The 72,089-nt window shown below is 42.4% G+C and overlaps 2 protein-coding genes across 2 annotated transcripts; one reads left to right on the top strand and one right to left on the bottom strand.

Annotated features, from left to right (window-relative positions):
- Positions 1-17,937: 17,937 nt before the first annotated feature.
- Positions 17,938-68,157, bottom strand: LOC119646363. Its single transcript, XM_038046800.1, is given in 7 exon segments — positions 17,938-18,339; positions 18,390-18,552; positions 32,062-32,121; positions 32,250-32,410; positions 32,471-32,592; positions 67,595-67,700; positions 67,702-68,157. Coding segments are annotated over 7 exon segments (1,047 nt in total). The 5' UTR covers positions 68,020-68,157; the 3' UTR covers positions 17,938-18,222.
- Positions 34,826-40,667, top strand: LOC119646365. The gene is made up of 2 exons (XM_038046803.1): positions 34,826-35,135; positions 39,855-40,667. The coding sequence occupies exons 1-2, from the start codon at positions 35,101-35,103 to the stop codon at positions 40,258-40,260; spliced, it is 441 nt and encodes a 146-aa protein (XP_037902731.1). The 5' UTR covers positions 34,826-35,100; the 3' UTR covers positions 40,261-40,667.
- Positions 68,158-72,089: the final 3,932 nt, after the last annotated feature.

Below are 72,089 nucleotides of genomic sequence, written 5' to 3'. Positions count from 1 at the left end.
AAACAGGTTATGGGTATAAAGTACAACGGACGCTAGTGGTACGGAGCTCGTCAATTTCAGATAGGTAAAATAGTTAATAAATTAGTCAAGAAAGTAAAGTAGCAGTGTTTGAGACACCTAATAAACTTATTTGTTTTATATGACTTCCGGTTTCGTTCAAAGCAGATGCAACTCATCAAACGCTGCCTGCGCCTTCGATTCTCAAACAATAATTTTATTTGTTTTGTTAAAATCGAAAAAAAATAGTGTTTTCACTGAAGCGGAATTTGCAGCCATCACAAGAGTTGCAAAACAAACCGGCGGAAGAAATCAAGCATATATCTTCTGTTTTAGCTTCCCACGACGGATTCATTTGCTGCGAGTCCAATAACGGTCCTTGAAGTTTAGTAGGGCAGATCCAAGGAGTGCCGACGCCAAATCAGGAAATCTAGGTGAACAAGTGGTCTTTCGAGTCGCATTAAATCCAGGGATTATCGGGAATTTTCACGAAACTTGGTAAGATCATGTTCTACGTAATAGCCTACATTACTACTTCGTATTGTTAGGATGAACTTAAAGGAGTTTTCCACACAATTACTAGAAATTATAGTAACATACTAACTTTATTTGAGTAGATATTGGTATGGATGGTATTTCGGAGCCTAAGCTCCAAAAAGTGGCAGCCTCTTGATTTTGTTCAGATTTTGCGGTTGGGTAGTTTCTGAGAATGGGTCCGTTAATAATTTGATCACTTTCGACCCACGACACTCCCCACCTTTCCAAAAAATGTCAAAACTAAGTACTAATCAAGACCTTTCACTTGATACTCCACATGACTACATTTGGTGAAAAAAAAATTACACCCCCTTTTGCATGTATGGGACTCTCCCCCTTAAATTCGACGTAAAAGAATATAACTCATTGTATGGGTGAGCGTTCGCAGTTCCCACTTTTGCACCAAATTTGGTGTCAATCGCTACAACCGTCTCGGAGAAAAATGCACTGTCGACGGTGCAGAATGTTTGTGGCCGTATTTATGATAACGTTCTTCAGGAGAAGATCATTTGTTAATGCTTCATCTCCAGGATCTCTGTTCACTGCCGTTATTGCGGCATCCATTTCCCTCTTAAAGGTGTTGGGGAGGGCTGTGTTGTGGATGGTTTCAGTGTTAACTCTCACCTGATTGTCAGAGGGGATTCTGGGCGGTATTGTTATTCGAGCTCGGAGCACTATGCCAACGAGATAGTTATCCGAGTCTATATTGGCCCCCTATATGTTTTGACTTCATCAAGGCTGGGAGGTGGTGGCGTGGTCAATTTGGTTGAAAGTGGTCCCTTCTGGGGAGACGATTGTTTGTGGCCCGCTTTCCGCGCAAACCGAGTACTTCCAACAACCATTTCGTGTGACACTATTAATTGAATAATACGCAGTTCGTTATCATTTGTATTTTGATGTAATCTGTGAGAGCCAACGTATCGCCTGAATACGGGCTCCGTCCCTACCCTACTGATTTTGATATCATATCTGGCACAGGCTTCGAAGGCTCGTTCTACTGCCTCGTAGAAGGTATCCTTCTCTGACTCTGCAGTCTCCTCTGTAGGGGCGTGAATGTTAATGAGGCTTATGTTTCTAAATTTGCTCCGCAAACGCAAAGTTGCATACACCGTTCGCTTATTTTTTCAAAGCCGATAACAGAAGGTTTCATTTTTTGGCTGGCTAAGAAACCTACTCTGAGTATATGATTTACTGTATGGGCACTATAATATATAGTGTAGCGGTCTTCTCCAGGAAACCGGTCCCTGTCCAACGCATCTAATGTAACGCTGTTACATCAGCCCTATATTAGGACAGGGTATCGGCTAGCTGCTGGGCAGCTCGATCTCTGTACAGGGAGCGCACGTTCCATGAGAAAATGCGCAAATCGTTATTCCTTTTTCGTTGCCGGGTTTGTCGTTGTAAAATTTATCCAGATCGGGCTCCTGTTTTGGCTTCGTAACTTCGATTCTCCGTGTAGGGTTGTCAGCCTTACCCAACCCTCAACCTGGAGGGCCAGTTGGTACAATTTGTCCCGTTTTTAGGTGCGGGAGACTCGCCTTCATCCTTCTTCGTCTGCAGCTTTTTTTTAGCTCCCAGCGGTCACCACGTGGAGGTGGAGATAGGGTTTGGTAGTAGAGATGTTGGTGTTAGGCGTTTCCCAAGTTTTATGATCCATCGTAGGTACCAATCCACGTTTCGCCCTGGAACATATACTACCCTTTGACCACTATTATTTATATATCTTCTGTGAATCTCACAAATATCGAAAGGAGGAGGTTTACGCCAGTCTAAAATATCTCATGTCAAGAGAGTTGAGTGGTTAGAGCACAAGGCTGTCGTACGGAAGGTCGCGGTACAAGAGTCGCTGGTGGCAGAGGGATTTGTATTTGGCGTGGGATACCAGTCGACTCAGTTGTGAATGAGTACCTGAGTTAAATCAGCGTAATAATCTCCGTTACGGTCTTGAATGAAGTGCTCTAACACACTTTAAGGCCCTGATCCAATATGGATTGTTGCACCAACGATTATTATTATTATTAATGATCTCGGGAGAGTGCAATACCGACCATATTGCCTCCTACAGTGTACTGTAATGTACCGTTACCGACTTGGATGAAATGCTCTAACACACTTCAGGGCTCTGATCCAATATAAATTGGTGCGCCAACGATTATTATTATTATAACCCCCGGGAAGATTGCTTTCAGTACACCATAAAAGTGGACCAGAAAGCGGCAGTTGCGAAAAGATAGATTCTGAGTAAAGCGGCTTCTTTATACGATCCCTTCGGTTAGCTGCTTCCTGTTATCATGAAATTGTAAATTGCAATCCAAGGGCTTTACAGGAAGGGGCAAGAAGCCGGGGTGTGTACTATTCTTGAGCTGGAAGTAGAGGGCGTGGTCCTGCTGGTGGAGCTACAGCAGGACGTGAAGCGGAGCGTGGGGGCATCCCCATTGAATTCACAGCTTACACAGATTTCAAAGTAGCTTTCGGATCGACCAGGAATCAGAAGGAAGTAGATATGAGAGTAGTAAAACGTCGGGTGGCGGCTATCCGCAAGATTTACGACTCCTCCGAAGTTCATCGCGCGCGGGCCATTTGCAACCCGGTTGACTGCGCCTCGAGAGGTATGCATCGACAGAAGTTCGTGGAGCATGAGGGATGGTTCTCTTGTCCCCCTTTTCTAAGGGAAGAGTCCCCGGTGATTCCTATTCTTGGAGGCGAGAGTAGTTGTGCACATGACATGACACAGACCATTCGAAATTGGCGTGTGTTGCTGATTTCATAGTACATTTTTAAGGTTTTGTGTAAACACAAAACCTTATTAAAATCGGTTTACCGTCTGTCTGTCCGTCACACGCATTTTCCTCGGAGACGGTTATAGCGATTGACACCAAATTTGGTGCAAAGGTGGGAACTGTGAACGTTCATACATACAGTGAGTTACACCCTTTTACGTTCAATTTAAGGGGGGGGGTGTCCCCATACATGCAAAAGGGGGAGTGAAAATTTTTTTTTCCTCAAATATATTCATGTGGGGTATTAAATTAAAGGTCTCGATTAGTACTTTTCGAAGCCGCTCTTAGTTTTGACATTTGTTGGAAAGCTGGAGTTCGAGAGGTTGAAAATGATCATTTCTTTAAGGGGACCATTCTCTGAAACTACCCAACCGAAAAATCTGAAAAAAATCAGGAGGCTACCACTATACGGCGTCTTGGCTCCGAAATACCTTTCATACCGATGCCTGTTCAAATAAAGTTAGTAATAGTATATTACTATAATTTTTCGTAATTGGCTGGAAACCCCCCTTATATTTATCCTAGCGGCACGAAATTTCGCAGTGATATAGGCTAGGGATAATGTAGAGCATGATTATACCAAGTTTGCTGGAAATCATACTATTACTAACAAAGTTATAATATGTCAAAGTTGTTGCTTCTTTGAAAATTGAAGACTATCAATGCCAATATCACCCGAAAGTGGATACTCTCACATAATATATGGATATATCACGTGCTACGTACAAAATCTTTCATACCTGAAGCGTCCTGCTTCCAGTTTTCCGACTTGTTCATTATTAAAACAACTAGTGAAATTCGTTGTTTGGTGCATAAGGCGGAAATCCCAATTCTCTGGTCTTTTAACGGCCCAATTTAGAGTAGGCTGAAAATACGGTAATTAGGTGCCAGTAGGAAGCAATGTTTGACAAGATGTAAAGAAGGATTCAGCAAGGTCAACCAATGAAAAAATTTCACTGACTCTCAATCCTTTTGTGGATTACTGCTCTGGTATTGGCTGAGTCAGGCCTTGATCCCTTATGAACAAAAACACCTCATCATCTTAGCGAAGTACCATCTATCTGATCTTTCAAATTTGCCAGAGAAATGACCATTGTGGGGTCGGTCTACCACTTTGAAGAGAGAAAATTATTATGTCCCGGCATTGCAGGAACGAGTCAAAAATTGAGGAAAGGAACGGACACTAGTCGGCGGGGTAAACCAAGGTCGGTGCGGTCAAATAATGGTACCAATCTGGATGAGGCAGCCCGGTTTTTAAAGCAGGCATGTCAATAAGTAGTGACCAACCTCGAACAGTACGTGGCACATCAGCAAGTCGTGTGGCAACAGTCGGAGGTTTTTTGAGGCTGCAGTGGGTAGCTTTAATCGATATGTAAACAAGTCGGAATATCGGAAGCTCGACGCTTTGGGTATAAAATTTTGTGTTCATCCTGTGTGAGAAACTTTCTATGTACGTTTTTCTATTCGTACATAACTGAAAATTAAAGTCATAGGTATAACCACATACTGATGCATACATATGTACCAGGTGGGCTAAAAGATTCGTAGGCTAGGATAGAAAAAAAATTCTTATAAAATTTGATTTTATTTTTCATTTGCTGTCGTGAGAACAGGAAAAAGATTTTGCAGACTCGGGTTTGATCGCCCTCCTCGAGTACGTGGAGATGGCACTCCCCAACGGGTTAACTGGAATTAGCTCAAAATGGAGAAATGTATCGAAACCTTTCCACCAGTCAGCTTGCGTTCTGCGTACAATACAACATGAAAGACGTCACAAGACAACACTAACACAAAACACACAGTTCTGTCTACCACAGCTACTATGGCCATTCGTCCATCATACTGCAAGCGAAGCCACGTCGAGGAACTCGCTCCTTCGTCAGAATGCAGCACACGCGATTTCATTAGCGCATAGAAGTGTATCAATGCTAGCAAGGCACTGGCTAAAATCAAAGATACCATCCACCACGTGAACGCCTACGTCGTCTAGATTACGAATATACGCTGAACAGACACAGAGGACATGGAACCAGTTCTCTAAGTCTGCTCCACACAGAACCCAACCCTGACTGAAGGCAAGGTTCCGCGAGAAGAGAAACTCATTCAAGCTGCCATGCTCCGTCAGGAGGAAGCCCATCTCAGGCCCGAAGTCCACGACGGAACTTCCTCTGGCAGACACATATCTGACGTACTCATACGTGACCCAACTTTTCCCACATTCGTTCCATCTAAGCTGCCACTTAGATGTTACACTCACATCTAACACCCTTTTGATCGCAAGCGGTCTTAGACCCTCCACCTGATCTACACTTACTAAGTCTGTTTCTAGCAAAAGTACGCCCCTCCTGATCCTGTAGGCCGTGGCACGCCGAACTACCTCCAGATCAAGAGGAGGAACACAAAACAAGACCTACATGGCGTTGGTCAAGACCGTACGACATACAGGAAGGCACGCTAACGCCACTTTCTGACAAGGCTGCCGTACGGAAGGTCGAAGTTCAGTTGAATTTGTATAGTGATTTGACTTCGGATAACAGTCGACTTAACTGTGAATGTCAAATCAGGGTAATAATCTCGGGCGAGCACAATGCTGACGAGTCGATTTTTCCCCTCAACAAGAATGAGGAGATCATCCGCGTAGGCAACAGATTCAGCAACGATAGAAAGCTCACCCAACAGTTCGTCTATCATCAGGTTACATAGAAATGGACCTGCGATACGGAAGCCATACTGTCTGTTAGATACCAGATGAGATGTTTTCATCCTCTACAGGACCTTTCCAAGGGCCGGGTGAATAGATATGGCCCTGTACGACCGAGAATTATTCTTAATCTTCTCTGGTGACTTCAGGAGCACAACCACCCTGGCAGTCTTCCAGAATGCAGTGAAATACTCCTCCCGAAAGTAACATTCAAACAGATACCGGACATGAGATGGGATGGCCTGCCAGATAGCTTTGCATATCTCGCCAGTCATCCCATCCCAATCAGCTAACATTCGAGATCTGAGCCTCGCCATGCTGCCTCGATCTCACAACACCTCAAGGCAGCAATTTCTTCCTCTCCTTCAGCGCGAGCGTCAGGAGACATAGCCTATGTTGGTCAATATCAACATCAGGGAGGACAACACTTAGACATCGCGCCTTTTGGAATCTCTTCCTCAAGCGACGGACTTTCTTTCGCTTAATACGAAGAGCATTCGTCTACCACGTGACATGCTTATGAGCCCTTCGTTCGGATTTTGTAAGCATGCCATCATTGACGCTACACAACCACTCATTCAACAACTGCCCGGGATAAATGGTGTTCCGCGAATACGCAGAACTCCCTCATCCAGGGTACGCGATATACTGCTCCAGGTCGTCTGTGGGTGGACAGTACATGCTCGAGCAAAACCATCGTGCTAAAGGCTCCATGATTGAGACACATACGCCCCAATTATTAGTGAGACTCTCAACACAGACGCAATCTAGACGCGTATCATTAATGACGACGGCCGCCTTGGCTGATCCCTTAGCAGTGAACACCCGCATGTCTCCGAGGCAGCCAGTAACTGTCCAGGACTCCTATCGCATGGCTACGCTTATGTTGTACTCGCCCATCACGGCAGCGGCTCTGGCGCAGTTCAACTGCAGCAGTGTGGGCGACATGGCGCTCAGTGGCGGGCGTTTACCCTAACCACCACTGTGGCGTAAATCGGGGGAAGCATATGCCCGGCCGGAAGTTCCCGGAACGCATAGTTCCGGCAGTGAAGCTCGTTACAGCACGAGGAGGCCATATGGCTATTCTGGCGGTCAGCCATGCAGTGTTCAAAATCAAGACACCTAAAACATGCAGGGAGCAAGTCATGCGAACAGACCCTGCAGCTAAACCATTTTACATACATCCTTTCGGTGGATGTCAACTTATCAATCACTGCTGGCGGGCTCTCAATCCCAGAATCGCTGACTGCCTCAGGACGCGACCATATTGGGCGACTTACAACCTTCGCCTCCTTCTTGAATCGCTCGAAGGCAGACGATGGTCCCAGCTTCTGGGCGACTGACACCTCCAACCCCTGTTGGGAGAACTTCGGATTCTCCACGCACCCCCCGGACTTCAGCGGGTTCACGGTATGAACCGTAACTCCCAATGCAGGAGCTACTTCGCGCATCACCACCCGCGCAACTTCTTTTGGGGAAGCCTCCTTGTTGCGGCTTTTCACCACAACCGACCATATCTCGGCAGCGAAGACTGTCGGCCTACCGCCACCGACTAAATTAGTCAGAGGCAAGGGGGCAAGTTGGCTTGGCCCTTTGCAGCCATCAACCCGTCATCTTGGACAACATATTGCCGTACTCCAAAATTACCTTCGAGACAACCTCGCCCATTGTCTCTGTCGACGCGCCACTTTTTACCAGGATCTGGACAAGCAGGTCGTTTATCTTTTCCCCTTCCTCAATTTCTCCACCCTCAACAGGCGGGCTCACCCTTCTTGCCTTTCGTGCCCCGCTTCTTCACAGCTGAGCCAGCCACCTCACTACCGGAAGTTGAGTCGGTGTACGAACTCTGACCCTCCTCCTTAGCGTTGTTTGGGACTTTCTTCCCAACACCGGCGTCTTTCAACGCGACAAACGCCTTCTTCTGGTTGACTTTTGAAACCTGGACACAGTCGTCAAGAGCCTCCACCTCGCTCTCGCTCGACGTTCCGCACCCCTTACCTGCCGGCTCCTTGCGAACACGTACCGCCTCCAATGGGCCTCCTTGGGACCAGAATCCTTCTTTTTTCTCGGCGGCAAACCTCGTACCTTTCACAATAGGAATTCAATATTATTAGTAAATTCGAAGAAGCTAACCTACAACAGATACAAACAAATAGGGAAATCGAAAGGTTGACCCTTCAGGTATAAATGGATTATTAATATTTCATTCGAATGCCAATTATTCTTGCTAATTATGACGTCTATAGAGGTATCACGTTGCTGAGTACCATCTATTAGATATTCTCCGCTATCTTGCTAGGCCGGATAGCCCCATACGCCCAGAACATCATTGGCCCATAACAAAGAGGCTTCACTCCAGGCAAATCAGCAGCAGATCAGATTTTCTCTCTGCGGCAAGCGATGGAAAAACTGTTTGAATATGGGCACTAGTTGCACCATCCATTCATCGACTTTAAAGCCACCTATGATAGTATTTTTTTTTTTTTTTTTTTTTTTTTGGAGTAGGGTAGGTGAATGCGTTTACGCACAGAGTGTTGGACTCCCGCAACAGCACGCTGGCGGACTACCAACTAAACACCTCTCTGTCATCAGAGAACTAGCCTGGAACCGTTTGACACATTACTTCGGGCTAGCCCTCCCGCTCTCCCGGCTTTGGGAGCCTTCAAGTCAGGGAATTCCTTTCACCAACGGGAGGGGAGGGGAGGAAGGGAGTTGCTAGTTCAGGGAACCCCTTACCGTCCGATCCCTCTGCCGGTCGAGTTCAATCTTCTTCGTAGTAAGAAGAGCCCGAACATAATGCGCAATACGATTCCAGCTGCCAGCGCTCTTCAGCATCTCTCTGACAATGTTGTCTGGAGAGAGCTCCCCTGTGTTTGCATAAAGCTGCTGGCGGAGGCCATCCCACCTCTCGCAAGAGAAAAAGGTGTGTTCAGCGTCATCCGGCACTCTATTGCAGAACACACAATCAGGAGATCGTGCCTTCCCAACCCTGTGCAGGTAAGACTGAAAACCTCCATGCCCACTTAGAAGTTGGGTAAGGAAGTAATCAATCTCACCGTGCTTTCTGTTCAACCACGGATCTAATTTGTCGATGAGCCGCGCAGTCCACTTGCCCCTTGGCTCATTTTGCCAAGAAACTTGCCACTCGTTAAGGGTGCGTTGACGTTCTTCACGGGCAACCACTTCTCTTAAGTTTTCGCCCTTACGGCGATAGATAGCTTTGCGCTCCTTGGCAAGGAGGGCAACGGGGATCACTCCCGCAATCACCATCACAGCCGGTTCGGAGACAGTGCGATAAGCAGACGCCACTCGCAAAGCTCCCCGCCTCTGCACTTGAGCTAGGCGTTTACGATGCACCTCCTTGTCAAGGGCATCAGCCCATACCTCCGCACCATAGAGAAGGACGGACTGCGTTGCTCCCATGAGGAGATGTCTCCTAGTTGATATAGGGCCGCCCACATTCGCCATTAGCCGACTCAAGGCCGCGACTCCTGCTGCAGCCCTGTCCGCGGCTGCTTTGATTTGCTCGAAGAAGCTCATCTTCGAGTCGAGCATTAAACCAAGGTATTTAACCGCTGGTTTTGACTCTATAGTCAACTCGCCGATCGATATGGGACGCAAGGTCGGGATTCTCCTTCTGGTCAGGATGACTACTTCGGTTTTCTCCAGCGCAAGGTTGAAACCGTGAGCAGTCATCCATCCGCTTACCCGTCGCATCAATATGCCAAGTCTGCTTTGCGCCTGTTCAACAGTGCGTCCGGCAACAAGTGCCGCAACGTCGTCTGCATAACCGACCAGGCGCGACTCTTCAGGCATATCGAGTCTTAGCAGACTATCGTAGGAAGCGTTCCAGAGATCCGGCCCTAGGATGGATCCCTGCGCTACTCCCGACGTGATTTCCATCCTCCTCTGGCCCTCTAGCGTCTCATAGAACAGGGAGCGGTCTTTCAGATAATCCCTCAATATCCGCAAGAGATAGCTTGGCACGTGAAAGGAGTTCTCTAGTGTGCCCAGCATATCTGTCCATCTTACGGAATTGAAGGCATTTCTGACGTCAAGCGTTATGAGGAGCACTATCCGTCGAGATCGGCGGCTGTGCGCCCCGGCTCGATTAAACGCATCTACGACCTCCATAACAGCATCCACTGTAGATTTCCCTGTTCTAAACCCGAACTGCCTTGCGGATAAGTCCCCGGCAGCACGGATCGCTTCAGCGAGTCTACCCCTGATGAGCTTCTCGAGCACCTTTCCGGCCGTGTCAAGCATACACAGCGGTCGGTATGCAGACGGGAGCTCCGGATCTCCTTTACCCTTACGGATCAACGCGAGTCTGGCCACTTTCCAGCGAGAAGGAAAAATGCCCTCCTTCAAGCACGCGTTGAACGCTTCGAGCAGCAATTCTGGCCGTTGGCGGAACACCAGTTTGTAAACTTCCGCCGGGATGCCATCAGGGCCTGGCGCCTTCCTGTTTTTCATAGTGAGAACCGCTTCTTCGAGTTCTCCCATTGTGAAAAGGGGGCAATCCACGAGGCTTTCCGCGCTGTTTACATCAACCCGTACAGGGTGTCTAGGGAACAATGCCCGCACAATGCGGTCCATCTGGTCGGTGCTCAGTATGCAAGGCTTCCGCAGAGCCCCGATTTTCCGAGTGACAAGCTTATAGCCAAGTCCCCACGGGTCATCATTCACCTCATTAACAAGGTTTTGCCAGCCGCGAGCTTTGCTTTTATTTATAGCGCTGCGGAGTCTCCTTTTTGCTGATCTATATTGTGCCTTTATGGCACATGCCTCCTCGTTGGCGTAGAAACGTTGTGCCAAACGGCGGAGCTTATGACACTCCTTCCGTAGGTCGGCAATTTCCGCCGTCCACCAGTACATAGAAGGCTTGTCGCGCCTGGGGCCTCTCCGGGGCATGGAAGCCTCACACACCGTCGTTATCAGATTCATCACTGAATTTACGACGGTGTCAGCTGCGACACCACCACCCCCCGGAGTGCCCCCCAGTGCGGCCCTACCTGCTCCAAGAGCTTCGACGAACCTTCCGATGTTCACCTTCGCGACATTCCACACGCAGGGGGAACGTCGTATTGGTGCTCGCCGGCAAGTAGCGTCAAACACTTCGAACGCAATGTACTGATGATCACTTGCCGAGAAGTCTTCTAGGACTCGCCACCCGTCCACCGATGATGCCAGAGATTCCGACGCAAAAGTTATGTCGGGAATGCTTCCTTCACAACCTGAGCGCCGAAACGTTGGCGTGGATCCGGTGTTTAAAATTACGAGCCCGGTTCTCGCCGCCATTTCCAGAATCCGTTTCCCTCTGGAGTCTGATTGAGGCATGCCCCATTCAAGAGCCCTGGCATTAAAATCACCGCCAACCAGGATTCGTCCCTCCGTGCTCGAAACGGCGTCCTCCAGAGCATCAAGCCGGCGTTGAAAGTCCGGAATCGACTCATTCGGCGTCAGGTAAACGCTAAAAAACGTTATCCCTAAACACCGGATCCAGGCAAATCCGTCCCCCCGGCCTTCGGCAAGAACGCGAAGTCGAACGTCGTCCCGAACCCATATGGCAGCGGTGCCCGATAAGTCCAGATACCATGAGGACGGGTCTTTGTTTCGGTATTGCTCGCTAATCAGCACTAGATCAGCATTTACTTCCGCAGCGAACTGTGCTAGCAACTGGTGAGCGGTGGCACTCCGGTGCATGTTAATTTGCAAAATGCGGATCATGGGGTTCGCACCCTAGCCCTCTCCAATTCCGCCCTGAAGATCGGACACCGTCCCGAGCCCGCAGTGTGTGCGACGCTTTCGCCAGACGCACCACGATCCCTGCAGAGAACACAACTCTCGCTTTCCTTGCAAGTCTTCGCTTGATGACCCGCTTGGCCGCATCTCCGGCATGCTGTCCTCCTGTCCGGACCCTTGCAAGCTGCTGACGTGTGTCCATAGTCCAGACACCTGTAGCACTTGGTGGGGACTATCCGCATTCGTACCCTGCATACTACCCATCCGATTTTGATTCTCCCGCTGTTAAGGAGTTTCCTCGCATATTGCTCGGGGACATCCACCACGGCAAGTTTTTGGCCTCGAGCATTTACAGAGGTAATAGCTACCCGGGCATTGGTTACCTCTGGACATTCACGCTTTAGCGCCTCCTCTACTTCGACCTTTTCTGTGAGGCAGTCAAGATCCCGTATTTCCAGAGAGCACATGGGTTCTAGGCTGGAAACAAGGGCCTTCTCCCCCAATAGCCCCTTGACCGCTTCGCAGAACGTGCTCTTGATCTATGATAGTATAGCCAGGGTAAAACTGTACACAACCATGAGAGAATTCGGTATCCCGACGAAATTGATAAGGCTGGCCCTGACCAATAAAAATAGCAGGATCACTCTCAAGACCATTCGACATTAACAACGGTCTACGACAAGGGAATGCCCTATCATGCGTCCTCTTTAACTTAGCCCTCGAGAAAGTGATCCGTGATGCTAAGGTAAATGCGAGGGGTACGATCCTCTTTAAGTCCACCCAACTATTGGTTTATGCTGACGATATCGACATCATGGGAAGAACGACGGGAGATGTACAAACTGCCTTTAACTAGATCGAGCAGGCGGCGAGATCTCGGGCTGCACATCAATGAAGGCATGACAAAGTATATGATGGCAACGCCAGCAGCGAAAACCAACCAACCAACAACATCAAACCGCACTGGTCAAACGGAAAGAATAAAGATAGGAGACTACAACTTTGAGACCGTCGATAATTTCTTCTATCTAGGGTCGAAAATCACAACTGATAACAGCTATGATGATGAAATCCGCGCACAGTTGTTGTTAGTCAGCAGAGCCTTTTTCAGCTTACAAAAACTGTTTCGCTCGAAACGTCTCACCATAGGGTCAAAGCTCTTACTGTACAAGACAATGATCTTGCCAGTCCTCATGTATTCCTCGGAGACTTGGGTTCTTACAAGAAAAATTGCGAACTCTTGGCCACGTTCGACAGAAGAATCCTCCGAAGAATTTCTGGATCTTACATGAGAATGGACGATTCCGTAGCCTACATAACGACGAAATCTATGAGCGATACCATGACCGTCCGGTTGTGGATAACATCCGGTTACGGTGGGTGGTTCAATTAATCCGTATGGATGAGGATGATCCAGCCCGGAAAGTCTATAAGGGCAATATCTATGACAGAAAAAGAAGACGAGGCAGACCTTGCCTGAGATGGAGCGATGGCGTAGGTCAGGACGCCAGACAACTTTTAGGGACATCGAACTGGTGGACCTCGACGCAAAACCGGAATGTCTGCAGTTCCTTATTAAGGCAGGCCTAGACCGGATACCGGTTATTGATGATGAATTATGACGTCTGCATCTTATTTGCATGGCCTAAGATGCAGTGAATTCGCGCGAAATTGATAAGTTTGAGCTACTGTAACTTTGACACTGATAGCCGGATTTCCATGAAATTTGGCAGGCGTATGCGTGTCCTCTGAAAAAACTCATGCAAATTTATGTCACTCACCATATGCGCAGGATTTTATAGTTCCAATATGTCCACCAAATTTCGTTCGGATCGGTTTAACCGTTCTGGAGAAAAGTGAAATTAACAGATAGACAAAGTGAGATGAGTGAGGTGTTTTTTTTTGGTTTTTATCTATATTCTAGAACATTCTTTTTTATTTTTAAGTGACACTGGGCTGTTTTAGTAGTCTCCTGGCCTAGGGGTCAGGTTGGGAAGCTAACCTTCCTTTATAATTTGGCATCTGCAATGAGATCTCCTCTTTTACTGTCCGTAATTTTCAGGCCTCTGTGGATGTTTTCATTTTTCATATACATACCAAGGTGCATCGATGATCATCCGTAGTACCTTGGACTGGGCTCTCTGCAGCAACTCGATACTAATATCACACCTAAGTGTGCACGCTGAACCTCAAAGCTGAAATCCATATTGACATTCTGACGGCTTTGTAGAGGAAGAGCGTTTACAGTTTAGAGTTTTTATTTAGAAGTCAATATATTTATTTTTCTCAGCTTCGTTTGTATTGCTCCATGTTAATTGTCTATCCAGATGCAAACCGAGGTACTTTACCTCATTCTGTTGCGGGATAATTATACCATTGATTGAGACCTTAGCACAACTCTGTCGATTCAGAGTGAAAGTGACATAATAGCACTTGGTTTCCGTCACGCGGATTTTTCATTCTGTAAGCCACTTTTCAATTCGTCTTAGGTCGATTTGTAAGTTTTCTGATGCAACCTGGGGTTTGGTGTGTATAATTAAAATAACAGTATTATCTGCAAACGTAGACCACTGAGCAATACTTTCTTTCCTCCAGTGCACTCCTTATCTCAGAGACGATCCTGTACACTTGTCCGATTGTACCATGCTTCTCTCGAAAGCCAAACTGGTGCTGAGGAATTACTTTGGTGAGATTTTTGAAATTTGATATTTTTCGAACACCTTTGTGAGGATGCGTAGCAGATTTATAGGCCTGTAGGGTACAATCTGCGGTTGGTCCTTCCCACATTTACCAATCATTATAATTTCTGAAACCTTATAGGCCTTTGGGATTGGATTGAATATGTGAGTCACGTGAGTGATTACAATCACTGAAAGTTTCTTTAACTTTTTTCCCGAGATTAAGCCATATCCTGAAGATTTCTTTGGATCTACTTGTTCTTTAAAGGCCCGAGCAACTTGTTTGGCTCTAAATGACAAACTGCCAGTCTTCTTGTAGTTTTCCGCAGGGAAAAGTTAAATAAGCCAACAGGCGGTAAACCTCGTAAGTAGCTTCGTAACTCCCTTAAGGGCTTCATGAAGCGATCGACTTGCTTTGGCTAATTTTTTTTTGGTCTGGAAATCTGTAAGCCTTCCATTGTATTCTCAACTTCTGCTTTACTTGGACCAGCTGTTGAGAAGTCATTTTAAACTTTTGAGGACAGTGGATCGCGGTGATGATTATTTCGCTGGTCCATTCCATTAGTCAGATTGAAGATGTTTGGAAGTAATCTTTTAAAAAATGGTATTTAATGCGGGATCTGGTCAATATTCCGATACCGGGCTTTCCCTTCCGAATGCTAAGTGTCATAAAACCAATACCTATCAATTTGAAAATTGTTTCTGTCAGTCAGATGCATTTCGGATATAAGCATCATGTCGATTTCTTTGTCAAACAGGTATCGCATTTCCAGTTTTCGCTGGCTGTGCCGTTTTCATTCCAGTGACATGTTTTGAACTGGATCGGTTGTTTCTGAGAAGAACGTGATTATGCATCACGTTTTTCATCGAAACCATAAACTTGTTCATCGTTTGAATCAGTGTAAGAAGAAGCCCTTCCAAATTGTGAGATGGGACATTTGCTTTTTCTTGGCTTTGAGGTGCGAATTTTAAAATGCTAGCATAGCTCACACCTTGCCGAGCTACGTCGAACTATGCCGGTGAGAGTAATATTTGTCTCGGCACGTATAATTCGTTGTTTCCTTTGCGATTTTCGCTTAGTTTCAGCATAGACTGTAGTTGGCCGTGTCTGGTTCACCACGAATGCTACAGTTTTTGGCATTAGTATCTTTCTTACTTTTCGTGCAATGTTGCATGCAACACTGGGCAGATTGCACTATGTTTTTGTTTGTCCAAATTCTTGACAACTCTGACACTACACCGGGCCAGGTCTTTGAAGCAGCTAGCGTAGGTTATATGTATATTGCGTGCGTTTCACCCTTCTTTAATTTTATTCCATCAGGTTCGAGCTCCCTCGGTACAACGGATGGGTAATTCTGTCGCGGTTTACCATATTATGTATCGAATTTACTTGGAATTTTAAACCATTCACAGCTTCTTTAGTTTCTGACAAATGCACCCTTAATTCGGTCCCTTTCAGCACTACTATAATACCCTTGGAGATTTTCAATTGGTATGTGTAGTACTGTTTACCTTTTCTATCAAAACTGGATATTACTTTTCTGTAATTGACACCTTACCTTTGACGAGTGGGACGATGTGGTAAGTGTTTTTACCAATTAATCTTGTGAGATTATCGACAAGTTCACTGAAGTTTTATGCCTCAGGTATATTGACGACGGTTTTTATTTTGGAGTGATTTCACCCAATATTTTTTCTTGGTTTGCAGCAGCAGCAGTGCAAACCTATTTTGACTCGGGCTGTCCTTTTGTCATGTTTCACTAGTTTGGGTGTATTTTTCCCAGCGGATGATGGCTTCTGTTATGTTTGTAAACCAGAATATACCTGTCCAGACCAGTCTGCGTTTTCATGGTCTTGGCTCGCGCTCTGTACGTTTGGATCATTTTTGTTCGTAGTTTGTTCATGATGGGCATTTGTTTTCGCCTCGGAGAATTTGTGGCGGAGCGAGAAACTTGCGTGTCGGACGCGGAGGCCATTGCATGGACAACTTTTAAAAGTGAAAATCGTTTTCCGATTTCAGTAGAGAATGAAGCGTAGAAGAAGGAAGTTGAACCGATTGCGTGCCGGACAGAAATCCAATATGGATTGTTGCGTCAACGGTTATTATTATCCTTATTACCTGATTTATCAGAATCTATCACAATCACTTGGTAAACACTAATACCTAAATGAATATTAGTTTTTAAATAGTTGTTAATTTAGGAAAATCAAAAACTGATTAAGCGACAATCGAGTTTTGACGACCTGGTGCTCGGCTAAAACCCATTCTTCTACATCAAATTAGGTGTTAGCCATCAAGTTCATTATTTTGTTTTCCAAGAAACCTTCAAAACGTACCTTTCGACCGTCTAAAACCTCAAAATGTACTTATGTGCGTTGATTGAGATGGCTGAGCGCTAGCCTATCGATCTTGTTAACCCGGTTTCGAAAAAAGATCGTCATGGACGTTTTTGGTTTTCTTTATGCTACTCCACTTCTGTAGGCTTATCACTTGCACAGCTTTGGGTACGATGATAATAACATTGAAATACCCTCTTGTTGAAAACTGCGCCTGTGTGGATGTCCAATACTCACGGCATGAGACATTTTGGGTACGATTGCTGAGTGGTTAGAGGGCAAGGCTGTCGTACGGAAGGTCGCGGTCCAAGTCTCACTGGTGACAGTGGGATTTGTATCGTGATTTGACGTCGGATACCAGTCGACTCGGCTGTGAATGAGTACCTCAGTCAAATCAGGGTAATAATCTCGGACGAGCGTAATGCTGACCATATTGCCTCCTACAGTGTTCTGTAGTGTACCGTTACGGTCTTGAATGAAGTGCTCTAACACCTTTAAGGCCCTGATCCAATATGGATTGTTGTGTCAACGATTATTATTATTATTATTGGGTACGATTACGAAAGAACTTAAGGGTTGTCGCAAATCATTCGTTTCTTTGGTCGAGAACATTTACGTTTGGCTTCTGATTTACGATGACGAGCACGATTAATCACCGAAATATGCCGACATGGACCACTTCCTTTATTAAAAGTGAAATCATCTGGGAAATTGTTCCTTGATACCCCTACTTGTTTTCTTGGAAAACTGGGATCTGAGAGTAGTAGAGGGTTACAATTTTTAAGATCCCGGAAAAGGGCATGCGTTTATAGTGCCTGCTGTCGCAAATAATATCGGTAACATACGACGTATTGGATATGGATTTGGATGTGGCAGAGAGGGTCGGACTATATATAAACACTAAAAAAGTCAACGTTTTTAAATCTGGTAAATGGCACTTTTCCAATCCACCTTCCTGGATGAACTAATGAATTTGCACAACCTCGCCGTGTTGTTCAGGCTGGACGTACGGATCCTCATTGAGTCCTTTTATTATTTTGGGAGGTTTACTTTCCCGAAAGATAGCCAAATTTTCTAAAAGGTTGTAAGGTTACATTCTAAAAACCAATAATCGATTAAGTCTGTCGAGTCAGTGAATATGAAATAGGGCAACGTTTTGAAATTTTGCTCCATAATATATATTTTAATTGCAATGAAATCATCTCCTATATCTGAATAACAAGCTGCAAAATAGACCGTTAATGTACATCTATTAATAGTATTCCAATCCAAAATATTACCGAAGGAAGTAGAAACAAATAGAAACTGGAGGGGTTATCTTTTCCTTTTTTTACAAAGAATCAATTGAATCTTCAAAAGATATTGTATGAATAATCAGTAAATGACAAAGTTTTATAAAACATCAAACAAGTTCATTGGAATGCCATAAAACTGCTAAAAGAAACGTTTAGGAAATTGGCTTTGCTTCTGAATTAGACGGCGAGGACTGGGATGCTCCATGAGTTTCGTTCAAGGCTTCATTAAAGCTAGACACCGAATTAGATCGTGAGGTTGTAACTTTTGTCTAAAGAAGAGAAAATTGCAGTAAATGAAAATACGTTAGAATATTCTTACCTTCACGTTCTCATATGCTGATCCTACTTTGTCCTCTATTGATCGCATTGACTCGGAATTCTTAATTTGTGAAATCTTGCTTGAAATCCCGCTGGTTAATCCACCGAAAATCGATGACGCTTTCTCACTCGTTGACTTTAAAACCGATTCCGTCTTTTGATATCTAAAAATTAGTATATATAATATATAAGTTCCTGTCGAGAAATGGGCAAGGGTTCTTGACGCATGGACGACGTCAGGACGTAAGCAAGTTAGTCCGAACAGAACAAACAAAACTAATAGGTGTCTCCACGCTAAATGTTGGTACCCTAACTGGTAAGACGGAGGAACTCGCAAGAGCCCTTCGGAAAATCTGATCTGATATCTGCGCTCTGCCAGAAACCCGATGGTCTGGTGCCAAAAGCTGCGACATTGAACGCGAACGCGGTAAAAATGGTTACAAACTCCTCTATTTTGGTAACCCATACACTCAATAGAGGGTTTCTGTGATGCCATTAAAGAAGTCGAACGATTTGATGATCGGCTGATGAAGCTCACCATTATATCAACTGACCGCACTATTCACTTTTTCATCGCGTACGCACCACAGAAAAGTCGACCTGATGCCGAGAAAAATGCCTTCTGGCATCTTCTCGATGAACAGACTTGTCACGTGCCTGGTCATGTGGGTGAAAAGGCAGACGGTAACAGGTGCCATGGAGGAAAGGGTTCGGAGCGCGCAATGCGGTTGGCGAGCGTATAATCGATTTTGGGGACACCCATGACCTTGTACTTATGAATACATGGTTCATCAAACGATTGTCTCATCTTCCTACATTTTATAGTGGGAAAAGTAAAACGCAAATCGATTATATTTTCATAAGACGCAGACATTTTACCACGGTCACTGATTGCAAAGTCGTTCCCTATGAGACCATCGATCGCACTCATACGATTGCTGACCATAACGAATGTGGAAGAATCGTGGAATCAAATGAAAGACACGATCCACAAAGCGGCCTCTGCAACCCTCGGGGTTACCAAGCCGGGTAAGCGGTACATCAACCGAAATACTTGGCTTTGGAATGATGATATTGAAATGAAGGTCAAGCGGAAAGGAAGCGCCCTCTTACCACTACTCTTTGTTTTGTTGTGGACACCGTCACACGGGATATCCAACGTCCAGCGCTCTACACACTGCTTTATGCAGATGATGTTTTCATACCATCTGATAGCAAAAATGATCTCGAGCAACTTGTCCAAAAGTGGAATGATCGCCTCATGCAACACGGTCTCAGATTGAATTTAAAAAAAAACTGAATTTTTGACGACCGATCCCCATGAAACAGGCACAATCACTGTCAGCAGCGGTGATCTGCCCAGAACTGAGCGATTTAAATACCTCGGCTCAACGCTATTAGCCAATGGAGAACTGCGTTATGAAATTGCTTCACGCATTAACGAAACCTGGATGAAGTGGCGTTCCACAACTGGTGTTCTTTGTGATCGACGTATCAACGAAAACGTCTCAAATCTAAAGTTTACCGCAATGTTGTTCGTCCTGTCGCTCTCAATGGTTCTGAATATTGGCCAACTATAAAAGACAATGAACGGCGTCTTGTGGTAATGGAAACGAAGTTGTTACGTTGGACTAGTGGCGTGACACGTTTTGATCACATCCGAAATGAGGATATCCGCGGTCGTTATGGGGTTGCACCAATCGAGGAAAAGTTGCGAGAGAGGTGTCTTCGATGGTATGGTCACGCAATTCGTGCTAACGAGAATTCATTTGCCAAGATTGGTCTGAACATCGAAGTCGATGGTAAACGACCAAAAAGCAGACTGAAACAATGGTGGCGTGATACGCTGAATGGGGATTTAAAAGCCCCGAAATTGCACCCAGATCAGGCATTCGATAGAGCCAAATGGCGAAACCGATCACGACGAGCCGCCCCGCTTGTGAACGAGACAAAGGCTGAAGAAAAATAAGAATAGTATATTAGAATTAGAATTACAAAATGGCACTAGCATAGTGGATAACATGTGGCATAGCTTTGGGAAGTTTGACGGAAATCCAACTATTATTAACAAAGTTATAGAAGGTGAAACTTTTACATTTTGTGTGAAATTCGAGCATTCTATCTAGTATATGACGTCATCATAAGATAAGGGCTCACGTGAATGAGAGGTCACAGGGAACCATTTCGTTTTATTTCGTATTGATAATACCGACTACTCCAGCCAGACATATGAAGGTATTTATATGGATATGTTAATGAAGCTTTGGGGTAGTGCCTAATTCAGATAGAAAAATTTGTACATTGAACCAGCGGTATTCAATATACGTACTTTATATATACATATGTATACTTTTATGCACGATCAATTTATATATGTGCATGTATAAGTATAGTATTCTAAGCAATAGGCTTTGCTTACGGTGAGCATTATATCTACGTCTGGAATACATGTACATATTTCTTGTAGTTTGAAAAAAAATATAAAGGAATATTTTAGGTTTTTAGCCATATACGAATGGAGAAATGTGCGTAGAAAGTTTCTCACATAAGATAAACACAAAACCTTTATACCCGAAGCGCTAGCTTCCGGTATACCGAATTATTTGTTAAGGTTTTGTGTGAAACAAAATGGGAAGTTTGAAAGCGATTAAAGTTTTACTAGCAAAGTTATAGAGGGTGAAAGTTTTGCATTTTATATATTTACTAAGTGGCTTTTGCCTTTTTAATGTTTTGTGTGAAACAAAATCTTATTAGAATCGAGTCGATGTTTGTCTGTCACACCCGATTTATTCAGAAACGGCTAGACCAATTTTCACGAAAATTGGTGAAAGCGTGTGATCTGTTATCTTTACATGCAGCAAGTGGCGCCATTTGGTCTTAAGTTTAAGAGGGGCTCCCCATACAATGGAGAGTAAAAAATTACAAACAAATGAAAGGGCTCAATTACTACTTTTGATATCGGGTGAAACGTAGGGAAGTGGGGCTCGAAATATGACCCCCAAAAAGTGTAACAGGTCTCGTTCTCAGAACCTATCCAACCGTAAAATCTGAAAAATAAATCACAGTGGTGCATCTCTACGAAATCTAGGCCTCAAAATACTTCCGGTTCCGATATCTGTACAAATAAAGTTAATAATAGTATATTTCCACATTGTAGAAATTTACACGGCAACTTCCCTTATGTCCATCCCAGAAGTACAAGTACGGTATGAGGATAAGGGATAAAATAATGTACAATTTGGTCAAGTTTGAAGAAAATCCAACTATTATTAACAAAGTTATTGGAGGTGAAACTGCTATTTTTTGTGAATTTCGTGCATCCTACAACGTGTATGACATCATTATGACATATCAATTCGTCAATACCACAACGAAGTAAGTTCATATGAATGGGGTCCTAAAGAATTAATTTGTTTTTGTGTTTTGGTCATTTGTATATGAATTGAATTACTCCAAACAGCCATGTGTGTATGTAGGTATATAGTATATGCGTGCTAATGAAGTTTGCGGGTAGCGTCTAATTCAGATAAATTTATTTGTACACTAAACCAGCCATATCTAATATACGTACTATATGTGTACATATGTATGCTTTTGGGCACGAAGTAAATCGGAAATATCAGTACGATGCATACATATGTACAGTATTTGGAAATAGGCAGTTTTTTAGTTTAGGGTGAGGATAATATTTATGGCATGTTCTATGTACGTATGGCTTGTAGTTTGGAAAAATATGAAGGATTATGTTGGATTTGTAGCTATGTACGGATAGAAAAATGTGCATTGAAGTTTCTTACATAAGATGAACACAAAACCTTTATACCCGACGGGCGAGCTTCCGGTATTCCGACTTGTTTGATTTTTTATCAAGGTTTTGTGTGAATCAAAATGGGAAATTTAAAAGCAATTAAACTATTATTAGCAAAGTTAGAGAGGATGAAAGTTTTGTATTGGACTCTTAGACATGTTCGACATCATCCTCATATAAGGTTCATTTGAACAGTAGGAAGCATGTGCAAATCTTATTTTTACCTTTTTTTATTTTTTTAGTTATTTGTATATCAGCATCAATAATTCGATGCAGCCACACATATGCATATGTAAGTAAATGCTAATAGAGTTGTCGGTAGTGGCCAATTTAAATAGATATACGTATGTGTGTGATAGCACCAGCGGCCTTCGATTCAATTTGCGTGCGGAGTGCGCGCATATATCCATACGTGTGCATCACTGTCAACATTATCATCAACGGCGCAATAACCGGTATGCGATCTAGGCCTGCCTTAGTAAGGAGGTGTAGGTTACGGAATGCATCAGTATGAGGTAGAAAAATACTTTTATTTGTTTAGTAAGCGCCAATATTTAGGACTTTACCATATATATATTTTGCAATTTTGAAATATATAAAGGACTATCTTGAATTTTGGACTGTGTGCGAATGAAAAAAACGTGCATAGGAAGTTTCTCACATAAGATGAGCATAAAATATTTATACCGAAGGGTCGGGCTTCCGGTATTCCGACTTTTTTGTATCTGTTTTAGGTGATCTTCACATTTGTTAATAATGTTGAACTCCTACAAAGAAGAGTATGAAATTCACTGTTTTCAATACAGTGCTGTCCAGATCAAATTATTTGTGTAAATGGCTCTTTAAAAATAGAGTAGTAGAGTAGAGAGTGTATGTTTAACTAGATACACGCGCACAAAACCTTTATCTAGCTTCCGGTTTGCCGATTTGCTGGAATCTTACCGATCAACCACTTGTTCCACACGCTGGGAAAGGTCCCGGGTTCCCAAGTCTCCCGTACGAGCGGTGACTAGCCACTTCACCGACAAGAAGGGGAACCCCACTGGATGTGCTATGGTTAAGAACCGTGGTGAAATGCTGCTCGTCATCGTGGCCTTTCACAGGACCATCGAAGGATTTGCGACCACATGCAAGTACATTCGTAATGTTTTTTGTGTGAAATTATTGCATTCTGCCGGATCTTTAATTTTGTAGAACCAAACAAATTTGACAGTTTTGTGCTTTATATTGTAACTTATATTACTGCGTTCAGATGGGTTAGTGGTTAGAGCACTAGTCCGTCGCACGGAACGTCGTGGTGCAAATCTCACTGTTGGCAGTGGGATGACTGGGTGTCAAATACCAGTCAGCTTATCTGTAAATGGGTACTTGAGTCAAATCAGTTTAATAATCACGGACGAGCACAACGCTGACCATCCTGCCCTGTTGCTTTCCTCGGCTACATTTGTTTGATTGCCTCTTTAAGTTCTTCCGTAGTATTACACAAAATGGCAGCACCGCAATAGGGATAAATGAGCGATTCCTTCTATGGATATCTGCCCAAACTATTTCTGCTATCTGGCTATCGCGACTCCTCCGTTGTTAAGTAAAAAAACATCCATTTCGACAAATGGATGCAGATCTCTGTCACCTTCGTGGATAATGTTCGGGTTTTATGCACAGCGCAGCAATCACCGATTGATATTGAAGTGCGCAGTATCGCGAACATTTTTAGAATTAACCAAACCGACATATTATTGAGTGCATCGACACGGATTTATGTTGCCAAAATTGACTAGATTGCTTACGATCGGCCGCCGTTTTTGTATGTATCAAAGACTGCCTATCATATTTCGATAGGATCGGGGCATATCCTCCCCGAAAATAACATCAAAATATTATTGATTGCGAGAGCTGTTTTTACACAAGGCGTCGCAAAATTTTTTTGTATAAAATTGAAATGAACAGAGTAAAAATATTTTTTAGAGTTCTATTATAAAGCACAGATATTAGGTTATTTAATATGAAAATATAAAAAGTGTGATTTCTTATTCAATCCAAAAATCCAAAAAAATGTCTGAAATATTCGCACAAATTTTTCAGATCGACAGCTCAAATTGCATCACACTCATCCTGTATTTCATCAACCAACGATTCTCCACAAACGGATGCATTTTAAGGTTTCGTGTGAAACAAAACCTTATTAGAATCGATTCAATGTCTGCCTGTTTATTTGTCACACCCGATTAACTCGAAAACAACTGAACCGATTGTCGTGAAATTGGGTGATTTATTTTACATCTAGTAAGTGGCGCCATTTTGTGTTCCGTTTGAAGTGTGGCTCTTCATACATGCAAAAGGAGAATGTAAAAATCTTTTTTACAGAATATGGTCATGTGGGGTATCAAATGAAAGGGCCCGATTAGTACTTTCCTAAACCGAAAAAAGTGAAACAGGTCTCGTTCTCAGAACATACCCAAACGAAAAATCTGAAAAAAATAACAAAATCACAATCTATACGAAATCTAGGCCTCAAAATACATCCCGTTTCGATATCGGCCCCAATAAAGTTAATAATAGTATATGAAATTTTGAAATTTAGGCGAAAACCTCCCTTAAGTTCATCCTTGATAGTATAGGACATAATTTTGAAAAGTGAAATCCAACTATTATTTACAGCACAATATCTGTCGTTAATATGTAAATATCTCTGGGAGATATTTCCAGTTAAGAAGCTGTGTACGAATAGAAAAACGTACAAAGAGAGTTCTTCATATAAGATGAATACAAAACCTTTATACCCGAACCGGCGAGCTTCCGGTATTTCAACCCAACAAATTGTAATCATTTTTTTCTCAGATTGTTCACTCCACCAGCTATCATGACTTTTAGGTTGAATATTGATATTGGATGTGAAGAACTTACGCAGTCACGATCGCCATGTAAAGATCTAACGGAGACAAAACAATGTATACCATCCCGTTGATATACTCGAGAGACCACGTTGCTAGTAGGAGCGATCTTTAGCCGGAGAAGTTATAATGAACAACTCCAGGCTGAAGGGCTACAGGGAGCTACTAAGTGCTTTGGCTCTACTGTGGGAGAGGAAGGAAGGTCGGAGCAGCTTTTCAACAAAACTCCGGACAATCCGGGTAGAGGGCAGATAAATGCTTTAACTCTACTGTTATTAAAAGAAAATTCTAAGACGAACTCTTTATTTACAAATTTTACTAGTTTACACGAAAATAAGTGATAAATAATCACTTTTCCTAAAACTACTTTTGCAGCAATATTTCCTAAACTAATTTTCCCACAATACTCTATATTATTTTTCCATATCCAGAGAATTATTTTGTTCTCATATTTTTAATATGTTTTCATATATCAAAGAGTCAACCAATTAAAAAATTCGACATATGCTGCAATTAACTTTGAAGGCAAATATCTCGAAACCCAGATTATATTTTTAGATAAATAATTGAGGAAAAAATAATACATTTGGATGTGCATTTTCTACGGTTATTATTATTTTATTAGTTTTATTTTAAAAAATAGATTTCAGATCTGATAAATCTATCTGATAATCTGATCGATCTGATAAAACTAAAAGATGAGCGTTTTGTACACTAAAAAAACTTGGACATTTAAAATTTAAATTGATATTTTGTATAGTGAATATTAACTTTTAAAATTATGACACAAGTTTACAAGTTTTTCGGCACCTTCGGCAGGAATAAATCTCCACATTTCTTTCATGTAATTCTTCAAACCTTTTGTGCTCTTTACCTCCCTTTTATGTAACTCATTTTCGACGTGTGTCCACTAGTCTCCTATCGGATTTAAATCCGGGCTCTGGGGAAAAGCCTTTTTTGACATTATACAGGATATATCCCTTAACGACCATAGCTATGTGTTTTGGATTATTGGGATGGACTAACATCATATTAAATAGCAAGCCCAATAGCTACTGTAGCTGGTATGTGCTGTCTTACTACGTCAAAGCAGCTTACTTTTCTTGGAGAGTATAGAGTGGTTCTGGTACTTTAGATGCCATAAAACAACGCACCATGATGCTACCACCGCCGTGCTTAACTGTTGGCTCAATATAAGAGTAGAAACGATTCGCGCTCGATGATGTCACCGTGTTTTTCTCCCCGCTTTGTGAGAATTCCATTTTTAACCCATTATAATAACCAAATGAGCGTTTCAAATTGTTTTTTTTTAAAGGATATGGTAATTTTGCAGGTGATACTACTATTTCAATCATTTTCTAACGCGGGGAGTTTATTATTAGTTTTTTTTGCAGATATCGCAGGGGAGCGTATTTTGGGGCCTAGTTACTATGAGAATGGATTACCATAATTTTTTTTTTCAGATTTTGCTGTTTAGTAGTTTCAAAGGGTAGTATAGGTCCCGGGGCGAAACGTGGATTGGTACCCACGATGGAGCATAAAACCTGGGAAATGCCTGCTGAACCAACACCAACAGCTCTACTACCAAACCCTATCTCCACCTCCACGTGGTGACCGCTGGGAGCTCTTTCTTGATGAAAAGCTGCAGACGGAGAAGGATGAAGGCGAGTCTCCCGCACCTAAAAACGGGACAAATTGTACCAACTGGTCCTCCAGGTTGGGGGTTGGGTAGGGCTGACAACCCTACACGGAAAACAACCGTTACGAAGCCACAACAGGAGCCTCGGATAGGACGGATATTACAACGACGGACCCGGCAACGACAAAGGAACAACGATTTGCGCATTTTCTCATGGAACGTGCGCTCCCTGTACAGAGATGAAGCTGATAAGCAGCTAGCCGATACCCTGTCCCAATATAGGGCTGATGTAACAGCGTTGCAAGAGATGCGATGGACAGGGACCGGTTTCCTGGAGAAGAGCCACTACACCATATATTATAGCGGCCATCCAGTAAACCATGTGCTCGGAGTAGGTTTCTTAGTCAGCCAAAAAATGAAACCTGCTGTTATCGGCTTTGAAAGTATAAGCGAACGGCTATGCACTCTGCGCTTGCGAGGCAAGTTTAGAAATATAAGCCTCATAAACGTTCACGCCCCTACAGAGGAGACTGCAGAGTCGGAGAAGGATACCTTCTACGAGGCAGTAGAAAGAACCCTCGAAGCCTGTCCCAGATATGATATCAAAATCATACTTGGGGATTTTAACAGCCAAGTAGGGAAGGAGCCCGTATTCAGGCGATACGTTGGCTCCCATAGCTTACACGAAAAAACAAATGATAACGGACTGCGGACTATTCAATTAGCAGGGTCACACGAAATGGTTGTTGGAAGTACCTGGTTTGCGCGGAAAGCGGTCCACAAACATACGTGGGCCTCTCCAGACGGGACCACTTTCAACCAAATTGACCACGTGTTGATCGAACGCCGCCACCTCTCAGCCTTGATGAATGTCAGAACATATAGGGGGGCCAATATAGACTCGGATCACTATCTCGTTGGCATGGTGCTCCGAGCTCGAATAACAATACCACCTAGAATCCCCTCTGACAATCAGGTGAGAGTGAACACTGAAGCCATCCACAACACAACCCTCCGCGACACCTATAAGAGGGAAATGGATGCCGCAATAACCGCAGTCAATAGAGGACCTGGAGATGAAGCATCAACTAATGATCTTCACAACCACCTGAAGAACGTTATCATGGATACGGCCACAAATATACTTGGCCCCAGCCGCAAAAGGAGTCGGAACGGCTGGTTTGACGATGAATGTAAGCTAGCAACGGAACGGAAGAATGCCGCATACCGAGTAATGTTGCATTCTCAAAGAACGCGGGCACGCGCAGAGACTTATCACGAACTCCGTCGAGCGGAGAAGCGACTTCACAGACGGAAAAAGGAAGCCTGGGAGAACCAACAAGTCTGCGAACTAGAAAAGTACAGGGAGCAACCGCACCAGGCGCGGAAGTTTTACCAACAAGTCAGCAGGATGAAGCCTTATACACCTCGATGCTCATCCTACCGAGACAAAGAGGGAAATCTGATTTCCGACAGAATGGGCATATTAGAGCGATGGGTTGAGTACTTTGATGAGCTACTGAACAATCAGAACATCGGCGAGTTGGAGGTCCCGCCAACTGAAGACGACGGACAAATACTGCCACCACCAAGTTTAGGAGAAACAGTCCGTGCAATTCATCGGCTAAAAAATCATAAGTCGCCAGGAGCCGATGGAATTACAGCCGAATTGGTTAAATATGGAGGCGACCAGTTACACCAAGTGGTTCATCAACTTGTGCTCAAGGTATGGGACAGCGAATCAATGCCTGACGATTGGCAGCGAGGCATAATCTGTCTCATACATAAAAAGGGAGATATCACACAGTGCAGCAATTATAGAGGTATCACGTTGCTGAGTACCATCTATAAGATATTCTCCACTATCTTGCTAGGCCGGATAGCCCCATACGCCCAGAACATCATTGGCCCATACCAAAGAGGCTTCACTCCAGGCAAATCAGCAACAGATCAGATTTTCTCTCTGCGGCAGGCGATGGAAAAACTGTTGGAATATGGACAACAGTTGCACCATCTGTTCATCGACTTTAAAGCCGCCTATGATAGCATAGCCAGGGTAAAACTGTACACGGCCATGAGGGAATTCGGTATCCCGACGAAATTAATAAGACTGACTAGGCTGACCCTGACCAATGTGCGAGGCCAGATAAAAGCAGCAGGATCACTCTCAAGACCATTCGACATCAACAACGGTCTACGACAAGGGGATGCGCTATCATGCGTCCTCTTTAACCTGGCCCTCGAGAAGGTGATCCGTGATGCTGAGGTGAATGCAAGAGGTACGATCCTCTTCAAGTCCACCCAACTACTGGCCTATGCTGACGATATCGACATCATGGGAAGAACCACCCGAGACGTTCAAACTGCCTTCATCCAGATCGAGCAGGCGGCGCGAGATCTTGGGCTGCACATCAATGAAGGCAAGACTAAATACATGGTGGCAACGTCAGCACCGAAGACGAATCAACCAACAACATCAAACCGCACTGGTCAAACACAAGCACGAACAAGAATAAGGATAGGGGAATACAACTTTGAGACCGTTGACAATTTCTCCTATCTAGGGTCGAAAATCACAACCGATAACAACTACGATGATGAAATCCGCGCACGGTTGTTGTCAGCCAACAGAGCCTATTTCAGCTTACAAAGACTGTTCCGCTCGAAACGTCTCACCATAGGGTCAAAGCTCTTACTGTACAAGACTATGATCTTGCCAGTCCTCATGTATTCCTCGGAAACTTGGGTTCTTAGCAAGAAAAATTGCGAACTCTTGGCCGCGTTCGAGAGAAGAATCCTCCGAAGAATTTTTGGCCCCCTACATGAGGATGGACGATTCCGTAGCCTACACAATGACGAAATCTATGAGCGATACCATGACCGTCCGGTTGTGGATAAAATCCGGCTCAATAGGTTACGGTGGGCGGGTCACTTAATCCGTATGGATGAAGATGATCCCACCCGGAAAGTCTATAAGGGCAATATCTATGGTAGGAAAAGAAGACGAGGCAGACCCTGCCTAAGATGGAGCGATGGCGTGGGCCAGGACGCCAGACAGCTTTTAGGGATATCGAATTGGTGGACCTCGGCGCAAAACCGGGATGTCTGGAGTTCCTTATTAAGGCAGGCCTAGACCGGATACCGGTTGTTGCGCCGTTGATGATGATGATGATGAAAACTAACAGTTGCTTTGAAAAGTACTAATAGAGTCTTTCATTCGAAACCCCACATGGCTATATTCGGTGAATAAAATTTGAACAGTTCTTTTAGGTGTATGGAGACCTTCTTCCTTGAGATGCTTTATGGCATCCCGACATATCGAGTACTGCTGCCATCTGGAAGTAGTCTGCGAGGAAGTAGATTTGTCTGGGTTTGGTGTTTAGCGTTAAAGTTTGTTAGCGTTTACTTGAACCTGAATGTGACGATGCCGGACTTTCGGTGTCAGCTTGATGCTCTGGAGGATGCCCTTTCGGGCATGGAGGTCATCTTAATGTTAGGACTCTTGAATGAAGCGTGCCTCAGCCAGACTCCAGAGGAAAACGGATCCTGGGAATGGCGACGAAAACCGACATCGTGATTTTAAACACCGGATCCACGCAAACGTTGCGAAGGAAGCATCCCTGACATAATTTTTGCTTTGGAATCTCTGCTACCATCGGTAGATGAGTGGTGAGCCCTAGAAGACTTCTCGCGTTCGAAGTGATTGACGGTACTTGCCGGCTTGCACAAACTCGGCGCTCCCCCTGCGTGTGGAATATCGCGACGATGAACCATCAGGAAATTTGACGAGGTTCTTGAATCAGACAGAGTCGTGCTTCGGGGAGTGGGGTAGCGTTGTAGCTCAGTAATGAACCTAATAACAACAGCGTGTAAAAATTCAATGCCCTGCAGGGGCCGCAGCCGTGACAAGCTTTCTTTGTACTGGTAAACGGAAGAAATTGTCGACCAATGGAGGGAGTGCCATAAGCTCCGACGTTCGGTCCAACGTTTACAAGCCCGCGAAGAGGCATGCGCCATAAAGGCAGAATTTGATCAACGAGTTGAATTAGGACCCGTAGGGACTTGGCTATAAACTTGTCACCCGGGAAATCGGGGCTCTGCGGATGCCCTGCATTCTAAATCCGATCACATGGACCCCATGCTACGGGTATTCCCCAGACATCCCGTACGGGTTGATGAAAATGGCGTGGATAACGTCAGGGATTGACTCATTTTCATAATAACAGCTTGAAGACTAGGTTCTCATTATGAAAAACAAGAAGGCGTCAGGTCCTGATGGTATCCCAGAGGAAGTTTACAAACAAACGTTCAACATTTGTCTGAAGGAGGGCAGAGAAAAGTAGACCCGAATCTGCCGTCTGCATACCGACTGCTGCGTATGCTTGACACGACCAGAAAAGTGCTCGAACAGCTCATTAAGAGCAGATCCGCTGAAGCGATCCGCGTTGCCGGGAACTTTTCCCCAAGGCAGTTCGGTTTCAGAGCAGGGAGATCTACGGTGGATGCTGTAATGGAGGTCGTGGAAGCGGTTCATCGAGATGAGGCACAACACGTTGCGACATTTGTTGCTGGGCGCACAGTTAAACAGACGCAAACCAAACTTGGCATATTGATGAGACAGACCGTGCTACAATATATATATATATAGAATATATTCTTATGTAGTGTAATGAATTAATATATACAATAATATCCCATTATTAACTTTATTTCAGCAGAGTAGGACATATTTTAAGGCATAGCTTTCATATAGTCTCATCGATATTTTTTTTTAGATTTTTTGGTTCACATGTATGGCAGCTCCGCCTTTAGACAGAACACAAAACTATGCCCCTTGTTGCATTTAAAGCGACTTATAGACCCTACATCACTATCGTGATAATAGCTTCAGTTATTTCCGAATAAATTGGGTGTCGCAGACAGACCTTGAATCGATTTTAAAAAGATTTTCTTTTACAGGAAGCTGCAACAAATTGCGATAAATGGATTGGTATTTGCGTGAAAATACACTTGAAACGACTGATTAGCAGGAAACAGGTTCATTTCCGGTCTGAATTCTCCTGTACCGACTACCCTTTGGATCAATGTGGAACAGTAAGCGAAGTTTCGACCACCACAAGAGTCAATCAATTTCAAGGAAAATTTTTTGACAAATGTAAACAAAGGAGAGCTGAGTTTATTTTAGGGTCATTTGGTTTTTACTTTTAGGTAAAAGCAGATAATATAAAAAATAGTTAGTCTTCGGTTAGTAGAAACCTAGACCTATCCTATTTATTTATATTCAAAATGGAGTATACAATTACTGAGAAACTTTCTGAATATTACTACTACTTACATTGGGGCATCGTGAACCGCTTTAGCAATTTCCCCGACCTTAGTTTCAACCGTGTGATAACTTAAATGAAACAAAATAAAAATATAAACAAATAAAAAAAAATGTGCGAACTGAAACCCCTTGAGTTCTGTTAACATTAACTGATCCGCTGTGTGTAATTTGTAGACAAATTAATATTTTCTACTTACACTTGACTTTCTTTTACAGTTTTGATGCCTTGATTCATGTCGTCAGTTATCTCTTTCCAAACTGTAATTCCCAATTTCCGTTTTAAGTCGGATGCGTGACGAACTTTTGAGGCTAAAACTGTTCTTAGGGTGTTGATTTCCTCTTCAACACGAGCGAGTTCCTAAAATCAACAATAAATAATTTTCATCAAGAATTTCCATTAATATAATATGTTATTTACCTGGCTCCATTCCGCTCGTTGCTTTTCCTGCTCTTCAGTGGTCAGCTTTGCAAATTCAGCAGCAATGTCTGCTGATGCCACAGATGATGGAGAAACTGGCTCTGACATTTTGCCTATATTATCTGAAATTGACAAATTGAAATTTCACAATCACAAACATGATATTTTCTTTCAAGTTTAGCTGTTTTCAGTTTTACATTATGTAGAAAGTAAGTTGAAAATCCTTCCCTTCGGACACCATCTTGTCGTGGTGGGGGGGCTTGCAGTAGTTTACTACTACACTAAGGATGTCCAAAAACACATGGAGATGGAAACAACGGATTGTAATTCTCCAAGTGGTGAGTAGTCACAGACTTCGAATTCACCCGCGACTTTTCGAAGTCAAGTCGTGATCGAGGCACGGATTTGGGAGGGCTCACCAGATTCGCGTTCCATCACGGAGAAATCGCTGGACGACATGCTCTCGACTTCAGTGGAAAGCCTGTATCCCAGTGTCTACGACGCGGTCAGCCGTAAAAAGAAGAGTACAGTAACGCTCTTAATGAGAGGAACTGCAAGCCTGACTACGCCTCTCGGTGACAATGTTGCCTAATTATTCCAGAAAATGGGAGAGGTACGCTTGGCAGAAGGAAATTTCACCTGCAAAGGGGAGGAGACTACAGGCTAAATCTTGCCTGTCAGAACCTTATCTTTCGCTTCTGCTGGGGAAAACGGAAAAAAGGGCAGCTCATGAAGTGGACGCAATTGGTCTAATATTGGTATATAGCTCGGATATCCTATATTCGTGGGGCCACGAAGAGGTGAAGAATTTGACATAACAATCTGCACTACAAGAGTTGATTATAGACTGGCGAGTGCTAGATGAAGTTTCACTTTCAGATCATCTTTATTTGGAATTGGGTCTGACTCTTGCAGGCGATGTGCAAAATAAAGACGAAATTCTGAGAAAATGAATTGGAAAAGGCCAATGAGCTACTTGGCAATAAAGTGAAGCTCCCTAGGCAATTAAGGACTCCTTTGGTGATAGAAGATCAATTGGAAACTCAGAATAGCACATTTTTAGAGCGCTTTGAAGGGCTTGTTCGATTTCGCGAGGACAATGTGGTAAAAAGGTTCCATGATGGAACCGAAAGCTGCAAAGACTCAGGCAATCAACTAGACGACTTCTGAATCGTACTTGTAAAAGTAATAATAATGAAGACTGGTTAAACTTTCGGAACTCACAGTGTGAATATAAGAAGCTCGTAAAACGCACACACTAAATGAAAACCAACACTTACCAGCGTGGAAAGTCCAGGGGATCTGCTCTTCACTCTTTGGTTTCAAAGAAACTCAACTCTGAAAGGCAAATACGCAATGGGGGTGTTCGTGGACAATGACAGTGCCCATTTCCTGGGAGCATGATGTTGATGAAACTCTAATTAAGTGAATCTATGCTAACGCAGAGATTGCTGTTTACTGAAGTGGGTGTCGATTGCGGTGCCGTTGATTTGATTGACAGTTGGCGCCTCAGGCATGGACTTTCAGTAAATTCAAATAAATCTAAATTGGGATTATGTTATTTACAAAAATTAGGAAACTGAATGATCTTCGCCTTCCAGAGATGAGGGATATAACTCTCCGAAGAAGTGAAATATCTGGGAGTTATTCTAGGAAAAAAAGCTTTTTTGGAACAAACATGTAGAGGTGAAGGTGAAACGAGCTCCCAGAGGTTATGGGCTATGTAGCCGAACCTTTGTCTCGACATGGGGACTTAGGTCTCAGGTAGTAATCTGGATATATGTCACTATCATTAGGCCGATGTTCTCTTACGGATCCGTGCCCTGTTGGGTTAAGGTGTCATAAAATAGTTTTCACTGTAAACTAGCCACACTGCAGAGAACTTTGTGTCTGGGTATTACCGGTGCCATGAGCACGACATCCCGCGCAGTTCTAAATGCATCACTCAATTTGCAGCCCTTGGATATATATATGTTACGATTCTAAAATCACATTATCACGTTGAAGAAAAACGTGACTTGATTACACGCGCTTTAAAATTTTTGTCTACGTTCAATTTTTTCGCAGACTTTGGAATTCATTACTTTTCCAAATTCAATAATGCTTAGTAATCGGTTTTTTCTTTTAAATGTAGCTTGCGGGCTAGACATGTCGCCCAGTTTATGTTAACTAACTTCAGCGGAAGCTCTGTCGGTTTGGAACCTTAAATAAAACTTACTCCGGAAATAATTTAGATCTGTGTCTATCTTCCCTAGAAGGTTCACTTGGTCATTGCGAACAGCAAAATAATTTAGATCTGTGTCTATTTGTAATAGAAGCAAACAATTTAGATCTGTGTCTATTATTACTAGAAGAAGAAAGTTCACTTGATCAACTGGAACAGCGAATAATTCGATCAGATCATCACCTCCTCCGGAAGCAATCATTGTTGGGAATCCCTGACCTTGGATTCCTTCATAACAAATTTTTGGTGGCAGCGATGGGATCCACACAGTATCGAATTCTACGGAAAGCTGTTGGATTCCGATAACATAATCATCTTCTTCGACGCAGAGCTCTCCAGCATCAATCCAGCAGGACCCTACGGAGCTACATTGGATCACGGACACAACTGGGACAGTGGTAGGAGAATGCAGCTACACAGGACTATCTACGGATTATTAATGTGAGTACAACATTCGATGATGACGATTATGAAGCCAAATCTTTAGTTCTAAATTTTATAAAAGTGTTAGTTAATTAAGTACTAGCTAAATTAGTGAGAAGTGAAATAGTCCGTAATATTGTGTGCAGAAGATAATTGTAACTTTCTCCTGTTTGTTTGTTCTCTTGTTTCCAAAGTTCACTAGGAAACAAATTAAATCCTTTTTTTCGCGTCAAAGGTTTCTTGTGAATGAAATTTTAGCTTTGTCTTTTCATTGAAGTTTGCGTGTGAAATTTTTCGGAATAAAAGAACATATCATTAGAGATTTTAATGAGTGATCTTTTTACTGTGTGGGTTAAGGATAGAAAATATCGGGCATCGTTCAGTGAAATTCTAAGCCTTGAGTCGAAAAGTGACGTAAAAGTTCAAATTAATATTGGAAATTCTGAGCACCTTTTGAATTATAGGGAATTTCTCGGATTTTACGGTAGATCCACATTTAGTGAAATCGGTAACCATTGTGTTAATAGTCTGAGTTCCGATTCGGATACACCTGGTGAAACAACGATTACTGAAAACAGTATGTGCTCTTTAGGGGATTTGTTCAAGTTTGTTCAGCCCTTCTCAGGGAAATCTGACGATGTGTTCAACTTTTTAAACAGTTGTACGCAGGCCATGGAATTGGCCACAGAGGAGCAAAAGCCTGTGTTGTTTCGGTACATTCAAACACAAATCAAAGGTGATGCTCAACTTATTCTGATGAATAAGGAATTCAGTGGGTGGGAAGATTTAAAATCTGAGTTAAAAACAGTGTATCAGGAACCGCACAGTGCACTCCAATTACATCGAGAACTCGTTAGTATCAAACAAGGACATGACGAGACTGTTGTTTCATACACCCAGCGTATGCAAACCTTACAACGCCGCATCTTACAGCTAAGAAGTGGCAGAGTTAAAAAATAATTTCAGGCTGGTGAAATTAATTATTTGAATGAGGAAACCCTTACAGTCTTTATTAATGGACTGCGGCAAACCCTTTCTACTTACGTCATAACGCAGCGACCGAGAACGGCAGAAGAAGCGAGTAGGCTTGCTCAGGAAGAAGAGCAACGGCTCAACATGTTTAAAACTAATACCAGTAGGGATTTTTCTAACAGAAATCGTTTACCTAAGGTTAGCCATGTAAAATCGTCTGTAAAATGTTACAGCTGTGGCAAACTTGGCCACATAGCGCGGAATTGTAAATCAAGTGGACACCTTAATCAAAATAAGTCAAATTCCAACAAACAAAGTAATAATAACAACAATAATCGCAATCAAAGTAGAACAGAAAGTGTAAACAGTGAAAATGTAGAATCTAACAAAAAGAATGAAAATACGAACAGCAATTTTAAAGTAAACGCCGTCAATAAAGTACTTGAAATTCGTAAGGAGATGATAAATAGTCCGTACATATTTATCAAAGTTAACGGTGAATATATCAAGGCACTCATCGATACCGGAGCAGATGTAAGCCTGATTTTAAAAGAAAAGGTGTATGAGCACCAGGTCAACCAGTGTGCAAAAATTAAATTCAATGGTATAGGAGGAATAAGCGAAAACTCTATCGGGAAAGCTGAAATCGATTGTTTAATCGGAAATACGCAGCACAGCATAGAATTTCATGTTGTTGAACGGTACATTCTGCAAGATTTTGATGTTCTTCTTGGCATTGATTTCCTCAAAAGAAACGAAGCATCTTTCAACTTTAAAAACAACATTCTTACTTGTGGAAATGAGGACATTAAAATTGAAAATGACGACTTCTTAGTTCCAAGCAGACATGAAGTTTTGCGTTTTGTTCGCGTTAAGGGTAAAATAGGGGAAAATGTTCTCGTACCCGAAACAAAGTCAGACTGTTTCATAGTCTCGAATAGTGTTGGCACCATTGACAAGACTGAGAGTTCTAATAACCATTTTAAACACAGGAGCCTCTAATGTTGTGTGTAGGGTTAATGCATTACAAGTACATCGGGTTACAGAGGAAGTGATACCTGAAAAACCGATAGACAAAATAATGATCAGAGATGAACACATGAATAAAGAAGAAAAAGCTTCCATTTATGAAATCGTAGAGAAATACAAAGATATTTTTAAGGAAGTTGACTCTAAAAACTTAACAAAGGCTGCAGTGCATTCTATGGATACAATCGAAGGTGCAAAGCCTGTTCATGTTAAAATTTATAGATACCCCAAGATACATGAGCAAGAAGTGAAGGAGCAGATTGAAAAATTGTTGAAAGATGGAACCATAGCAGAAAGTAACTCTCCTTGGAATTCACCATTGTGGGTAGTTCCAAAAAAAACAGGATGCATCGGGAAAGACCAAGTGGCGAATGGTCATTGATTATAGAAAACTCAATGATCTTACCATAACGGACAAGTATCCTTTGCCTAATATTTCTGAAATATTAGATCAACTAGGTAAAGCAAAGTACTTCAGTACACTTGATCTCACATCAGGGTTTCATCAAATTCCGGTCAAGGAATCTGATAAACCAAAAACTGTATTCAGTACTCCGTACGGGCATTATGAATATAACCGAATGCCTTTACTTAAGAATGCACCATCATGCTTCCAAAGGATGATGAATAGCGTCTTGAGCGGTCTCCAAGGAACGAGATGCTTCGTTTACCTGGACGACATTGTTGTGTACGGCTATGATCTCGAAGATCATAATACTAGATTACCCGAAGTGTTTCAGAGATTAAAAATTAATAATCTGCGCCTACAACCTGACAAATGTGAATTTTTGCGCAAGGAGGTTGCCTACTTAGGGCATATCATTACGGAAGATGGAGTTAAAATGGACCCGAAAAAAATACAAGCGGTGGTAACGCTAGAGCCACCCCGGACACAAAAGGAAGTGAAATCCTTCCTGGGTATGACGGGATACTATAGGAGATTCGTGAAGAATTATGGAAAAATTGTCAATCTCATTAATAAATTACTAAAGAAAGATACTGAATTCGTTTGGACGAACGAATGCCAAAAGGCATTTGACATCATTAAACAAAAACTTACAGCGGAACCAATATTAAAATATCCCAATTTCGAGAAAACTTTTACACTTACGACTGATGCCAGTGGATACGGCATTGGAGCGGTCCTTAGTCAAGAGTACGATGGGAAAGACCTTCCAATTCAGTTCCTATCCAGATCCTTGAATTCAGCCGAGAAAAACTATTGCACATATGAGAAGGAATGCCTTGCTGTCGTATGGGCAGTAAAGCAATGCCGACCTTACCTCTACGGAATGCCATTTGTGATCAAGGCAGATCACAGCCCACTTCAGTGGCTCAAAAACTTAAAAGAACCTAGTAGTCGACAAGGTAGATGGCGAACAATTTTAGAGGAATATGACTACGAAATTAAGTATCTGCCTGGAAAAGAAAATTATATTGCCGACGAGTTAAGTCGCAACAGAAACATAATGATAACCAATGTGATCGATGACCGGGACGAATCCAACAAAGGGGATACCAAGTCTGATGATCACAATCAACCAAAGAATCATGAATTATCCTTCGAAGAAATTGATAGCAATCCCAGAACAATAGGTGGTAACAGAGTTTCTAAAGGAAAATTAGACAAAATTCCAGACCATAAAATTATTGTAGTAGACAAAACAGACAGACTGCAACTTATAAAGAAGCATCATGATGGATACATCGGCGGGCACCGAGGCATAAACGCGGTGGAAACAGCCATAAAGGAAAACTATTATTGGTCTAGTATGCATAAAGATATTTCAGAATACATAAAAAATTGTGAGCATTGCCAGAAATTTAAAATCATACGTCAAAATAAGAACTTGCCAATGGTAATTAGTGAACTGAAAAGTCAACCTTTCGAGCGTATATCAATCGATATCGCGGGACCATACAGATACTCGGGGGCGAATAGTAGCGCTATCTATAGCCTTACCATACAGGATAATCTTTCTAAGTATATTCGCTTCGCACCATTGCAGGATACAACTGGCGAGACAGTAATGGAAACAATCTTGAAATATTGGATCTCATACTTTGGAGCTCCAGTTGAAATACTGTCAGATAATGCACCAAATCTGACAGCTGGTTGCTTGCAAAAATTTTGTAAGAAGCTGGGAATAAATATGATATCGTCCAGCTCCTATCATCCACAAACAAATGGAGCAGTAGAACGCTCACACGCCAGACTAGCCGAATATTTAGGAACAACAATGGATGAATTAAAAGATGACATGGACTGGGAGACTAGGTTGAGTCTTGCTTGTCTTTGTTACAACCAGACAATACACAGCACGACCTGCTATTCTCCTCATGAATTACTATTTGGTATTAAGCCTAACGTATTTAAAGTTCCACATACCAGGGACATAGCAGAGGACAGAATCGATCTCATTACAAACCACTTAGGAAACATAAGAAAAAATGCTTCCAAAAATGACTTAAATGAGAAAAATAAATCCAAGCAAAGATATGACAAGACAACTAGTAAAACCATTAACTATGAACTAGGTCAACTAGTGTTAGCGAAAAACTTTGCCATTTCAAATAATAAACTTAAACAAAAATGGATCGGACCTTATAGGATAGTTAAGTTAGGACCACATAGTGTAGTTATAAAAGATTCAAGAGACACTCGCAATAAATTTAAAACTTTTAATAAAAAAAATATTAAACCGTATATGAAACGTGACGATGAACATATTACAGAATCGCCGCAACCTGGACCATCGAGGCCTTGAATATTAGAAAGTTGGACTTTCCTGGCGTTTATTTTAAACATATGGGGGAAACTCATTTCATAAATAGTGAAGTAAGTTTAATCAGAACATTAGACATAACGGAAATAGAAATGGAAATAGCGAATATAAGACAATTAGTTTTGAGTATTAATAATCTATGTATCGAGGAACTTAAACAATGTAAAACCCTTAAATTAAACAGTGAACTTCATATTCGAAGACTAAATAATAACTTAAATAGCGTCTATGGTCTTTTGGGAATCAGCCCAAACATTCGACTCAAACGTGGACTCGTTAATTTGGTGGGCTCAGGCTTGAAATTTTTATTTGGTACTATGGATGCAACCGACTCTGAAAAAATGAAAGCAGTTTAAGACACAGTTGAAAAGAATGAGCTCAATGTTAAAATCGGGATGGAGAAAAATTTACTTTTGATAAAAGAAATCAATAAACAGTCTAAAATGATAAATATGGAACAGGACACAATTACATCACGGATAAATGAAATCATCAATGAAATCGAGGAAGCTAATAATCATGCAAATGAACATGAAAAACTGATCAGATTGGAATTATACTACGAAGAACTTTTCTCAAAAATAAATCATAAAATCGAGGTTACTGATATGAAAATTGAAACTTTTCGAGACTCTCTATTATTTTTACAAACGGGAATTCTACATCCGTTTATTTTAGAACCGGAGCAACTTCTGGAACAACTGAACAGATTGCAGGAAAAAGATAATTTAGCCATTGATCCTTTAATAAGTAACTACCAACAATTAATGAAGGATCTAAAGTTGTGTGGCGCGGCAGGATTCGCAGCATTCGAAATTTATTTCGAATGTTGCGAGCGAATAGATGGCGCGGATCTATCCACTTTGCGTGGCACGCCAAGGGAGTGGAAGATCGCAGTAATTATGTTTTTCAGACCTGTCACTGAATTTAATTATTAAGTTGAAAATTGCTAAAGAATACGGAAGTCCTTTTTGAATTAAAAAATAGAATTTGAGTTAAGTTTGCTGTATAGAATTCGCGTTGAGTTTGCTGTATAGAATTCGCATTGAGTTCGCTTAAATATTTTAATAAAAATATAAGTAATCATAATTACTTAATTGGTGACCCCGGAACTCGCACCAACAGCATCAACAACTAAGATCCCGAATTCCCAGAACCTGCAAAATTGAAAAACTCAAGCACATCATCATCCCCAGCAACAAATCGCAGTCTGCGCAAGCACAATCGCCCAGCAGGCAGCCGCAACAACCGATTGGAGATAAGTAAGAGTTCCGCAGCCGCAGCCACTTTCGCCGCCGCACTCAACTCCACCATCGCCGCAGAGGTCGAAGCCGCCGCCGTCACCGCCGTAGCCGCTACCGTCGCAGCCGACACCAATATCACCGCTGCAACCATCGCTATCGCAGCAGGAGCCGAAGGCTCCGCCACCATCGCCGCCTCCTCAGCAGGTGCCGCCGTTTTAGTTGTTATAAGTTAATTGTATTTCACTCTAAGTCAATATTAAAAGTGAATAATTGTCCACCATCGCCGACATTGGTGAAGTTCTATTAACGACAAAAATTCGTCCGAGCAACACGGCAGAAATAGAACTTCCAAAGACTGAGAAATCCATCCAAAACATCAGTAGACCGTACCGCAAGCGATTTTCACGCGTTCGCATCTACAGTTGAGTGTGGAGTGCCGTTGTAAACATCACGAAAACGTGTCACATCTCCACATCCCGAGTCGGAGCAGAGGCAAGAAAGAAAAACGCGAGAAAACCTTCTCTACATAGTGTACTGCGCGACACACGTCGGACCCTCACCAGAAGTGGATTTTCACGCGACTTCCCGTACGCACGTCCTCCTGCACAACACCTTTCACGCACCGGACTAGTCATCATTGCCACAACGATCAACAACGGCAACAAACGGACGTCCCCAGCACCGCCAACGCCGCAGCTACAGCCGACAAACAACGAGGAGTTATACTTAAGAGAAATTATTATTCATTTATATATAATATTTATTTATTTATTCAGTTAAAAAAAAATAGTAATAAAAAAATTGAAATCGCTGCAAGAGACGGCGTGCAGGTGTTTAGCATCGCGAGTCCTCCATTCTCATTGGTGGTGTTTTTGGTCTGCGCTGGATAGCGTCCGCTTCGTTTTTTCTCGTTTCTTGCGTGCATTTGTGGGTGCGACCTGCCGTGTCGGTGTAAAGTTCACCGCGATTCAGTATAAACTCACCGCGTTTACATCTCAATCTCGTACTTCTCTGTAAGAAAAATGTCTTTTGACAATAAAGACACGGCAGGCCCATCGGACCCGCAAGTGACCGCCCTCGCCGTACGCGTTCCTCCGTTTTGGCGGCGGAACCCCGAGCTGTGGTTCGTGCATTTGGAAGCACAATTCCAAATGTCCGGCATCACATCGGACGCGACCCGTTTCAACTACGCGGTGGTCGGCCTGGACGAAGAGTCCATACTTCTGGTGTCCGACGTGGTGAAGTCGACATCGTATGTGCAGCTCAAGAGCGAGTTGATCAGGCGCCTGTCGGCAAGCGAGTCGGCAAAATTAGACCACTTGCTGGCAGGTTTAACCTTAGGTGATCGAACTCCCAGCCAATTGCTTCGTGAAATGAGGCAATTGGGTGGGAGTAAGATCGGCGAAGGCCTGATCAAGTCGCTCTGGCTGCGTCGGCTCCCGGAGGGCACCCAGGCGATCCTCGCTTGCGTCTCCGGTTCCTTGGAGGAACTGGCAGCGACGGCCGACCAGGTTCAGGAGGTGTACGTACGCCCAACCTTGGCGGCCGTTCAACCACCGTCGGATGAGGTGGGTGAATTGAGGCGCGAGATTGCTGCATTAACAGCCAGTATGGCCGAGATGCGGGCGACGTTGGACGCTCAGCGTTCGGGCGCCAGATCGCGAGCACGCTCGCGGTCTGCCATCCGAAAAGGGCGATCAGGTAGCAGGTCGTCAAGACAGTCCACGGACCCAGGGATTTGCTGGTACCACCGCAGATTCGGGGATAAAGCGACAAGATGTACGCTACCGTGTAGATTCTCTTCTACCGCAAAAAACTAGGTCCGCGGGGGGTCTTGGCGGCGGCCACCCAGAACGCAGCACCACGTCGCCTAACTATTTTCGACCCCCTCAGCAGGCGCAACTACCTCGTCGACACGGGTGCGGAGGTTTCGGTTCTTCCCGTACCCCAGCATCATCAACTTTTCCCTCAACCGCTCAAACTTGCGGCAGCAAATTCCTCCCGCATCAATACTTACGGATATAGGCAAGTGGACGTGAGTCTTGGCTTGCGTAGGACGTTTTCGTGGCGTTTCATCCTGGCGGATGTCAGCTTCCCCATACTAGGCGCAGACTTCCTGTGTCACTATGGATTGCTGGTTGACTTGCAAAACAAGTCTCTTATAGATTCCACGACCAACCTTAATTCGTCGGGACATATGGTATCTCACCCAGGCAATAATCTTTCCGTTCTTTTAGAAGACATTACCGACTCTCGTGTTCGGGCACTTCTCCAAAAGTTCAGCCAGATTACTACCAACTGTAGTCTCTCCAAACCAGTGAAGCACAATGTGCAGCACCACATTATCACTACTGGTTCCCCGATTTTCTCGAAGGTGCGTCCTCTACCATCTCAGAAACTGACAATAGCACGGAAAGAGTTTGAACAACTCGTTCAACAGGGTATCTGCAGGCCCTCAAACAGCTGTTGGTCTTCCCCACTGCAAATGGTCCCTAAGCCAAACGGCGAATGGCGCCCATGTGGGGATTACAGAAGGCTAAATGCACAGACTGTTCCTGACCGATATCCAATTCCACTCATCCACGACTTTGCGCATCACCTCGCGAATTGCCGCATCTTTTCGACCTTGGACTTAACCAAGGCTTATCACCAAATTCCAGTAGCTCCTGAAGACATTCCAAAGACGGCAATATGCACACCCTTTGGACTCTTCGAGTTCACCCGGATGACTTTCGGATTGTGCAACGCGGCGCAAACCTTTCAAAGGTTCATTCACTCAGTCCTGCGAAACCTCGATTTCTGTTTCGTATATTTGGATGATGTTTTGGTCGCTTCTTCCACTGAGTCTGAGCACTTAGCCCATCTCGAGTGCATTTTTCAACGTCTCCTTGAGGCCGGTTTAGTCCTAAACGTTGAGAAATGCAAATTCCTTCAACAACAGGTGAGATTCCTCGGCCATTTCATTTCCCCTGAAGGAATACAGCCCGACCCAGACAAGGTGCAAGCGATAACTAGCTTCCCGCGTCCAAAGACAGTGAGGGAGTTGAGGAGGTTCTTGGGCATGCTAAACTTCTACCGTCGTTTCCTGCCCAAGGCCGCCCATCTCCAGTCCATTTTGAACGCGTACTTGTCTGGCCCCAAAACTAAGGACACACGAGAGATCGTGTGGTCTGAAGAGGCTATCTGCGCGTTTGACAAATCTCGTCAACAACTGGCTGACGCTACACTCTTGGCATTCCCTCTGCAAGATGCACCCCTAGCCGTTTTTGTTGATGCCTCTGACATCGCAGTAGGTGCTGCCCTTCACCAAAAGGTGAACCAAGTTTGGCAGCCGTTGAGCTTCTTCTCGAAGCAGTTGAATCCCGCTCAACGGAACTACAGCACCTACGATCGCGAACTGCTCGCCGCATACCTGTCCATCAAATACTTCCGTTTCTCCCTAGAAGGCAGGCCGTTCACAGTGTTCACGGACCATAAGCCTCTCACGTTCGCTTTGAAACAGAAGCCCGACAAAGCGTCCCCTCGTCAGCTTCGACACCTGAGCTTCATAAGCCAGTTTACGTCGGACATCCAGCACGTGTCCGGGAAGGACAACATTGTTGCTGACGCTTTGTCTCGTGTCTCCGAAGTTAACATCCCCGCCTCACTCGATTTCTCGGCTATTGCCAAGGCGCAAGTGGATGACGCAGCACTTCAGAGCCTCAAGTCCAACCCCAAATACAAATTTCGGGAGTTGCCCATCTTCGGCTCAAACCTCTCGCTCTGCTGCGAAGACTCGGAAAAGGGACCTCGGCCATACATTCCGGCCACATTTCGCAAGGAAGTGTTCCACGCAGTTCATGACTTGGCGCACCCCGGCATCAGGACAACAAACCGGTTAGTCACCGGAAAATACTTCTGGCCCTCCATGAACAAGGATATTAATTCCTGGGCCAGAGAGTGCATCGCATGCCAAAAATGTAAAGTCTCCAGGCATGTTAGGAAAGAAGTGGGCTCATTCCCCCGCACTACCAAGCGTTTCCACACCATACACCTCGACATTATAGGGCCTTTGCGAGACTCGCATGGTTATAAGTATTGCCTCACAATCATCGACAGGTTCACGCGGTGGCCTGAGGCAATACCTCTGAAAGACATCACGGCGCAATCATGTGCTGAAGCCCTCTGTCGAGAGTGGATACCTCGCTTTGGCGTCCCTGCAGTGGTCATCACTGACCAGGGAATGCAATTTGAGTCCACCCTTTTCTCCGAGTTAGGCAAACTCCTTGGTTTTAAACGCCAGCGGACTACGGCATACCACCCACAATCCAATGGGATGTTGGAACGTTGGCACCGGACGCTGAAAGCCGCCATTATGGCACGCGACGACCCGTCCTGGACGCAAGTCTTGCCTCTCGTCCTACTCGGCCTTCGTACAACCCGCCGAGAGGAATTTGCTGCCAGCCCCGCGGAGCTGGTTTACGGGGAGAACCCAAGACTCCCAAGCGATCCGGTCTTCGACAAGAGATCGGGTCTCACGGAGTCGGGGTTGGTGCGTCTGCTGAGGGACAATCTCCGACGCATCAAAGCGCCACCACCCACTCGACACTCGTCCATACCTGCCAGTTCGCCCAAGGAGCTGGACACTTGCACGCACGTGCTGATCAGAACGGATGCCGTCCGGAAGCCGCTGCAGCCTCCATATGAGGGCCCGTACCGCGTTCTCGAGCGGGGAGAACATTTCTTCCAGCTCGAGATCGGTGGTCACAAAAAGGCGGTCTCTTTGTCCAGGCTGAAACCCGCGTGCGCCCCGAAGCAACGTCGTGTCCGCTTTGTGGATTAACGGCGAACGAAGTTCGGGGATCAGTCGCTGAAACCCCCTAGGTTTCATCTGGGGGCGGAGTGATGTGGCGCGGCAGGATTCGCAGCATTCGAAATTTATTTCGAATGTTGCGAGCGAATAGATGGCGCGGATCTATCCACTTTGCGTGGCACGCCAAGGGAGTGGAAGATCGCAGTAATTATGTTTTTCAGACCTGTCACTGAATTTAATTATTAAGTTGAAAATTGCTAAAGAATACGGAAGTCCTTTTTGAATTAAAAAATAGAATTTGAGTTAAGTTTGCTGTATAGAATTCGCGTTGAGTTTGCTGTATAGAATTCGCATTGAGTTCGCTTAAATATTTTAATAAAAATATAAGTAATCATAATTACTTAAGTTGAAAGCTTTTATTAAAGAAAAGAAAGTATATGTTGTGATAAGCATTGATACAGTCACGAAAGAAAATTTTGATTTATACGAAGTTCTTGTCTTCCCGTATATAAAAGAAAATAATGTAATAACTGTAGAAAATCTTCCAAGATATTTAATAGTCAGCAAAGATCATGAACATTATGCAACGTCAAATGACATTGATTGTAAAATTTTCGTAAATAAAAATATTTGTAGACCAATACCTGTAAAATCTATCTATTCAAAAACTTGTATCACAGAACTGTATTTTAGACATCATGATAAATTTTGTCAATTTCGAACACTAAACCTTGAATTAGATATAATGCACAAAATAAACAATTTACAACTCATTATCTCTAACTCAGTTGAAACTAATTACGAACATCGATGTAATAAAACTGAAAATTCAAAACTATTAGGAACTAGGACACTTGCCGAAGATTGTTCTATACATTCTGTAAACCATGATTATATCCCAGTTAAGAAAGGAGAACAAGTAAATTCTGCAAAAGACCGACTAGTAGAACTAGAAAATTGTTGTTTCAATTTGAATCTTGATGATATAAAGCAAAGTAACGTTAAAAATTTAGCATTAGCATCTGATAATATCCACGAGTTGAAAGACTTAACGGCTGAAGTAGCAGAACAATCCAATTTTTGGGAAAATAATATCAACCCTTTGCCTAAATTGATGTATGAAAATAAATGGTATAGTACAACTTTGGGAACTATAATTGCAATTGGTATCATCTATTTTGTAGTCAAGTGCTGTTTTCGAGAAAATGCTAAATTCACCTTGTTCAAGAAGTGCTTTTGTATAAACAGAAAGAAAAAACTTGCCATTCATCCAAAGGTAGAATATTTGAAAGAGAAAACATCTAGAGAAACAACTATTGAGAATCTACCACGTCTAAGGATCAACCTGTAACTTATGTTAACTAAAAAATTATTAATTGTAATAAAATACTGTAAAATCCTAGAAAATAAGAAAGTAAATATTTTTGTAAAGAATAATGTGAAAAGGAAAAAGCGATTACAAAAGGATACAAAATTTCATTAAGTTGAGGGACCAACTTCCGTGTAACAAAGGGCAGTTGTTACGATTCTAAAATCACATTATCACGTTGAAGAAAAAGGTGACTTGATTACACGCGCTTTAAAATTTTTGTCTACGTTCAATTTTTTCGCAGACTTTGGAATTCATTACTTTTTCAAATTCAATAATGCTTAGTAATCGGTTTTTTCTTTTAAATGCTTGCGGGCTAGACATGTCGCCCAGTTTTTGTTAACTAACTTCAGCGGAAGCTCTGTCGGTTTGGAATCTTAAATAAAACTTACTCCGGAAATAATTTAGATCTGTGTCTATCTTTCCTAGAAGGTTCACTTGGTCATTGCGAACAGCAAAATAATTTAGATCTGTGTCTATTTGTAATAGAAGCAAACAATTTAGATCTGTGTCCATTTTTACTAGAAGAGAAAGTTCACTTGATCAACTGGAACAGCGAATAATTCGACCAGATCATCACCTCCTCCGGAAGCAATCATTGTTGGGAATCCCTAACCTTGGATTCCTTCATAACATATATATATATATATATATATATACCTGGCGTACCAGGTTTATCCTTACTTGAGTTGCAAACGCAGAGCTGCATGCGACCAGACGCGTGTCATGGGTTGCGGATAATGACATGACCCACCGGGTCAGCTACGAATATCGCAAAGTTAATCTTGTAAATAAGTAGCCGCGGACAAGCAGAACGTTTCTCTTTGTGTTCGTCCTCCCTTACCGATTCTTCCCTTTCAGGGGGAGTAAACCTCCTGAACAAATCCGTAATCCGGGGTGAAGGGATCAATGCGCCTATCGGATGAATTGCGGAGACGTTACACTGTATTTCAGCGGCTACCCTCCAAATACCTTCCCTACCTTTGGAGGTAACCATGGGACAATGTAACATTGAGGCTCTGTTGCAGGGTTGACTGCCTCCCTAACACTCGTGGGAACAAAATTGGGGATAATTTTTCAAATTCTTTTGATGGGACCCCAGGGACACGAAGGCAGTACCCAACCCGGTTAAGGGTCGTTCAACAACACCAGAGCGGCTCTTCGCTCTTGGATGTTTTGGCGGTTATGCCGTCAACCACCAGGAACGGGAGACCTAGGCGTCGTATGGTTTGGACGAACCAACTTTACGAATTTATCGTCCGCGGCTATTACCGTGTCACGGATTTGGAACGGAATCCATCAGGGTACCGACATCGACTCCATGACGCGTTCATAACCTGCTTCCCGGAACTAAGTCATGTTCCGGAGCAGAACGTTGTAAATCAATACCGGGTGATAGTGAATAACAACCGAATTGCCTTTCACTTGAGCTCGGGCTGGAGTCATCAAATTACCGGACTGACTAGTCAAAGGAATAACACAAGTACTCCACCTGTAAGGCACTCCATGAATCCAGTAGTCAGGAGAAGCTTAGTAACTGGGGATGTCGACCCAATTTATAATGAGGGTTTGACCGCATTCACAGGGTATGCTGAGATTCTCCCAGACGCTAGGCCAAAGATCCCAAAACCGAAGTTTATTTCGGCAGCTACTAACATCATTGCTGCCGTTGACAGAATTTTGGCTGATCGTTTGGCTAGCGAGATTACTGCTACAGAGGTTCACAGTTCGATCTACGTTGCAGCTGCCACGGTTATTCGTCTCCATAATAAACATCTTAGAGCGAATAACAGGTATGCGCAGAGGGACTTTACCGTTCTGGGTGTTTCGACTCAACAAAGGAGTCGAAAAGTTGAGAAAGGAGATTGGTCGTGTTACGCAAGCACTCCTTGGAAATCTATCATCAAGAGTGAACAGATGCGTTGCCAACATCATTGGAATCTACCATCTGTCCAATGATATGCCAACCGAAGGAATCCTCGAGGTGCTGAAGCAGAAACTTGCGGTATGCTCCAATCGCATCCGTAGGTATCAGAAAAGCTTTCAACGAAGGACAGACAACACCTTGTTCTTCCAGAACCAACGGGGATTCTACAAAAATCTCACCAACTCAGATAGGGAAAGTAACCTTTATCTGGATCAGGCAGAAGACTTCTGGAGAAGTGTTTGGAGCGAATCCAGCCGTTGCGATTTAGAAGCAGCGTGGCTCCCACACCTTATGCGTTCATGCGGGGCCCTCTCCGAAATGACCGTGCCTGACGTAATTGAAGTCGACGTTGAAGCACCCCTTGACAAGGCAGGTAACTGGAAGGCGCCAGGAGTTAACAAGATTCACAACTTCTGGCTGAAGCGGTTCAAGAGCACTCACAGGATATTGGCAAATCAATTTAATCAGATGATTGCCGATCCTGATTTAGTTCCACCATTTTTCACCAAGGGGATAACTTTCCTCAAAGAACAGGGTGGCTCTTGCCCTTCAAAATGTCGATCAATTACTTGTCTTCCTACCATCTACCAGGTGTTCACTTCAGTTCTGTGCGCGAACATCTCAAAACATCTTGATGTTCATAAATTGATAGCTGAGCTGAGCTGAGCAGAGCTGAGCAAAAAGTATGCGCAAAAGGCTCCCGAGGCTGCAAAGAACAGCTTATAATCGATACGGTAGCTGTAAAGCAGGCTCTCCATCAGAAACGAAATATCTCGACAGCTTACATCGATTATACATCAGCCTTTGACTCCATATCACAGTCGTGGTTACTACAAGTGTTACGCTTGTATAAAATCAACCCGAATATCGTTCTTCTTCTGAGAACAGTAATGAAGAATTGGAGCACTATGCTATCGGTATCCTCACAAACATCAGGAGAGATACCAATCAGGCGTGGCATTTTCCAAGGCGACTCTCTAAGCCCATTGTGGTTTCGTTTGGCTTTGAATCCGCTATCCCATCTTTTGCATGAAATCAAATATGGGTTCCAAATCAAGCATGGCAAGCATTGTCAAAATGTACATTAAGCCATTTAATGTATATTGACGACATCAAATTGTATGCCATGCAGTTGGGTTTGGAAAAATGTCGCATAAAAACAATTGTTCGGGGAAAACACACCGACAACGAAGGATACAGCCAAAATAACATCCGAATTGAGGGTATGGATTCGGACGACGTCTACAAATACCTCGGCATATTGCAAGCACCAACACCTGCTGTGGCAATTATGAAATCTAAGTTGCTGGGGGAATTTGAACGGCGTCTGGATCTTGTCCTTAAAACTGAGCTGTACAGGAAAAATAAAATCATGGCAATCATCACTTTCGCCATTCCTTCTGAAGGAAGAAGGAGCGTGCTTTATAATCGATGCAGCCGTGCCGTTGGACCGGAACACTGTTGAAAAACAGCACGAAAAATCCGGAACTACGGCTCCTTGGCAGACGATATGAAGCAGACTTGGAGACTACAAAAGATCGAAGTAGTCCCAGTAGTAATTTCAGCGACGGGATTAGTCCCGCAGAACTTACATAAAGCGCTGAAAACGCTCGATCTTAGGGCTGGAATATAGATGGAGATGCAAAAAGCGGTTATCATTGCAACCTGTGCTATAGACCGAAGAGTCCTGTCCGGTAACAATCTGACCTAATGGGTTTCAGTCTTGATCCGCAATGTCTCAGCTCAGCTCAATTTATGAACATCAAGATGTTTTGAGATGTTCGCGCACAGAACTGAAGTGAAGACCTTGTAGATGGTAGGAAGACAAGTAATTGGTCGACATTATGAAGGGCAAGAGGCACCCTGGTCATTGGCGAAAAATTGTGGAACTAAATCAGGATCGGCAATCATCTGATTAAATTGATTTGCCAATATCCTGTGAGTGCTCTTGAACCGCTTCAGCCAGAAGTTATGAACCTTGTCAACTCCTGGCGCCTTCCAGTTACCTGCCTTGTCAAGGGCTGTTTCTACGTCGACTTCAGTTACGTCAGGCATTTGGGTGTGAGCCACGTTGCTTCTAAATTGCAACGGTTGGATTCGCTACAAATACTTCTTTAGAAGTTTTCTGCTTGATCCAGATCGAGGTTACTGTCCCTACCTGAGTTGATGAGATTTTTGTTGGTTCTGGAAGAACAAGGTGTTGTCTGTCCTTCGCTGAAAGCTTTTTTGATATCTACGGATGCGATTGGAGCATACCGCAAGTTTGTGTTTCAGCACCTCGAGGATTTCTTCGATTGGCATATCATTGGACAGATGGTTGTTTCCAATGATGTTCGCAACGCGTCTGTGCACTCTTGATGATGGATTTCCAAGGAGTCCTTTCTCAAATTTTCCACTCTTTTGTTGAGTCGATACACCCAGAACGGGAAAGTCCTTCTACATTCTTCTATATTTCTATTATTCGAGACGAATTATCGTGGCAGCTGCAACGTAGATCAGACTGTGAACCTCTGTAGCAGTAATCTCGCTAGCCAAACGATCAACCAAAATTCTGTCAACAGCAGCAATGATGTTGGTAGTTGCCGAAGTAAACTTCAGTTTTGCAGTTCTGCGTTTGCAACTCAGATGAGGATAAACCTGGTACGCCAGGCATATATATATATATATATATATATATATATATATAGGGGTGCAGAGCATTTGAAGAATTATTGGTTAAAAACTAAATCCAGTGTTTACAATGGCCTCCGATTCTTGGGTCACCATATATTTGTTCGGCAGAAGATCATCGTCGCACGTAGAGAAAACTGTGACGAAACAGAGAATTGCATGTCAGGATATACAATCCTTTGATTACTTAAAAATTCGTTCAGAAATGTAGAAACCAATTGAACTCTATTTCTAGATTCAATACGATGGAACTATTCTGGCTACCTGGTCATTGTGGTGTAGAGGGAAATGAAATCTCGGATGCCTTAGCAAAAGAGGTTTCAATTTCTCTTATGTCCAGATCGGAACCAGTAATTGGGCATTGGCTAATGCTGCTATCAAAAACTGGGAATAAGCTTCCTATAATGGTAGGTGGCAAAGCCCTAATGCTGCTAAACACACCAAACTTTTCCTGTCAGAACCAAACAAATCTACTGGAGTCTTTATTCTGTCTAAAAGTAGGAAACCTTGCCGGAATATTGTGGACATTCTGACTGATCATAATTAATTAGCTAGGCATATGTTCAGAATAGGGAGTCTTTAAGGGGGTCATCCCGTGTGAAGGCTTCTATTAGAGTTTATTTGTGAAGAACTGGATAAAGATACAAATACAAATTTTTCACCATATATTTACTAACATCTTGAGCATGCGTAGTAATTTTTCTAGCCCGATATTATGGTACATTATTCAAATACGGAGCAATTTATACACCCAACACCAGAAAAAGGTTTTTTGCTGCCACGGTAGAGGGCGCTGTGATCATCTTAAAGAGAAAAGGTAAATGGCATTTTAACGTGCGGACTTAAGTATAGTCCGCAAACTAGTATTATCAAAAAATATTGAAAGCTAAATTTTTGGTGCCATGTTAAACTTTTTTTTGTGAATTTTGGTTTTTTCAAGGTTTCCTTAATGAATAAAAAAAACTACCGAATGAATCGCAATTATCCTAGTTTGCGGACCGTAGAAATATGTTCTGAATAGCTTGTGAAAATTTCAAAGAATTTCGTTGGATATATTTTGGGATATGGTGGCAGCAGATTTTCAAAATGCAGTTTCGAGAAAAATGCATTTAAAAAGTAAAAAGTGATTTTTAGCCGTAAAATCTTAACTGACCATTAATCTGCTATACCTAGCCCATAAACCTTAGGATTCTTCAAGAAACATATGTACAACATTGGCTTCAATTCTTGTCCTTTTAACGAAGTTGTTCGAACGTCATTCGGACCGATAAATGCGCGTTTTATTACGGCGATCGACATAAATTTGGCATGTGAGATATTACGTACTGTGATTTCCGAACGACTCCGAATATCAAAAAATCACTTTGCCCATATATTCTACACTAGATCTAGATACAATTGATGCAAAAAAAATCGATTCGCGGATCCGACACAGGATGACCCCCTTAAGCTGATACGTGTCCATCCTGTAATGAGGTAGCTTGATCCAGGGAACATTTTCAATGTGAGTCCCCCGCCTATGTAGCGTCAGACATTATATTTCTGGTGGTGATGTGCTCCAACTGCAGTGGATATTCCGGGAGAGTCGACTGCAATGGGCATCTAGGATTTGAGTCCTCAGAGGCTTTGCTTCTCCCCGACCTCAAACACACAAACAAATTGAAAATCAGAAGCTCAGCACTTCAAGTGTGAAGGATTGAGTCCACAATTGCTCAATTTTCCATGCAGCTCGTAATGTATTCACTTAATTGTGATACTGATATTAAACTTCTTGGGTTGCAGTAAATTTGGAATAACTAGGATTTAGGATTTCAACTAGTCATGGTAATATCACGCTTTTTTAGGGTCTCCGTCTGTCTGTCGCACCCAGAGAAACGATTGTATCATGGTAGAAAGGTGGCAACTGTAAACGCCCGCGCATACAGTGTATTACATCGTTCGATGTGGAACTTAAAGGGGTCTCCGTACATGCAAAGTGGGGGTATAAAACTTTTTGCACCAAATATAGTTATGTGGGGCATCAAATGAAAGGCCTCGATTAGCACTTTTGCTGAATTATGACATTTGATGGAAAAGGGGGCTGGAAAGTGATCATTTCTTTCAAGGACCCTTTTCAGAACCTACTCAACCCAAAAACCTGAAAAGCTATTACTATACGGTGCTTAGGCTCCGAAATACCCTCCATACCGATATCTGCTCAAATAAAGTTAATAATAGTATATTACTTTAACTTTTAGTAATTGACTGTAAAACCCCCCTTAAGTTCACCCTAGAATCATGATTTGGCAGTAATATACGTTATGATATAAAGCATGATCCCACCCACTTTGGTGAAAATTCCACTATTAGCAACAAAGTTATACTAGGTCAAAATTGTCGCTTCAGTGTTAATTTTAAGACTTTGAATGTCAGTATCACGCTAAAGTGAGTATTCTGACATAATATATATATTCATATACATTACGTGCTAGATACAAATGGAAAAAATGTAGACTCAAGTATTTAAGGCCTGTATATCGTATAGGAGCAGCTTTCCTTCAAATTGTTCGGTTGTAGTGGTTTCTGAGAATATGTCCGTAAAATAAGTGTTCACTTTCTAGCCCCGTAACTCCATTTCCTTACAGAACTATTGTTAAAACTGATGCCGGCTTCAGAGAAAACTAATTGAGGCCCTACATAGTTATATTCGGTGAACAAAAATTAAACTGCCTTTTGTATGTATGTTAATAGATATGCTTCTGTATGCTGTGAGTTGCGTTCATAAAGGATAGAACCACTATTTTTTTTGAATTTTTTTATAATTACTGAAATGTTTAATTATATTAAGATTTTTTTTCTGGAAGTATTTTCATAGATAACCCATCTACTCCAAATTTTTTTTTAAATTTTGTTTATCGTATTACTACAGTATTCATTTATTTTAAATTGTTCGTTTTTCCATCCGTTCATAAACAATAGTACCACTTATCTTTTTTAACTTTTATTGAATTTTAAATGAAGAAAGCAAAAATAAAAACCATTTTATTTAATAGTGATTCGTCTTCCCACCGGTTTTGATAACTAAGTTGGGACATTTTGGCAAGCAGAAACAACATTCTTGATCGTTTGACGATCAATTTTGGCTCAGGCATCCTTGATTGTCCTTTTAAACCTTCCAATGTGTTAAAATGCAACGAGTTATGGCGCAGAATTTCTTGGTAGCCTTTGGAATTGTTTCGTGTCCCTTTATTGCATAACCTTGGAGTTGCCGACGACCAGAAGATTTTCGTGTACGGTAAGCCATAATACCATGGCTTCAGCCAAAACGGCGTACAATTTTACAGTTGGACAGGTCCCCTTCAATGAAGCGGGGAAATTTGACCCTTCTCATATTCATTTAATGCACTTGTTTTCCCAAATTTAACTGATGTATATTATATAGACATAAGTTGAAAAAAGAGAACTAGGTTTTTTTCCATATCCTGTAAATCTTTTTATTTTTCCCCCGCCTACGATCGTTTCGGAGACCACGTGCCTCCTTCCTCTGTGCTAGTACCTAATCAGGTGCTAGTACCTGTAGTACTAGTACTAGTATGGACTAGGTATAGCAGATTAATGGTCAGTTAAAGTTTTATGGCTAAACATCGCATTCTACTTTTTAAATGCGTTTTTCTCGAAACTGCATGTTGAAAATCGGCTGTTGTTACTTGATGTTGAAGCTATTTAACGAAATAGGTGGACACATTTTCCGTTTTAGAGTTAATGTAACATGACAGCTTTTGCTTTCGTTTGTGCGAACTTTTCATGTCGTCAGCCATTGCTCTAGCTTTTTGAGATATAATTCCAAGCATCTCGAGGCATCCTCAGGATTTTTGTGAGAACTAAAGGACGGCGTGTAGTCCGCCAACGTAGATATAAGCAGGTTGTGGTCAACTGCCATGTCGGAAACATACATCAGATCCAATAATGGTCTTAGTACGCTTCTTTGGAGGACACTTTGTGTGAAACAAAACCTTATTAAAATCGATTCAATGTCTATCTGTCTGTCACACCCTTTTTACTCGGAAAGGCTCGACGAATTCCAGCATATAACATCTGCGTGCAGGATGTTGAGCAGTACCGAGTACACCAATCGTCATAACTCCGTCTGCAAGATTCTCCATCAAAACTTTGTGTTGAAGAGGAGACCATCCAGCACATAACATCTGCGTGCAGGATGTTGAGCAGTACCGAATACACCAATCGTCATAACTCCGTCTGCAAGATTTTCCATCAAAACCTTGCGTTGAAGTATAACTTAGTGGCAACCTATCATCCTTATTATAAGTATACTAAGCGGAGAATCTTGAAAAATGATCGGGTCAAACTACTGTGGGATCACACTATTGCCACCGACCACGATGTTAATCATAACAGACCCTGTCTTGTTCTGCTTCTGAATCGTGAATGAAGTGCTCTAACACTTTTCTAGGCCCTGAGCCAATATGGATTTTTGCACATTATTAGTATTATTATTATTTTGTGCACGGGGTAAAGTGAAATGCGTGAAGATGAGTTAGATCAATTTGGATGGGCAACGTTTGTTTATTCAGGATTAGCACAATATTGATGTCTTCGACATGTATGTGCATAGCAATTAATGAAGGAATGTTTTGCATTTTTAGCTATGTACGAATGAAAAACCGCGCATAGGGAGTTCCTTACAAAAGATGAACACAAAACCTTTTATCTGAGGCGCCCAGCTTCCAGTATCCCAACTTGTTTCACTTTTAATAGGATAGGAAGCAGGCTTATCGGACAATACGAGGCTACTTGCGTCGGATCTTCCGGATAAGTGATGCGCTCTAGGGTTATTTTAGTTATTATCCTTACGGCGGCAAGGAGCACGCAGATACCCCTTCAATTGTCACATTGAAAACGGGTGTCGGATCTTAAACGTTTTCGGATTCCCAAAATTTCCATACAAATGGCAACTGCCCCCACTTTTTGTTTTACACAAAGCGTTAATAATGGTCTAATATATGGATGCCATGAGCGTTACTCCAGGACTTTCCGACTTTGGCATTGTTCCTCCTCTGTTCTGCGCCATTCGTCAACCACCTTTTACAGGGAATTCCAATGCATGACGTAGCCAGAAAAGCAACTGTCCCCCTTCTGGATCCACTGCGGCTTCTGTCGTCTAATCAATATGTCTATAGGTATCTGGTCCGTACGCCGATGAAGTTTCAGTGAACTGGGTGTAGTCAGAGCTCACTTTGGCATCCAAACAACCGATCCTTCCAGATCAACGATTTCCACAAGATTGCCACTTTTTGGAAACCTTTCTTAAACTGCACGTTGCTGCTCATAGAAATCTTCCTCCTCTAAATCGAAAATCTGCTTTGATACTTGCAACGCTCTTAATTTGAACCGGTACCTCGAAGTCAAGATCCCGTCAGAAGCAAGTGCCAAGACCAGGAGAACACATTTCGTGGTAGCTGTCAATTTCGATCCGGGAATGGATTCGCGTCTACCACCACTACGTTTTTCAGAATACAAGGGAGTACTGTTTAGTAGAACTCCGCCATGCTATTAACATAGTATGCTGGTTCCAAGCCCAGGTAAAGGAGGGTTTGAGGCAACGTACTCTATACTATCCTCAGTAAAACAAAAATAAAATGCTGAGATCAGAGAAAGAGATAAATAGAGTGTAGTTGGAGTTATTCTACTATGATAGATCCTACCTGATCTCTCTTGGTGACAGGCCCCGCGACAGAACGACCAAGAAAATGCATACAATGTCGTTACAAACATGATGATCGGATTGAGTCACAAGCCTCGGAGAAGTGCTAGGGCGTCTACATCAGTCGACGCGGGAAGACGGGCTGCGGTTCTGTCGAGAAATGGGCAAGGGTTCTTGACGCATGGACGACGTCAGGACGTAAGCAAGTTAGTTCTAACACAACGAACAAAACAAATAAGTGTATGCACGCTAAATGTTGGTACCTTAACTGGAAAGACCGAGGAACTCACAAGAGCCCTTCGGAAAATCTGATCTGATATCTGCGCTCTGCAAGAAACCCGATGGTCTGGTGCCAAAAGCTGCGACATTGAACGCGAATGCGGTAAAAATGTTTACAAACTCCTCTATTTTGGTAACCCATACACTCAATAGAGGGTTTCCGTGATGCCATTAAAGAAGTCGAACGATGTGATGATCGGCTGATGAAGTTCACCATTTTATCAGCTGATCGTACTATTCATTTCTTCACCGCGTACGCACCACAGACAGGTCGACCTGATGCCGAGAAAAATACCTTCTGGCATCTTCTCGATGAAAAGACTTGTCACGTGCCTGCTGACGATCATACAGTCATTCCTGACGACCTTAATGGTCATGTGGGTGAAAAGGCAGACGGTAACAGGAGCCATGGGGGAAAGGGGTCCGGAGCGCGCAATGAGGGGGGCGAACGTATAATCGATTTTGCGGACACCCATGACCTTGTACTTATGAACATATGGTTTATCAAACGATTGTCTTATCTTCCTACATTTTATAATGGGAACAGTAAAACGCAAATCGACTGTATTTTCATAAGACGCCAACATTTTACCACTGTCACTGATTGCAAAGTCGTTCCCTATGAGACCATCGCACCTCAACATCGGCCGTTGATTACCGTCCTGCGAATTAAGCCACCGATAAAACAGCGTCAGGAACGCACATACAATTGTCGACCATTACGAATCTGGAATGGAACCAAATGAAAAACACAATTCACAAAGCGGCCTCTGCAACGCTCGGGTCACCAAGCCGGGTAAGCGGTACATCAACCGAGATACTTGGCTTTGGAATCATGATGTTGAAATGAAGGTCCATGAAAAGAAACGCCTCTACCACAGATGAACAGAGAACGCCTGCTCATTGGCAAATTTATAAGAATGCCAACCATAAAGCAAACAAAGCGGTCGCTGTCATCCGTGCGAACCATTTCAACAATCTTTACGATAAACTGGACACTTGGGATGGCGAGAGAGATCTGTATTGGCTTGCTTAAAGCCGTAATGAATGCACACAGGATATCGAACACTTCTGTTGCGTTAATGACAAGGTCGGTACTTTGCTTATCAGCCGTCGAGCCCCAACGGATAGATGCCGAGAATACTTCAAGCAGATTTCAACTGAAGAATTTGCTCATCCTCCACTTCTACAATCATTGCCGACATTTGGACCAGTTTCACCAGTCAGCGCAACTGAAGTCGAGGAGGCAATAAAACAAATGAAGTCGGGGAAAGCAACAGGACCTGACGACATCGCATCTGAGTTCTGGAAAGCGAAGAGCTGGGACCCAACACTGTGGCTCAGTGAATTCTTTAAGCGGGTTATTCAGGAAGGAAGAACACCATCTGACTGGTAAGAAAGTACCACTGTTCCAATATGGAAAAAGAAAGGTAGTCCAGCAGAATGTTCAAATTACCGTCCGATCCGGTTACTTTCCCACACCATGAAGATTTTTCAACGCATTCTTGACAACCGTATTCGCTAAATCGTTGAAATAACCGTGAATCAAGCCGGATTCGTCAAGAACTGTGGAACTACTGACGCAAAACACGCTGAGCGGTTACTCATGAAGAAACATCGTGAGAAGCACAGCTACATTGCCTTTCTGCATCTAGAGAAAGCTTTTGACCGTGTACCACACGAACTCATCTGGTATGCTTTACGACAACACTTAGTGCCAGAAGAACTCGTGCGCTCGGTTCAATTGCTCGACCACGATGCGAAAAGTAAAGTTCGAAATATGGCGGGTGTATCAAAACCGCTTCGTGTCTCTGTTGGTGTTCATCAAGGCAGTGCCCTCTCACCACTCCCTTTTGTTCTTGTTATGGACACCGTCACACGGGATATCCAACGTCCAGGGCTCTACACACTGCTTTATGCAGATGATGTTTTTGTGCCTGTTTCATGGGGATCGGTCGTCAGAAATTCAGTTTTGTTTAGATTCAATCTGAAACCATTTTTGGACAAGTTTCTCGAGATCTTTTTTGCTATTAGATGCTAGGAAAACATCATCTGCCCAGAATAGTTAATAACAGTATATAACTATGTTTATGGGAAATTGACTAAAACCCTAAATCCTAGAGTTATAAACAGGTCGGAAAACCGGAAGCTGGCACTTCGGGGATAAAGGTTTTGGATTCAGAGAAATTTTCCACACTTTTCGAATGTGGCTAAAACCCCAAAATATTCCTTCATATTTTTTCAAACTACAAGGTATGCCAACATATTACAAACGTATTATGCTCAGCCTAAACAAACAAACAGTGCCTATTACCGAATCATGTGCATGTACATGCCCGCATATAAATGGATCGAACACATATTTCCAATTTACTTCCTGCAAAAAGGCATACATGTGTACATATACAGTACATATATTGAATACCGCTGGTTTAATGTCCATATCTATCTGAACGTATACACACATGCCTGTCTCGAGTAATTGATATTGATATACTATAAATGATTAAACTACTAAAACGAAATGTTTCCCTGCGACCCCCATTTATGAGCTCACTTTATTGTGGTATTGACGAATTGATATGCTTGAGAGTTCTCACAATCATATTTTTAAGGGAAACCAATTCGGTTTGCTTCGTTTGTATCTAAAGTTCTTACACGTCTAATATCTAGACACTAGGCAAGTAAATCCTTGTGCAAATTTCCATATGCAACCGCACCTAACGTGAGAATTTTACCTGAAGATTAATTTGCTAAGTATGTATTTGTCTACATAGAAATCTATTATAAATTTAAATTAGTAAGAAAATAAAATGTTAGATATTGCCTTCTGTTTGTAGTTAAGTCTAAAATTGATAGACCAGTAGCTTACTCCAAACTACAATTTTATTTTATTATGTATATATATATTTCGGGAGCAACTTACTCCCTTCATCAGTACAAAGCTTGCTCTCGAAATATATATATATACATAATAAAATGAAATCCCCCCCCCCCTCCCGAAATATATATATATACATAATAAAATAAAATTGTAGTTTGGAATAAGGTACTGGTCTATGAAGAAAATAAAGTGGGCCTGTAACTTACATCAAAAGGGTTTCCATCAAGATCCGACAACAGTCGAGAAATATTCGATTTAATCAAGTTCCGACAACAGTCGAGAAATATTCAATTTAATCAAAAAATTGATTTATACACTAGATCCGACAGCAGTCGAGAAAAAATCAAATAAACCATTATTTGATGTGATTGATATGTTATGATGACGTCATACACGTTTTAGAATGCACAAAATTCACATAAAATGTAAAAGTTTCGGCTTCTATCACTTTATTAATAGTTGTTTTTCATTCAAACTTCCCGAAGTTATGTTTTATATTGCCCCTTATACCAGAGCCAAATCTTGTACTCCTAGGATGAACTTAAGGGAGGTTTTCGGGGAAATTTCTAAAATACAATATATGCTATCATTATCTTTATTTGGGCAGATATTGGAATGAGATGTATTTAGTGTATAGATGAACCATCGTAATTTTGTTCAGATTTTTCCGCTGGATAAATTCTGAGAACGAGACTTGCTTCACTTTTTGGGCTCACATTTTGAGCCCTCACTCCCCTGTTTCACCCAAATATCAGAAGTACTAATTGAGTCCCTTCATTTGATATTAAACATGACCATATTATGTGAAAACAAATTTTACACTCCCCTTTCGCATGTATGGTGAGCCCTCTTCAAGTTCAACACAAAATGGCACCACTTGCTACGTTTCCACCAAATTTCGTCCTACATTTTATAGTGGGAATAGTAAAACGCAAATCGACTATGTTCTCATAAGACATTTTACCAATGCCACTGATTGTGAAGCTGTTCCCTATGAAACCATCGCACGTTAACATCGGCCGTTGGTTTCCGTTCTGCGAATGAAGCCACCGATAAAACATCGTGAGGAACGCACTGGCCCGCGGCGATTCCGTGAGATCAAAGAAGAAATTATCTCACTCACATTACCGACTATTACGAATGTGGAATGGTGGAACCAAATGAAAGGCACGATCCGCATAGCGGCCTCTGGAACCCTCAGGGTCACCAAGTCAGGTAAGCGGAACATCAACCGAGATACTTGGCTTTGGAATGACAATGTTGAAATGAAGGTCCATGAAAAGAAACGCCTCTACCACAAATTTCTCGACGATAAAACACTGACCAATTGGCAAATTTATAAGAATGCGAACCGGAAAGCAAAGAAAGCAGTCGCCGTCACCCGAGCGATCTATTACAAAAACCTTTACGATAAACTGGACACTCAGGATGGCGAGAGAGATCTGTATCGACTTGCTAAAAGCTGTAACGAACGTACACAAGATATTGAACCGCGGTACTTTGCTTACCAACCGCCGAGTCGCAACGGATAGATGGCGAGAATACTTCAAGCAGATTTCAACTGAAGAATTTGCTCATCCTCCCTACAATCATTCCCGACATTTGGACCAGTTCCACCAGTCAGCGCAACTGAAGTCGAGGAGGCAATAAAACAAATGAAGTCGTCGAATGAAACGGACGGACGACATCGCGTCTGAGTTCTGGAAAGCGAAGAGCTGGGACCCAACACTGTGGCTCAGTGAATTCTTTAAGCGGGTTATTCAGGAAGGAAGAATACCATCTGACTGGCAAGAAAGTACCACTGTTTCAATATGGAAAAAGGAAGGTAGTCCAGCAGAATGTTCAAATTACCGTCCGATCCGGTTACTTTCCCATACCATGAAGATTTTTAAACGTGAATCAAGCCAGATTTGTCAAAAACTGCGGAACTACTGACGCAATACACGCTGCGTGGCTACTCATAGAGAAACACCGTGTGAAGCATCACTTTCTTTACATTGCCTTTCTGGATCTAGAGAAAGCGTTTGACCGTGTGCCACACGAGCTCATTTGGTATGCTTTACGACAACACTTAGTGCCAGAAGAACTCGTGCGCTCGGTTCAATTGCTCGACCACGATGCGAAAAGTAAAGTTCGAAGTGTGTGCTTCTGGTGTTCATCAAAGAAGCGCCCTCTCACCACGTCTCTCTGTTCTTGTTATGGACACCCTCACACGGAATATCCAACGTGCAGCGCTCTACACACTGCTTTATGCAGATGTTTTCCTAGCATCTGATAGCAAAAATGATCTCGAGCAACTTGTCCAAAAATGGAATGATCGCCTCATGCAACACGATCTCAGATTGAATCTAAACAAAACTGAATTTTCGACGACCGATCCCCATGAAATAGGCACAATCACTGTCAGCGGCAGTGATCTACCCAGAACTGAGTGACTTAAATACCTCGGGTCAACGCTATCAGCCAATGGAGAACTGCGTTATGAAATTGCTTCACTAATGCAAACTGGATGAAGTGGCGTTCCACAACTGCTATTCTTTGTAATCGACGCCCTCTATGGTTCTGAGTGTTGGCCGGCTATAAAAGTCAATGAACGGCATCTTGCGGTAATGGAGACGAAGATTTTGCGTTGGACTAGAGGCGTGACACGTTTTGATCACATCCGAAATCGTTATGGGGTTGCATCGATTGTGTAAAAAATTGCGGGAGGGGCGTCTTCGATGGTATGGTCATGCAATTCGTGCTAACGAGAATTCACTTGCCAAGACCAAAACGCAGCCCGAAACAACGGTGGCTTGACACGCTAGATGGGGATTTAAAAGTCTCGAGATTGCACCCAGATCAGGCATTCGATAGAGCCAAATGGCGAAACCGATCACGACGAGCTGACCCCGCTTGTGAACGAGACAAAGGCTGAAGAAAAAGAAATCCTCGAGATGCTGAAGCAAAGAGTTGCGGTATGCTCCAATGCCATCCGTAGGTATCAAAAGCGCTTTCAACGAAGGACAGACAACACCTTGTTTTTCCAAAATCAACGGGGTTTCTACAAAAATTTCATTAACCCAGGTCGTGAAAATAAACTTAACCTGGATCAGTCAGAGACTTCTGGAGAGGTGTTTGAAGTGAACCCAGCCGTTGCAATTTAGAAGCAGCGTGGCTCCCACCCAATGACCATGCCTGACGTAACTGAAGTCGACGTAGAAACAGCCCTTGACAAGGCAGGTAACTGGAAGGCGCCAGAACTTCTGGCTGAAGCTGTTCAAGAGCATTCACAGTATATTGGCAAATGATTTTAATCAGATGATTGTCGATCCGAAATTAGTTCCAGAATTTTTCACCAAGGGGATAACTTTCCTCCTCTCCAAGGAACAGGGTGTCTCTTGCCCTTCAAAATATCGACCAATTACTTGTCTTCCTACCATTTACACGGTTCTCACTTCAGTTCTTTGCGTGAACATCTCAAAACAAGGATGCGCAAAAGGCTACCGAGGCTGCGAAGAACAGTTTATAACCGACACGCTCGCTGTAAAGCAGGCTGTCCACCGAAAACGAAATATCTCGACAGGCTAGATCAATTATAAATCAGCCTTTGACTCCATATCACATTCGTGGTTACTACAAGTGTTATGCTTGTACAAAATCAACCTGAATGTCGTTCTTCTCCCAAGAATCGCGATGAAGGATTGGAGCACGAAGCGATATCCCATCTTTTGCAAATACGGGTTCAACAAGTCAACCATGGCATATTTGTGAAATGTATATTAAGTTATTTAATGTATATTGACGACATGAAATTTTATGTCAAAAACTCAACTTCGTTCGTTGCTAGACATCACCATCCAGTTCAGCAGGGATATCGGCATCAGCAAATGTTCACAATGAAAACACACCGACAATGAAGGATAAAACCATAATAACATCCACGCAATAATTAAATCTAAGTTGCCGGGGAATTAGAACGGTGGAGCTTAAGTACTGAGGAAGAAAGTAAGTAGCTTTCGAAATACGTATTTACTAACTATTAAAATATATTGTAGTAGGAGCAAGCTACCTAGTTTTATTTTTATTTAGAAGAACTACAAGCATCGGAACGATAACTATTTTAAATCTAAGTTGCCGGGGAATTAGAACGGTGTCTGGACCTTGTCCTACAAACTGCGCTGTTCGGGAAAAATTAAATCATGGCAATCAACACCTTCGCCATTCCCGTTCTTATATATACCTTGGGTGTGATATAGTGGAGTAATATGGATTTAGAATCTGACAATAGACGGGTAAGGGTAGTTCTTGCAAACAAGAACATGCACAACAGAGCTGTCGAAAATTGAAGGTCACTATCCCACGTCATCAGAGAGAAAGGGGGGTACTTAACTTTAAAACATTTCACTATAATCAAGCATTCTCTTCGTGAGTTTTTCTTCGAGAAACAATCCTCTACCTGATTAAATCAGGCTACGGTCATGGCAGACAATATATTGTCTGCTTTGAACTTGAAAAGCGGAGAATGGAGTGCTATGTCGAATGTTACTTTAATCCAACAGAGAAACCCATTCCCGGAAGCCATATAAAAACTTTGTTGTTGCCAAGCATTGACATCGAAGCCTTTAACAAATGGATGACTAATGGTGTACTTTTCTATGAGATCAAAGCAATCCTAACTTCAATTTAGGATGCTTTGCTCCCAACAAAAAAGTACAAGCGTACATCCTCCATCCATGAACCCTCAATCACCACCTCCAGTTGTAGGTTATGTAACTGTGAAGAGGAGACTACCAAACACTTAACATCTGCGTGCAATACCGAGTACACCAATCGCCATAACTCCGTCTGCAAGATTCTCCATCGAAACTTTGCCTTGAAGTATAACTTAGTGGCATCCTACCATCCTTATTATAAGTATACTCTGCAGAGAATCTTGGAAAATGATTGGGTTAAACTATTGTGGGATCACACTATTGCCACCGATCACAGTGTTTATCAAAAAAGGCCCGATCTATTCTGTTTCTCAAGCAAGAACGAACGTGCTTCACATTCGATGTAGCCGTACCGTTGGACCGGAACACTGGTGAAAAACAACCGAATTTGGAGAAATGTCGCATAAAAACAATTGTTTGGGAAAAACACACCGATAATGAAGGATACAGCCAAAAAAACATCCAAATTAAGGGCATAGATTCGGACGACGTCTACAAATACCTCGGCATATTGCAAGCAATAACACCTGCTGTGGCAATAATTAAATCAAAGTTGCTGCGGGAATTTGAACGGCGTCTGGATCTTGTCCTGAAAACTAAGCTATACGGGAAAAATAAAATCATGGCGATCAAATCCTCTAGACAACTACATCGGGTTACATGAAAAGCAGAGAATGGGATTCCATGTCGAATGTTATTCCAATCCAACGACATGTGGAGAGAAAAATCCATTCACGGAGCTCACATTGAAAATTTGTTGTTGCCAGTCATTGACATCGAAGCCCCCAACAAATGGGTTACCATTCTATGAGACCCACACGTTCCTAACTTCAATCCGGGATGTCCGCTCCCAACAAAAAAATATAAACGGTACATTCTTCACGATTCCTCAATCACCAAGTCCAGTTGTAGGTTATGCAACTTTGAAGAGGAGACCATCCAGCACATAACATCTGCGTGCAGGATGTTGAGCAGTACCGAGTACACCAATCGTTATAACTCCGTCTGCAAGATTCTCCATCAAAACCTTGCGTTGAAGTATAACTTAGTGGCAACCTGCAATCCTTATTATAATTACACTTCGCAGAGAATCTTGGAAAATGATCGGGTCAAACTACTGCGGGGTCCATTTACTACTACTACTACTATTACTATTGCCACCGACCACAGGGTTAATTCCAATAAACTCGCAAATCGCAACATAATGAACAATAAAATTGATAATTTCGTTACAGTTCCAACCTCTTTTCCTCATTTAAACAAGTCGGAATACCGGAAGCTGGCGCTTCGGGTATAAAGGTTTTGTGTTCATCTTATGTAAGAAAAATGTTACACCTTCCATTCACATGTATGGGGAGGCCCCCGTTAAACTTAACACAAAATGGCGGCACTTGCTGTATGTAAAGAGAACAACAGATCACATGCCACCACCAAGTTTCGTGACAATCGGTCCAGCTGCTTCCGAATAAATCGGCTGTGACAGACAGACATCGACTCGATTGTAATAAGGTTTTGTTTCACACAAAACCTTAAAAAGGGGGTAATTACGGCCTGAATAAAGCGCGAAAAATCTGCGCACAATCATTATGTATGTACAACCTCGTATTATTGCAATGGTCCTATAAAAATCCTGATTAAAAGTAATTCAAAATTGGAGTCATACCGATATTTGGATGACGACTTCAATAATAAATAATAAATCTAATGAACAAAATTTTCTTCGCCTACAATTTCGAATCCGAAACAAACAATTAGTCTGCGATCTTATGTTGGTGCTAGCTGCAGTACCATCATCAATTTCGAGATAAACTAACAATTTTCAACATTGATACATATCTGATGTATTCAACAATTAGAGGCATCGTGCATGAATTTCAGGACTAATACATTATTTAGATTCGCATTCAAGAGCAGAAGTTCTCTCATAGCTCAATTCCATCCATTCCATATAACTTAAGCGATTTTCATATTTGAAACTGAGTTAACTTTGGAAAATTGAAATATCGACCAAGATTTATTTATAAATAGAAAAAAACTGTTAGATATAAATATCGATTGAACCGATCGAGTCATGTGGATCCTTCAATTAAAATCGAGAACCTACTTTCCAAATACTTCTTTCATTCTTACCTCCAATGTTTAAGAACTTCTTATAATTTTCACTGCTTGAAATTCTTGCTAAATATGGCTTTGAAAAATCGGTGAAGGTCACTTTAACGTCTCTTACAGTTTTTTTTGGTGAAGAACTTCAATCGCCATCCTTTCGCAATTGATAATGTTCTAGATTGATTTATATTTTTAACTTGTTTTCCGAATTCCGTTTCAACAACCTGTAATTCCTGCAAATCGTCAAAAGCAGGAACATCAAAAAAAATTTGATCTAAAGTCAAAGACCTTAAGAAAAATTCAGTATCGTCTGGCCATTCACAGTTATTACAATTATCTACACATTTGTGATCACACTCAGTAATTTCATCTAAAGAAGGGGTAACACAGTTTTCTAACTTTGGTATATATGGGTCTTCAATATATTCCGAACATTCATTTTCACACATTTTATGCTCCTGATATTAATTAACGCTACATTACAACATTATTATTATCATCACTCAATTTAGAAACTTCAGTCGAAGAATTCCACGTCTAACATTTTGAGAGTTTAAGCATACGATGACTGGTGAATGGTTTGCTACTTGGCCGAGTGAAATCGCGATATGCTGAAGATAGACATACTATCTGGCAGCATCAAACCAAGTAATAAAAACCAGCCCGTATCCGTAAAAGTTGTTAGTGTTGATTGTACACAAAACTTGAAATTTCAACTGCTTAAGAAATAGTGATTCCATTAGAATTGTTTTTTCCGAAAGTTTATCATTTAAAAAGAGCTTCTCTTTTGGATGTGCAATCCACGTGGTTTGTTTTTATTTTTTTTATTAATTGCTTTTATATAACATTAAATTTTTAGATTTATATCAATTATAGATAGATAAATAGATCTTAATACACTATTCACGTTTAAGGTTTTGTGTGAAACAAATTGAATTGAAATCGATTCAATGTCTGTTCGTCGGCCCGTCTGTCACATCCAATTTACTTCGAAAGTTATGGTCACGAAATTTGGTGAGAATATACGGGCTAAGAAACACATCATTCTGTTTAAGGGGTGGCTTCTCATATATACCGAGGGGGGGTCTGGGCAATACATTTTTTTCTCAGAATATAATCATGTCATGGAGGTGGTCGGCATATCAAATGAAAGGTCTCAATTAATCCCATCCCATCCCAAAATACATCCCATTCGGATAGCTGCTAAAAGGAAGTTAATAACCTTTACCATATTTTAGAAATTTAATCTCCTTAGGGGACATTCCAATGTTTAATTTTGTTTCGATTTTTTTTCTTTTGACATATTTTGATAGATAATACGTTCAAGAATAACTGTGTAGAATATTATATTACAGCGCCAGTAAAAATTATTAGACACTCCGTAATTTTAAGGTTTTTTTGTGAACCGGGAAACTTATACCCATTAGCCGGGTATATGAATAATCAATGTACGGATTATCCAGATTCCACCGTATTACCATATTTTAGAAATTTACCTGACAAACCCCTTTAAGTTCATCCTAGGTGTACAAATGTATATATATGTATATGCAGCTTGGTATGTAATAATTCTGGGAAGTTTGAAGGAAATTCAACTATTTTTGAAGAAGTTATAAAATTTGAAAGTTTTTCAACATAGTTAAATTTAGTGACATGTATGACGTCATCGTCAATACACAACAAAGTGAGTTTATATGAATGGGGGCGAATGGTTACATCTTTTTCCTCGTTTTAGCTTTTTTAGTCATTTGTATATTAGGAACAATTATTCGAGACAGACTTATGTACACTACCGCCAAAATGTTTGGAAACAAACATATTTCTGCGGATCTTTTTATTGTCTGCGGAAAAAATGTTAATGAATATGTTTCAAAATAAAAATATATATGCTCTTGCCATAAAAGAAATAACAATCGTTGGTGCAACAATCCAATTGCATCTGGGCTTCATTCAAAACCCTGCTATGCACTACAAGATTACGGTACCCCATAGGAGACAACATGGTCAGCATTGCGCTTGCTTGTGCTTATTACCCTGATTTGACTGCGGTACTCATTCACAGCTGAGTCGAGTGCGATGTATCCAACCACGATACTAATCCTACTGCCTGCAGTAGGATTTGAAATGCGACTCTCTATATGACAGCGTAGCGCTCTAACCACTGAGCCATCTAGACATATATATAAAAGAAATGAAATGCCATCACGTATTATATCGCGCTTGGGTTTATGACACATCAGACCTCCTTTGTTTTATAATAGGTAAATTGATCTGTTATTACAATTTATTAGAGGCCCTTTTCAGTTAGTGTCATACGAAAGGTGGCGATTCCAATCTCACTGGTGGCAGTGGGATTTGTATCGTGAATGGACGTTGGGTACTAGTCAACTGAGCTGTGAATGAGTACCTATGTCAAATTAGGGTAATAATCTCGGGCGAGCGCAATGCTGAGCACATGGCCTCCTACAGAGAGAGTAGTTTAACGTTACGGTCTTTAATGAACTGCTCTAGTACACTTTATTATTTCAGTTACAATTAAGGCCATGATTAGCTTTTTTCGAAATTGTGTTTTTTTGGAAATCAATTTTTTAAATAGAAAATCTGCCAATTTTCTTGTATAATGCCTAAATGATACCAATGAAGTGTTGAGCAACGTAATGCTATTAGCGATTTATCCTGAAGAAGGCTATATAATGCGTCGAATTTCCGAAAGGCTCGGGAGTATCGTATATATTATACACTTTCAAGGAAATGAGAAACCTGGACTAAAGGCCAGAAAAAGATCCAGTCGACCCAAAGCTTCAGCAAAACAAGTCGAGAAATCGGAAGCGCTTCAGGTATGAAAAGCTTTGTATGTTTCTTATGTAAGTATATTTGAATATAGAGCCATTCCATTTGTATGTATTCCGTAATGCATATGCATTTAGCATGTCAGACTATTCACTTCAATGTATTTAATATCCTGGATAGCAGTAAATTTACAGGGAAAAGACAACTTCAAGCTACTATAACGTTATCGGTAATAGTACGATTTTGATCAAATTTGCAAATATCATGCTTCATAATATAGTGTATATTACTTTATCACTCTAGGATAAACCTAAGGGAAGTTTCTAATCAACATAATATACTATTTGTAATTTAATTCGAGCAGATATCGATAAGCAGAGTATTTCGAAGCCTGGAGACCGTACAGAGGCAGCTTCGTGATATTTTTCAGATTTTCCGGTTGGACAGTTTCTGAGAAGGTTTCGGCAATCCTGAATGATTTTCGTGGTGATCAAATGACTACTCAACGTCCTACGTGCAGTCTGGCTATCAATGCAGATTGCGACGCGCCTGTCCTTCAACCACTTATCAATCAACCAGTTTGTCGCTCATAGGATCGCAAATACTTCAGCTTGAAAAACTGTTGCATATTCTTCAAAAGAAAAAGCCCACTTCTCATTTTTATTCGAGAAATAGACGCACCCTGGCTTCAGAACCCTGTTCTGTTTTTGAGCCATCGGTGTAGGAGAGTTTCATATATCTCGTCACGCATCCCTCGGCGATTTACCAGCTCTCTCTACGTTTCAGGGTAACTTCATACCTTTCCCCCCAGCAGCACAGCCGTGAGAGTTTGATCCAATTTTACCTCTACTGTTTCTTGCAAAGGAGCTTTTTATCTAACGTGGTTTCCAGATATCTCACTTCTTCCGAAAGTTGAAGGGTTATACCCATCATCTCTGGGAGGCAAAGTCCATCCAGTTTTTGGAAATAATACCATTGTGGTTCTATTTGGATTAACTGAAAGTCCATGCCTGATTTACCAAATGACAATCAAATCGACGACACGTATATTTCTACACACCGTTCTGAGATCCTGATACCCAGCAAGAATAGCCACGTCATCGACATACTCCACAGAAGTGGCGATGGCACGCCTCCTGGGGACAGTTTTTCGTAGCTTCTACTGCTTTGTTGCTTCAACCAGCAAGAATGATGTCAAGCTAATATGTATGTTTGAAGTTCTTTGGTTTCGGTATTAAGACCACCTTAACGTTCTGCCAAGAGATACGCACGCAGGCCTAAGCAGGACATGCTATAAAAATATTTCTTAGCAGTTGTTCAAAGTGCTCCATATCTTCTTTTAGCATTGTGGATAGATGCCATGTTCAAACGACAGTATGGCAACTCTCACCTTTTCATTGGTAATAACCGCTTTCGCAGTGTTCCAGTTCACATTGCAAAACTTACGTGTTGAAGGGGTTGCAGGAACCGCCAACTGTCCTCCTTCCACTTCTCTCATTAGTTCTCCCGAATAGTGTACTTCCAAGGGGGTCTGTGATTTCCGGAAGTTTAACCAGTTTTCATTCTTATTGCTTTTACAAACCCGGTTCAAAAGTTGCATGGCTGATTTCCTGAGAATGAATTCTATTTTTGAAGCGTAGATTGTTAGATCAATTACTTCACTTCTTCTTGGTCGGTCGAACGTAGCGGCGCACCCTACGTTTGCAGTCATGAGACCAGCTGAAGTGAT

This window comes from Hermetia illucens, chromosome 1 (assembly GCF_905115235.1).
Source record: "Hermetia illucens chromosome 1, iHerIll2.2.curated.20191125, whole genome shotgun sequence".
Lineage (NCBI taxonomy): Eukaryota > Metazoa > Arthropoda > Insecta > Diptera > Stratiomyidae > Hermetia > Hermetia illucens.
Note: the sequence above shows the minus strand (reverse complement) of the source record. Positions and strands in the feature narration are given on the sequence as shown.

Excerpts from the sequence above, each read along its gene's own strand:
- LOC119646365 (XM_038046803.1), top strand. The coding sequence starts at position 35,101 with ATGCAGCTACACAGGACTATCTACGGATTATTAAT. Across the intron at positions 35,136-39,854 it reads ACTATCTACGGATTATTAAT|AATCGCCGCAACCTGGACCA; the intron begins GTGAGTACAACA and ends AACATATTACAG.